A 66230-nucleotide genomic window follows, 5' to 3' on the forward strand; every position below is an offset into this window, starting at 1 on the left:
AATACGTTTAGAATTCTAATTTATGTATTTTCCATTTTGACATGACTGCTTACACTGCATTTTGTATGACTAATAATTCTTTTTCTTCTTGTGAAGAAAAAATATCTGACCATTATGCTCCTGTTCTTAAGTTTAAAGCGAGAATATACGCGTTAATAAAAGCTTCATCTAGTTTAAGAATTGGTTCTCTCAAGTCGGTATTTCTTTTTCTGATTCATTGTCTTTTCGGGGGGTGGGGGTGGGGGCGTTACAGTTAACATTACACCATCTCTATTTCCTCATGAACATGTATTGGCTATTTAATGTTAACTGCTGACTCAAGCAGCTGCTTGCGTTTATTGCGAAGTAAGAAACATATCATCTTCAAATATAGGGTTAACACATGATTGTCTTTAAGGTTTCTGTTTTCATTTGGTGGTTTCGAAATGTTGTTATCTCTTGTCCTACCCCAAAACTGAGAAACTCACTTACACCTTTACGTATTAACATTATACTCGGACTACCCTTTTTAAAAATTTGAATATTTGCCTTCTTCTTGGTCAGAAAATCTATTCCATCAGTTTGAAATGATATTGTTTTTCATAAATATTTAAATTCTACTGAATAAAAATCATTTATTCTTATACTGGATTTATATTTTTTTAAACTGTATTCATAATCACTTATTGTGACAATTTCTTCAACCACATTAATATCTAAATATTATCTTGCATTACATTCTGCCATTTTTACTATGATCAATAGATCAAAGACAATTTCAACAATATTTGTGTTTCGCAGAAGATAATTATGAGGAACAAATCGGTATGATTAAACAAAAATACAGACGATATCTAAAAATTACTGTAGTAAATGGGAGATGCAAAGAAATAAACAAAATAAACAGTTACCTACAACTAATTAGAAACAACGAACGCAAATCAAATGAAGACAACATATGAGAGATTTATCTGAACAGAGTATTACCTTCATAACATTTCAAACTGAACTGTTTTGTAATCGAGAAATTTGTTCCGTTGACTGTTGCTATTACATATATGTCTCTCTAGCGCATAGTTAAATATTCCAGGTAAACAAAATACAAAATACAACGGACTAAAATGTGTCATTCAAATTCTCATAAATGACAACGTTATCATTTTTAAACGGTTTAACTTAGTATTGTATTCTCGTACCACTCTGGTAGAAGTCATTTGATGATTTTAGACCTGTTATCACTATCTTTCATATAACTAGTTTTTGACCCTTGAAAGAAAAAGTGTGCTGTCCTGTGTCATACAACTCAAAAGAGACAGAAAATAACAAGATCTGTGTAGAGATCTCTTACATCAACACCTTCCTGGTTTTGTGAAGTTTATCCATTTATATAATTCAATTGGTGGTACATCGGTTACTTGTAACTTAGTTTCTACCTTCATATTTTTTCATTACCTGTAAACTTTTGTCAAGTGAATAAATTTGAAACTTATATCATTATGGTATCTATGACTTTTTGTATGTACTTCCGTCTGCATTCTGATGTTCAATAAGCTGTAGTTTTGTGTCTCCATTATTTCATAAACGCATTATAGTAACTATATTTATTTTAATTGTAAACTGTGTTTAATATAATCATTTTTTAATGAACATTTTATCTTCCTAGTAGTGCAATGCCTCCCAACCAAGCAACCGGAAGCAAAGGAGCTCCCAAAGCCCCACCAAGGCCCCCGTCACAGCGACATCCTCCATTGTTGTCTTCCGGTGGTGGTCTGCATCCCCATTCTCTCTTACTCCAGGTTGACACCACGTACACTAGCAGCAGTGGTTTTAAAATTCATGTTTCAAATTAATGCCCAGTTCCCTATTTTTATTGAGCTGTTCCTATACTATTATGCCAAACATTTGATTGTCACATTCGATTAAGATATTTCTGAGTTGTGAATTTTCCTATCTGATGTTAGTTCTTTTGATTTCGTGTTCTTGAATTTTCCGAAAAGTTTGTCATATCGTGTAGGCTTAAGTAGCTTTTTTTTAAAATTGGAAATCGGTGTAATATTTCTGAATTCAAAACAATCAGTCTTTCCAGGGCCAGCGGGTTGCTGGTCTAAAGAGGGCTTTCGTGGGTCGGAATGAAAGCCCTATGTGGTAAACGTGTGTGTGTGTGTAATATATTTTTTGGGGTGGGTGAAGAGGTAGGTGTGTGTGCTATATTTTGTGTAGAGGCTATAGATATTTCTGTTCGTGTCTAAGTTTTTACATACATTCCGACAACACATCCACACACCCTTTCTGACATACATATATAGTGTTTAGGGGAGGGTGTTGGTATTGGCCTTGTTTTTGTTTCGGGATGGCAATTCTTTTCAGTCTGGATTGGTGGGTTGGTTAATTGATTATTTTGTGGCAATTTCGTTTCGATTTTTCTTTTCTTCTCCCAAGTCTTCAGGAGGTGTCTGCCAGGTGGTCTTTTCTTTCTTCTCTTCCTTTAGGCCTTCATTACTTCTTTCTGTGTCTTTACTTGCTCTTCGTTATTATATCTATTTTCTTCTTTCTCCATGTTTCTGGTCTTCTTCTTGTCTCCTGATCTTCTTTCGTACTGCTACGCTTGATATGAGATGTCTGCTTCTAGGAGGGGGTTGCATATTTTCCCCCTTGACCACATGGCTAGTTGAACGTTATTTTGTTTAACTTAGCTTTTATTGTTTTTGTTTTGTTATTTTATTTACAGGCTAAATCAATTTTGTTAAGACTGATATCTTTGCCGAATACTCTGGTCGCTAAGACATGTCAAAGACATCTGATCTTATTTATTCCTTAATTTTAAATTTGTTACCCTGTCTATTAGTTACGTTAAGTTTGGACATACTTTGTTTTGATTATTTCCTAGCTTGTGAATATAGTTCTTTATGTGATGTTATTTTCCGTCTAAATCTATTTTGATAAGACAGACATCTTTGCCGAATACTCGGGCTGCTAGGACTTGTCAAAGACATCTGATCTTATTGTTCCTTACATTTAGTTTGTTAGCATGTCTCCTAGTTGTAAATACTTGGCTAGTATTTATTTAATGGGTTAGATTCATGTATAAAGTTAATTATGTTTTTTTAGTTAAAAAAATTAAGGTGTACTTTTTTAACTTGGTACAATACATATCTATATTTCTAGCGTTACCTTAGCTAAATTTGTCCCCTTTTGCCTGCCTTGTTAATAAACGCCAGGATGTTGTTATAGGTATTTCTATGTTATTGTTTTTTGCCACTACTAACTTCGGTACGTGCACCGTTCTCCTATTAGTTCCTGTTGGTGTTTTGATTCGGCCCTCTCCTGGTTGTAGTTGGGGCATATATTTAGCACATACTCACTTGTTTCTGGAGTTGGGCAGTATGGGCACTTTGTAGTTGATCCTCTTTTTATGTGTTTCCATGCGCATCCTGCCAATAGGCTTTTACCTGCTCTAATTCGATTTATTATTGTTATGCCGTATGGGTTTTTGAAGGTCAGATACTAGACTTTTCTACTTACATTTTCTCTGTTTTGTGTATTTGGCTACGTCTCCGATTTGTTCCATTGTTCTTGCCACATGGCATTGATCTTGTTCCGGATAATGCTATTGATTTCAGTGATGCTATAGGCTATGTTTTTGGCCATGCGTTCATTTGTGGAGTTTTTGCTTCTGCGTCTGCTTTGTCATTGCCCGAAATTTCGATGTGGGAGGGGATCCAAACGAATTCAACAAGTTTGTTGTGTTTTTTTTTCCATTTCTTTAAATAGAGATCTTGCATGTTTAATCATATTAGGTCTACTCTTTGATTGGCCCGTTGCCAAAGATTGTAGTACACTGTACGAGTCGCTTAAAATGACCGTTTTAGTTGTTGGATACGTTTTTATGTATGTTAGTGCCATTAGTCTTGCTTTGAATTATAGTGTTAATTGCACACTGGTCCGGTAATCTTTTTTTTTTCCAAAGGTGATATCTAATTTAGAAATCACTATCCCTTCTGACGTTTTATTTGGATTTTTGGTTTTTGATCCGTCTGTGAAAATTTGCGTGTATATCTCGTATTTGTTGTCTATGTACGTTAGTATTGATGCCCTTAGTCCTATTGGGTCGTTTTGTTCGTTTCCTAATTTACGTAGGCTAAGGTCGATTTATGGTGTAGGGCAGGTAAACGGGGAATCTGGGTAGTACTGCATTTTTCTGGGTTGATATTCAAGATTTGAAGATTTCTTTTTAGATCTAGAACTATTTATCCACTAGGTATTTTTTTATTTTTCCCTTTTGTGTCTAATGGTTTGTCACATGCTGCGTGGGCTTGGGCCGTAAGATGGTTGGATTGGTGTATCGCAGCGTCAATTCCTTCCGCCTCAGTTCTAGCAGGGGTTTTGTTATTATAAAGATATCATGTGCAGGGGTATTATTTAAAACTCCGGGGCATGCCCTTAGAGCTTTTGATTGGACTGTATCCAGTTTCCGGATTAATGTGGCACTCGCCGATCCGTAGACCTGGCAGCCGTAATCCAATTTAGCCCTTAAGAGCGCTCTGTAAATATATATATAACCACCAAAAACAAATGATAAGACTTTACCAACTCTCACAAATGAGTGTACTACAAAAATAGAACAGTCTAAACCAGATACAAAAATATGATATCGCTGTGGTACAAAGTAACATATATCGATTGATAAATGGAAGAAACGAATCAGACAATTGCTTCATGGTATAAAATAAATGTTTATAAAAATGCCATACGCATTCAAAACAGAAGCAGACAAAATGACCTAGACTTATGTAAAAGTAATGCCATTATTCAAACAAAACTAAACTGGTAGTATCAAATAATGAGTATTCAGGTGGCAGTACCATCTGTGAAAAACAAATCCATTGCTCAGGTGGTAGTACCATCTATGAAAAACAAATCCATTGCTCGGTTTCGGTTTTTAGCTTTAAGCCTAACTGATTATATAAATTCACATTACGTGAATAACAACTTAGGTACCAATGGTTTTATACGCTTTTACGTTGCAGTAATGTGTATCACAGTCAAGATGAATTTATATAGCGACTTTGATTCCTTTGATATCACTGCACGTCAAGAATAGCTGCCTCTCACTGATCATCCATGTAACAAATACCCTTCTGCGAGGAAATAGTATTCTTGCCTGATTGTATAGTTTGTAGGTAGTTTTCTCGGTTAACTATTCTTTCAGTTCATCGTATTTTCTTTTCCGTTTGTCTTTATTATTAAGTTCTCATACTTGGTTCATATATGTGGAAGTAACTGGACTTTTGGTGTTGTAATACAAAGATTCACGTAGTCTTCTGCATCAGTCATACATTTTAAAATTATTGTTGTATTTCAAATGAACTCTTTTGCAATGCATTCAAACATTATTTGAAGAATAAGTATGTGCATGTCTTCTTTTTACTTTTGTAATATGGTAACGATGTCGGTATCAGAAAGTCATATTTGTCTATTTTATGTTTCAAAGGTGCAAAGCATGGCTTAGTTTATTCGTTTTAAGAAGTATTGTGTACGGAGACTATAAATGTTGTAATTTCAAGACTTTTTCCACTGCCGTCCTTATATTGCAGACTTAGGCCTTCTTTTTAAAACCTTTGATCTCCATATATCAATTCTAAAGAAACTTATTTATTAACCCAAAAGAATTAAAACGGTGTCTTAAATATCAATAAATGCATTGCCTCTTTTATGATATCACCAAAGCAGAAGCAAATACAGTTTATGTATAAAATATTTATCGGTGTTAAAAATTCCAGTTTCAAATTAGTCCTCTGTGATTGTTATTACAAAATGATCTACCAAATATTGAATATTCATTTCATTGAATAAATCCATTTACGTTCCTTACGTGCCACTCTTTGTATGACTTGTAAAATTTTCTATTATTTTTTTATGCAAAATCACATATACTCACTCTCGTTTGTCAATCGCAATGGCAACTAACTCTGCGGATTTTGGTACACATAGACGTTCCCAGTGAAACAATTCGCAGCTCTCTTTCGAAAATTGGTTTTGGTCTCGCTTTCGTCGATTCAGTTACTTATTTGACATTAACACCCACCGGAGCCTCCAGGCGAAACGAAAATATTGGCGCTCGAAATAAGTTAACCTGTAGTTATGTGAACTATTCCCTCAGAGGTATTAAGGCGCGCAAGAAGTTTGCATCACTTGTCAATCAATTTTTAAGTCAAGTGCCCTGACACTAATTTAGTGTCATACTTACAACTAACCACTCTTTCACACATCAAAGATATAGGCAAACATAAGTCGCGCATTTAAAAACTATTCACGCACAACACGCAGATTTATGAATACAGTGTGTAAATGAAACGAATGAAGTATACAGATTTTCTTTGTAAATACACTTCAAGTATAGTGTGACGCCTTTCCTGTACAGACGTGAGTGTAAAAAAAGAAAATAAGGATTTTCATATCTTAACTAAACTATCAGCATTGACTTTCTTGTATCGTAGTTTTTTCCGTCTGTTATAGACTCTGAATGTGTTGTTGATGAAGGTAGGACGCACTGGCCGGTATTCTAAATATGGTGTGCTTACTTTCAAAGTATAAAGGGATTGTATGGGCATATAATCACAGTCGTCAACATTCGAATATCTGAGCATTAATGGCGCTGATCTTCTTGTAGTAGAGGGTATGATTCTGTGGCCGGGAAATTTCTGCAGCATTGTTTATTATGCGGGTTGGATGGCTGGTTACTGTCTGCAACATTTTTATGGTTAGGACGGTAACCATGTTTTTTCCTCTTACATTTGCTGTGTTGAGAGACTGGTTCCTGACTTTTTAATACTATTTATTTTAAATGTTCTATGAATGGGTCTAAATAGCACAGCTCTAAGCTACTGAAAATATTAGGCAGTTTTCTAAAAAAGAAAATGTCATATTAGATTACATTTTTGCAATTATGTTCCAAAGGATATTTTTGCTCAATTAGAGCTTTTACGAAAAAGGATTGTCACACAACTTACATTTTAAGCAATCTTGCCCGAAAGTTTGAATTATCTGCTAAGGTAGTTTTAGGTCAAACTTCAAAACTGCATGTTCTAGGGACCTTTAAACGTACGGTGTGCTACCCAGAATATGAATGCTAACACACCAGAGGCATTTTTGTTGGTTCTCAGTAATGGAACGTCTATATTATGGAGGCAACATCCACAATACGCTCTAGGAGATTTTCAAACCACTGTGACGTCATGGTTCTCCTTTTAATATGATGTCAGGGATAATTAAATGTGTGTATGTGAGAGCGGAATAAAGAGTTTATTGTTGGAGGATCCGAGGACGAAAATTGTGTGCAAATTCTCAAACCCACCCCGGAGGGAATCACGTGACTATCTTCTGGATTTTATATCTCTGAATATTGATTAACAAACAACGAAAATATTCTGAGTAGGAGAAAAATACTGCTACGTATGGCATAAAGAAACTTAGCTGCATATACGTATTATAGATTCCCTAGAATGTAATTTATAAGATGCAGTGTTCACAGAGCTTTCAGATATACAAGTTTCTGTCGAATAAAAACGTTCTATTTTGCTTAATGCATCCCTGATTTTTTTCTACCAAGGATGGCTGAGATATAAATGTTAAATTACACACCATTCAGTCATTTCTTTTCCAACCACATTTTACTCCGTCTTTACTTTTACCCAAATTACTTTCATGTGCTTCTTGTGCTAATCTAAATACTGTCCCATAAACTGAAGTACTGACTTTACCTTCCGTGTGAAAGAAAACAGTGGAGAACATGCAAAGGTATAATTGGGTCTTATTCGCGAGACAGAGATTTTTTAAGAAAATGCACTGTTATCTTCTCCCATGGTTTTTACGTGTGCCAAAGATGTAAAATCCAGAAGGTACAGCCAGAGGCGGCGTTAGGAGTACGCGGGGCTAAGGGCCGACCATGACCGCGCAGGGCCAGAGTATCGATATCTCGATTGGTAAACTACTGCAAACACTGATTATGTCTAGACTATATCAACTTTTGTGATCTGGCGCATAAATTTAGTTTTTTAATTATTCATTTAAAAAAATCCTGTCTGTGGACAATGGTTTTTTTAATCGAAATAATAACATGACGACAATGCCTTTGGCCTAATAAACTGATTACTATTGTCATTTTTCAAATAACATGAAGACACGAATTAAGAACAATAATTTGCTTAATTGCAAGTGTACTCTGAACATCGACGTCTTGGTCGCAGTTGAGCGCAGTGTTTCAAGAAGCAGACTGAACTAAGTTGCTGTGTTATCTACAGGCTATCCGGATACCTCGACAGGAATGACCATATACTAGAGATAGACTGGGCATCGCCCGCCTAACCCAAAGGCTCTCGCACAACTCTGCGAAAATTTGAAAAACTGAGAGCCAAGTTATCGGGCAACCGTTGCCCGCTAGTAGCGTTGAGATAATGGCTGCATTTGTGCTGCCACCTGTTAATTGCGTTACGAAGTTGACTAAGCTGACTTCGCAACTTTGCGTGCATGACGTGCGGCCTGTGTCAGCGTTTCCAATTTGCAGGAGAATATAGCTTAACAAACTCAAAACGACGACCTTAGGCCTGAAGCGCGGGGCCCCTTCATGAGTGGAGTTTTGGCCGGTCGCCCCACTTGCCACCACCCAAATGCCGTTCATGGGTACAGCAAACATTAAAGTGAACGCTACCATATTCTCGACACGTTTTCCATCTCAACATCCGTCACTATGGTTAGACATATGTAAAAAGGTTTCCATTCGTCGACATCAAAAATGAATATTACGACATCAATCGGACCATTAGCTACGGAAAAAACAAGCACAGATAACAACATAGCAACGACTGTGACAAGAAATTCATTTTCAAAGAAAATTAATCAAATCGTTATTTGCAGCGTCGATTACAAGAAACACGATTCTCTTTTGACGTCTTTGATAAAAGCTTTTACTTGCTAATTTCAGTGTATAACTATACTCGATGCTTCCCCAAAATTCTGAATGAGTACGGAGTAACACTTCATCATTAGCTCACAATATTCTGGAAAAAATGTGGAACCTGCCATTGACTTAATGAAGGAGAAATGTTGAAATACTACCTGTGTGATGTTTCCAATCACGTTGATCCTCTGACCACTTTGCTGCACGTAATCCCTTGGCATATGTAGCTAGTCAAAACAGTGTCTGCCGCTCAGCTGTCTGGTTGGATGCAGCAGAAGGAAACTGATCCAATCAGATTGCTCGTTACATTTACATAGGAACATAGGATAACAGTAACATCCTCTGTAAACAAGGACGTCTATGTCTTAAGCAAATTTCTCCAATTTAATCCTTTCTTTCATGTTTTACTAGCGAAATGACTGAATTTTTTTTTATTGTGCTACGTTGAAATCAAAATCAAAATCTAACGAGTAAAGGCACGAGGACATCGTGGAAGTCAAATATTGAGAGTTTAGTGAATACAGTAACCAGCTGTTCCACTGGTCAATTTATTTTGCTCGCTATAGGTAGTAACACACAGTAAACACATGCGCGAGGAAGCACTTGTTCGCAACTGCTTCGGATACTTATGTATGCCATGGGCTGATGCTGAAAAAAGTAAATCGACGATCGTTGGCTCGTGAAGATGTGTGCACACCATGTTTCCTTTCCTGTTTTACTGATGTAAAGTATCATCAAACGTGGATTAATACCAGACCGCTCTGCAAACTAGTATGGTGGTCAAGAGTAAACAGAAGAACTTCACACACATAATGAAATCCGTTAATTTCAAAAACACACATAAACTCCCACAAACTGGATATATTACAAGAGCTTGTGTAACAATCATGCCACGCAGGCCCGGCCCAAGGACAAGGCGAACAAGGCAATCCAGCAATGCAATTTTGTTGCTTGGGGGGCACCGCGCTCATCGCTTGCTGCATTGGGCCCCGCACATACTAGGGCCGGGCCTGATGCCATGGGTCTTTAAAGATATGTCTGACCCATTCTGATTGGGCATATGTCATTATGATGGTAATATTTGTCTCGTGATATGGTGGCATTTATACTACGTTTCTTTTTTTAAAAAAAGAGAAATAGTTGAACGTAGTAAAAAAAATTGCCAAGGAAAATTTCATAAGGTGATCTAATAGAAAAAGATATCGCCTGATTGTCCTGCTTTATTTGTGGTCACGGCACACTTTCTTTAATGAAGACCTTCGGTAATACCTTTCAAAGTTGTTTTAAATGTGAGTTTATTTCCTTTTCTACTCGCAGAACTCGAAATATAAAATCATTCATTACTAATTTTTTTTTAAATATAAATTTTCTCATACACTGCTCCTCGTGATATCTCTAGGAATTTTTTTTTATTTTTATACTTTCAAGTTCATTTTTACAAAATTGATGTTATGGACATAAAACATGCATACTAAAGTGCTAGACATGGTCACTAGATGATACACAGTAGAAAAGCTGAGGTAATGACTCTTTTGTATTGAGAACAGTTCGCTATTTTCATGATATACATAACCAAAGAGAAGAAAATTGCAATCATTCCAGTTTTGGTGGGTTTCTGCAAACTTGTCGATAGAAAAATCAAACTGAAAATATGAGAGGTCCTCTTCTCAACTAAAATTTTGCTTTATCGTCCTATGTTTGTGCCGTTCTTTATGATTCAATTTTTAGGACTACTTTTAAAAGTTGGAATCTTTAATAAATATATTGCTCCGTTCTCTTACAGTTTAGAGATATCTACATTCGTTCAGGATTAATGCCGAATACAAGATTTCAAAAATGAAAGTTCAAAAGATGCTTGTTGCTAGAAGACGCTCGCGTACTTCCGTAAACAATTGTATCGCCTCTATCGACCTCGACTGCATAATATGTCTTGTGTGTCCAAAAACCCCATGGATGATAATGAAGGAAAGATAGAAAGACGTGCTAGCTGGACTAAACAAATAGAAAGTTGTGTTGGTGGAGAGTGCCTTGAAAAGAGAGGACGTATTGTTTCAAAAATTTAATGGTTGGGATGTGTGTGCGGAGAAGTGAGCGAAAAAGACAAAGAGAAGGCGCGAGAAAAGGCGACGGAGGCCGTCAATGCATAAATATCTAAGATATTTAGTAACCAAGATTTCAAATTATATAACTTTCAAAGAAAAAAGTTTTCAATACTGAAGTCTATCAGTATATGACTATCCTACATATATTATTTTAGTGGTGTAAATTCGCTTTGGCTGCCGTATTTAAATTACTGCTGTCAACATTGAATGAACAGATTAAGTCAACACAGATTAAACTAGACAAACAGTAGTTCTGGTTTTTTATCACAAATAGCAGAGTCAATAGAAAGGAAAACAAAATCGGTTCTACAGTAGGCACCAGTTTCACATTGTTCTTTGAGAATGTAATTACCATAAACCAAAGAAGCAAGGTATTCAAACAACTTTACATTTTTAATCACATGATTGTGGGTTTGTTGCTATTTCAGAGTTGACCTTGTTTGAATTGTTCTGTTAAAATTCCATGTGTTCCTGTTCAAAATTTAAAGTGATATGCATATTTTAAATCTGATTCTGATTATAGACTCAATAAAAACAACTAAGACCTTAATAACTGTATTGTTTCCGGTGTGAAGATATGAACATTTTTCAGTAAATAAAAAGCTGTATCAAAATGCAAAACAATGACTAATGTTTTTATTAGAAACATCTACCATTCAAATGCTACTTTATTTACAGAGTAAGGAAATTATGGCTAATTTTGACAAATATGTGAATTCAGATATAAGAAAAAATTGTAATCTTAATTTCGGAAAATTATACAAACTTAAATTTTCATTCAAATCTAAAATAAAACTTAAAATTGCTAAAAAAATGTACATTGCTTATATGTGGAAATTAAATAGTAATATTTCCTGCATAGAACAAAATATAGAAAATCAGATGACATCAATTTTTCAATGCAACATATACAACAATCATCACTACTTGTACACGAATTATTAAACAAACTGGCCTTATATATATATATATATATATATATATATATATATATATATATATATATATATATATATTTTATTTACTAAGTTATTTTTTCCTCAACATTAATATACACACGCATCATTGTTCATTTTATACAATTTCACAACAAAAGGTTTTTGAACTAAAACTTTTCTGCGAAGGAAAAATAATTAAGACTTGTGAAAGCCAAAACCAGGTGGTCGGCCAACACCAACAACTCCAATATTTTCAGAAGCTGATTCTCAACCAAAAAGATCTGTCTCTCTCTCTGTCTCTCTCTCTCTCTCCGGCTCGGCCAGCGTGTGGTGGGTACGTGAAAAAGCTTGCCAGTAGCTTCTCGTGGTCGGTGGTTCTTTCTGGGGTTTTCCCGGGTTCTTCCTCCACCATTTATACTGGCCGCCATGTATAGCCTATCTTGTGCTGAAAAATGGCGTTAAACCCATAACAACAAAAACAATAACATTCCATATTTTGGGATGGATACTAGTAATCTTAAGTAATTTATAAAATAACCGTCATGCCATACAGTGTCGAAAGCTTTCTGAGATAATAATTTAGATCTTAATATAGAATCATAATAAACTGTTATGTATACTTTATTTAATTAAATTGTTTGTTTGCTAGTTTTAAAATTAATTTTAATTCCATTACATGCTATTGTAATGTAACTCGACAAACTGTTGACATAACAGCACTTCACAGGTTAAAACAGACGTCATCATCTTCCATTTTGGATTTCAGTTTCATTCAGGACTTTTTATTACAACGACTTCTATTTTTAAATTCTTGGATTATTTTTGGTTTTGATTCGTAAAACCGTAAGTTCTGTATTATTGTTTTTCACTTGATATTCTAGGGAAATAAATTATTTGTTAAATTTTACAAAACTTGTTGTCTTAACTCTTTTCTGTAACAAAACCCTTTTTAGACCCGTTGGAAATAATTGTTCGGAATCGGATACTTACATTACTAAACATAAACATGCGACATGAAATGTATGTAATGCAGTGACAGATAAACCTCAGTAAAAGTGGCATATAATGCAACCAAAACCTAAAATTAAATATATCCTTGCATATACAAGACATCATGCATATCATGTAATTGAAATGGATGATGTAGCATGCAGTACATCACATTTACACGTTTTGGAGAAAGGATTAAAGTAAGATGCTGAATCTGTTAGTGAGCAGGAGCTGACAAAGATTTCCCGCTTTTGTAGCAGGTTAGTACATTTTAAGTAGTACTTGAATAAACTTTTATAAAGACTAGGTTGCAGCAATCCGGTTTTGATGTGTAATATGGCATAGTGGACTACCATGCACGTTTATTGGCAATAGTGTGAAAACGTATTTCTAGAATAAAAACCTGGATAGACCATTTCAACGCAATTTAAATAAATTCTGGGAAGTAGTTTACTGTGCTCTATTTATATGACAGAGAAGACAGATGCCAGACGGAAGCATGGATGACAGTCGAATAGACGAAGAAAGTGGTTCATTCTTTATGTGAGACTATAATGATATTTACTACCGCTGCCAAAAGCAGATTCAGTCATATAACTAATTATTATTAGTAGCAAACTAGGGATATGTATTTATTTCTCATCTTTTAATAACATTCTGCATTGTCCCCACTCCTCCGTCTAAAAATCGCAAGAACGAAAACGCATTTAGAAAAAATGTTTTGAGGAATGAATTGTGATGTTGAAGAAAAATAGAGGTTTAAAACTATTTGAAAATGAACGCATATGTTGTTAGACTTAAATGGTCTTTTTATGTTTAACAGTAGATGCATTCCTATTCAAGCAGTTTTAATCTCTATTTTTCTTCTACTCCACAAGAATTAACGATAAACTAACATGGATATATTACACGACTGGTTTATCATCATCATAGTTGTATACCAACAGTTGTATGAAGACTTTTTAAATGATTACAGACAAAACAGTAAAGGTTAAAAAAAAGCATATTCTTTGGGCAGAGAATATGGTAAGTAGGACCAGCCTAAAAGTCAGGTAAAAGTGACCGACTGTTGGAATGGTTGAGTTATCCTCCTTGAGTTGTATCCACATGCTGAATTTCATGAGTGCTGGTGAACCGGGATCCAAAATACTGAGGGTGTAATGAATGCAAAGTTGAAAACAAATTTCTCAAGGGTGAAAATTATGTGCGGCTGACCATCCTTTTAAAGAATTACGGTGAAAATACGAGCAACAGCTAAAATAAGAAAAATCTGTCAAAACTAAAAACTATGTCCCATGTACCTAGTTTTGGTATGGTTGACTTGCTTTGTGGAGATATAGGTGAAACAGGATTAAAGATATGGAAGAAGTCAGGAAGAGACAGAAGAAAACAAAAAAGTACCTAAGTGAGAAAATTTGTTTACACTGACCTATGTTTGTGTAACATTCCTCGAGATGCATTTACATACCAGATTTCATGAGTGCATGTGAAACAGATTCCAATATATTAAGAGCATAACGAAAAGAGAGATGAAAATATAAAAGTCACTAAGCGTACAATTTAGGCTACAGTGATGTAACAATTTTCCTTCCAGTTACTCTAACGAACAGTGTGACTTTAGGTACAGAAAAACAATCCAAATATAAGTACTAAAAAGCAATCCAATATCGCACCGCTGTCACCATTAATTTGTTTTCTAATAACGCATCAGGAGTCTTAAAGTACCTCGCTACCAAGCGAATAAAACAACACCTGCACAAGTTTGTCTTGAGGTCGACGCTGGTTTTTCAGATCTGCCAATAATAATAATATGTTTCCTCTTATCATCACACATTCACGTCACCATAATTTCACACTTGCATCAAATTTGTATGATTTATCAGTATTCATTTCTGAGTTTCGATCGGTATTTATACCACGTACCACAAAACATGAGCCATACACCTAATGCATCGACACAGTACTCTCTCAAATGACCAAACACTTATACGTGAGAATATTCCAAGTGTGTATATTATGAAATTAGGGAGTATCCTTTAATGAAATAATCCATACTACCACAAAGTTTCGTCAATACTTAACGTAATATCGTCTGCTCCTAGTAATTGGCTAATTACTCTAAGAAATATTTTCCCAACACCGAATCCATATAATCCAACGAGTAATCAGTAAATTCTAATAAGCAATACAGAGAGAGGTAAATCGCAAATTGGAACAAATAAACAAACAGACCGACGAACATAACAAAGGCAAGAAGCCTTCAGTACAATGTACTGGTAAAGAATGCAATTATGCTGACACAGAATACAGTAACTGATACTTAAAATGCTAAAAGAATGCATGTTGACCAATAAAATAGCACTGTACAATGCAGAGACACTACAACTTAACGCATAAAATAAAAAACTAAAAGTGCAACAACACTCTCATGGACATACATGTAATTGGTTATGGAACCAAGATACACTGAAGATAAATTTATCCAGACATTGCGATGAATATCAATAACGTGCTTTAAACAATTTTAGTCGTATAGCTATCATTTCTGCAGTGTGGCAGTTTATAGTGATGTCTAGCACTGGGGCATCATGCCGCAGACATGTAGCATCATATCCCACCCAGCCACATTATCCTGAAACCAGGCCGACCAGTCCTAACACTAACCTCTTAATGCTGAGTGGATATCGAGGTAGCTTTTACTACCAGTTTTATAAGTCTTTGTTATGACTCAGCCGGGGTTCGAACCCGCAACCTCCCGCATCCGTGGCGTACGCTCTAATCTCTAGGCCACTGGAGTTGTCCCATTTTAATATACATGAATGCTAATAATTACAAACAGCTAAATTACGCATATAACTAGTAATCTGTTTGTTTAGAGGTACTCAAATTACATTTTTGGAACGTTTATATCAAAGCAAAAGAGTCTTCATTGAATTAGAACATAACAGTTTCACATTATATGTGTGAGGGTTTAGTGTTTTTTTTATTAAAAAAATAATTAATTTTTGTCCTTCAAGTGATAACTAGGTAAAGCTATTTTACTGATATGTGTTTCATTTATCACAGAATTCATTGTTACTTGGTTATGCTAATGTATTTTCTTGTGATGCTGTTTCAGTGTAGTTATGTTTGATGTAGGGGCAAATTGAAACATTCTGGGGTATTCTAATGGCGTGGCTGAGATTTGTGATTTATACTTGACATTTTTAAATGTTTCATAAAGTAAATTCTGTAGAAACAGAGAAGTAAGATAAGCATTTTAACAAAGCATACATGTACAAAAACTTCAGCTAAGTTTCCAAATTGGACTGAATTTAAAATCACACAGCAGCACATCAGAATAACAATATAAGGTGAAAATAACTTCCAAAACTTAAAACATATTTTCAGTAGGGAATGAAAATAAGGGATTTAATCTTTAAAGATATTATATCAATGTGTAAGAGAGTAATAAAACTTCTTTCTACTTTGTCCCTCATTGTCTGATCCCATGTTTTGTTTCATTATAAATAATTTCAAGTTATCATGACAGAGCTATTATTAACGTATCTTGCTTATCACTTCAAAGGTTTCTAACGCTGCATTGTCTACATAATACGTACAATTCGGCAGCTAGAATATCTAAAATCACGGTGTAGATACTGCAGTATGCCTTTATGTCATACAGCGAAGTAGATGAAATGCATGTACCATATGCCGTTATATTTGAATTGTTTTTCGTTTTACTTTTCTCATAAAATTCTGAGTGCGTCCAAAAGGTATGAATTTATTTATCTGACATAATTTCTTCTTCTCTTTTATAGAACACTGTAGTAATATTAGAGTCGAATGCTTCATGAAATTAGTGTGCATTAAATAAAATTACAGATCCTTTCGCATGTTTGCAGCCCAGGATGAGAATCTAAAAGAATGAGCAATGAGAACTGTAACTTCTTATGGCTATGTGTTCATACTCTTTTGAGTCTTATGGCAGTTTCCAAAAGTGTACAAAATCTTCTACACCCATTGCAAAAACGCAAGTAAACAAGCTGCCACAAGTATAGCAAAACATCAGTGATTGAATTTTAGGAAACCTCGTTATTAAACGCTTTGTTGGTTTTCGAATTATAAAGAAATCGCACATTCTGAAAGTATTGCACAAAGCTACAAATTTCGTCGCTAGACCCCACCAGACCAAAAATTGTGTAGTGATATTAAGGTCTGTACATTGTAACAAATGTAGACTGATGTCTGTGTTTTGATTCTTATTATTTCCTTTCCTATGTTGCATTTTCTATGGAACATTTTACCTAATCACTCACAAAGATAACATAAAGTCCTTCGGACTTTATTAACTTTGTGAGTGATTAGGTAAAATTTACCTATCGATAACAACCCCATCACGATCATTTTAGTCCTAGAATAATTACGTTTTATTTTTCAATATGACTACAGCTAAAATTTTAATACCGGAACACACCCAAAACTGTCCCTCCTCTCTTATTCTTTCTCTCATTACATTATATTCGTGTATGTCACGTGTCTCGACTATTTCCAGTATAGTCGTTACTTAAATGTGTGTGTGTGTGTGTGTGTGTGTGTGTGTGTGTTGGATTTTTAACGTAGCTTTAACAATTTTTCAGTCATATCGCTACGATGTCTGCAGTGTGACAGTTTATAGTGGTATCTAGCGCTGGGGCATCACATTATCCTCACACCAGGCCGACCAGTCCTAACATTAACCTCTTAATGCTGAGCGCAAAGCGAGGCAGCTGTTAGTACCATTTTTGTAAGTCTTTGGTATAACTCGGCCGGAGATCGAACCCACGACATCCCGCATCCGAGGCGGACGCACTAATTATTTTATTTTTTTGTAATGGAGAGGAACTTGTAAAAGGATGACCATGGTGGAATATGCACGATTTACATTGTGAAATGATTCAGGCATACACGACTATAAATCATGAAAGAAATTCGAATTCCTGGATATCGCTATACAATTTTTTCTTTATCGGTGCTTCAAAATGGGTGGAGGTGAGAGAAGGACGGGGAACGTCAACAAAAGAAGTCAATCATAACTCAACAGTATCGCAAAGATCTGTGAATTTACTGCACCTACTATCACTCCACGGTTTGATTAGTCATTTATTTCTGCAAGGAGCAGTTCCAAAACCTTAGTTCGTGTAATCAGCAATGGTATTTAAAAATTACTTTGTCAGAGTGCCTGCCAATTAATACCCCCTTACGACAGTAACCAAGAGCCTCAGTTTGATACACTGTTTTGCAAACCTAAACAGTATGTAGAACAGTGTAGTCTTTGTTTCATAAGAATATGCGAAATTAACTGCAGAGTTTCATATCGCTGGGAAAATCTGAAGCCAATTTTATTTGCTTTTGTATATGTACTATCAGCGTTGAAATGAAAACTAGACAATAGGTAAACTTCTTCTAGTATGTCGACTTTCCAATGATCTTTTTAAAGCTCCATTATTAACTTGTGTTACTCACTAATGACGAAGACCACTGTACCCTTGGTCTTTTCTCTCGCTGACTTTCAGGTTTGGTCATCTCAACGAGTGGATCGCTCAAAATATTAAAGCCGAGGAGAGAATGGATCATTTGTGTTTTCTCGGTTATGCTCGATGGCAGAGCTTTAAACCGAAGCAATAAATTATCGCACACGCCACCGTGCGCAACATATTGGAACATCTTTTGCGTTGATTTCGGTTGTATACGCAGAACAAACATGAAGCCCGAGGTATACTTCATAAATCGCAAAAGATCAATCGCAAAATACACCTTAGCATTTACACCCATCTGAGTAGCAAGATCGAGTACCTGCTTCTGTTCAGCAAAAGCTGTTCGAAAGAGTTCCTTTACCTTTGGCCTAAGCTTCGCTGAAGAGCAAAACTTTTCCCCAAGATCCTTCACAAAAAAATCTATCTCTCGAGGACGGACATATCTGTGAACATCCTTTGCCCTTTGTTTCTTAACACCTTCAGAGACAAGCATATTTGTGTTTAGTCGGCACCTTTGCTCAACTGCTGTCTGCATCAGTTTCGTGTATTTTAAACCTTTAATTCCAAATTTTGCAAGAAAAGACTCCGTTAGAGTTGAATTCCCAAAAATGAAGTGCCACTCCAAATCTTTAAAAGACACAACGTTGCACATAAATCGGTGCAGCATTGCAAGATGTTTTGCTAATTTAAAGCCAATGTCTGTTGATGTCATGTGATAGAAGGTGTATATCCTGTGTTCTTGTAGTTTCTTGCCTCCTTTACATTTGTAAACTGGACATGTACTGTACAGTTTGGCATTCTCCACATTTTGTTGTGCAAGGTATCTTGCAAGGCTGATGTTAGGATCATGGATCAGGCTTAGGATAGTCCCAGTTTTGTCAACAAGTTGTACTTCACCTGATGATTCGAAGTCAGATGATCTTGGCACCAGGATTGGCATGTTAAATTCTTTTGCTCCGTATTGTCGGCAAATAGAGGTAAAAGCATCCCTAATTCGTACAACGTTATCATCAATTATATTGCCGCAGTACTGCTCTAATTCTTCGTCTGGCACATGTTCTGAATCGGTATTTTCACCTTTGTTAAATATATCCTGAAAAAGCATGAGGCGACGATTGCTTTTAAGGTCTTTTAAAATTGCTCGATGCTTGGTATGAAATTGTTGTTCCTCTTCAAGGCTCGGAGGAAGGTAATCATTGATTGGATCCAAAATAACTTTCGCTGCAGGTCGTTTTTGAGGATCCTTCTGAACTAGACTCCTGATGATGCGAACTTGCATTGGTTTGCTTGACTCATCGAAATCGTCTGGAAACATGGACTTTGTCAAATCATCGAAGACGAAAATCTTTTCCATATGTGTCTGGAATGACCTGTAGGACATTTCAAACACAGTGAAACCAAGGCTGTACATATCAGATTTCTGATCATATGTGCATCGTTTCAACGCCTTGGTTTCCGGGGCTGCATACAATTCAGTCCCCACTCCCCCACTTAAGCTTGAATATTCCTCGCTAGTAATTTTAACATTAGAGACATCACTTTCATCTGTTGCACTCTCCAAAAAAGGTTTGGACTCTAAAATATTTTTCCTAGTCTTGGTCGTTGCAAGCCCAAAGTCTCCGATTTTGATACACATCGTATCCGTCAGGAAAATATTACTTGGGTTGATATCTCTGTGAATTATTCCTTGATCATGAATGTATTCCAAACCCGACAAAATTTGTTTTAATAACCTCCAAAAGGCATCAACATCTCTGTATAGATCCCTTTGAATACATTCTTTGAGACTGCTGCTACAGTATTCCATTCGCATACATATGTCATAAATTTTGGGTGGTTTTTCCTTAGGTTCATTGTCTTGAAAATACGTTTCTTCACAGGTAAGACTGTCATCCCAAAAATCTTCCTCTGCTCCTTCAGCTCTATGATATATGTCTTCTTCAAATTCTTCTATACAAAATTTGGTATATTTATATTTTTCTCCAGTTCCATAATCTAACTCGTACGGACTTGAATCTTCGATTTCAGAACTTTCATTTTCAGTTTCATCTTCACTCTCATGTTCCTCAGGATCGTCCGACTCCTCGATCCATGAATTGTAATACCGAACAATATTGGGATGTGTAAGACTAGACAAATGAGCTACTTCTTTTTTAATATCTTGAAACTTTTCTGTGGGATTCTTACCGTCTAAATTAATCTGGATCTTTTTAACTGCATATGTTTTTCCATCAAGTCCATCAAACAGTTTAAATACTCGACCGAATCCTCCTTGTCCAAGGCTCTCGAGTTCCACAGCTGAGGTAAGCGCATGTTTAAGTCCTCCTGGACCCTTGAAGACATCTTCAAAGCTTTTCTCCATGGAAGAGTTTGCCAAATTATTTTGCCGTATGAAGCTCCCTTTATATAAAGTAAATAAAAAATATTTCTGCATTAATAAGTACAGGCCTACAAGCAATACTGTTTTCGAAATTATATGGATTTTATAGGGCAATAGATCTGAAAATTACAAGGAAAAATACGGGATTTTTAGTGCACTGCGTCGAAAATGTATGCGGATGAATACAAGAATTTAATGGCAAGTAACAAAGCACTGAAATATGATTCTGTTTTATTACAAATTGAATACGGCGTATTTAAGTTCTTGAACCCTCAAATTAGCAAATGTTATTAAGGATAGCATTAAAAGTCCACCTAAAAGATATATCATGTATTAGTATCATCATAAATTCATAAATACAGCAGGGTCCTCCATCAGGAAGAATTATTTTATGTTCGTTTTGAATCCTGTTTTCTGACAAGACAAACTGGCACATCCCTCAGCCACATAAATACAGACATACAAATTATATGCGTCAAATTGGCATATCCTTTTGCCACATAAATACAGACATACAAAGTACATGAGTCAAATTGGCATATCCTTTGCCACATAAATACAGGGGGTCCCGAGTGGCCGAGTGGTCTAAAGCGCTCTTCGTTACGGATCACTGCCATCTCACCTCTGTCTGCGGCGGTTCGAGTCTAGGATTCAGCCAATGTGGGTATGTGAGAAAGCTTGCCAGTAGCTTCTCGAAGGTCGGTGGTTCTTTCCGGGGTTTTCCCGGGTTCTTCCTCCACCATTAATACTGGCCGCCATGTATAGCCTATCGTGTGCTGAAAAATGTCGTTAAACCCCACAACAACAACAACATACATACAGACATACAAAATACATGAGTCAAATTGGCATATCCTTTTGCCACATAAATATATTGATACAAATTATATGCGCAAGGATTATAAACGGTTTTATATGCAGTGTTAGTATGGCTGGAATAATTGTAAACAAAAAAAAACAAACAAAAAAAAACAACAATAAACATCGGATAAAGGAAATTGCAGATGTAATAATAGTACTGTTAAAAAGATCAAGTTGGGTTAGGAACCTTTCATTCTATATGACTTGTCTTAAAACAACAACAGCAGCAACAACAACAACATCAGCCCAATTATTCATCTTCCTATTGGATTTCTATTTATTGCCGATATTTAAGTACATACTGTAACCTACATAACTTAAATACGATAAAACTTAAGACTCTATCAACATTTCCACAAACTGAACTGCTAACTGTGAGACTCTATAGACATTTTCACAAACTGAATTGTTAACTGGTAAGAATGAAAACGACAAACACAAAATGTATTCAATGGAAAGGATTTATTAAATAACTTTTCATTAGGTAAAGATTTTTAAACTTCAAATATGTTTGGTTTTTATCGAATTTCGATTCCCGAATGGTAAGATTTTTTACACTTTAAACAACTTCAATAAAGATATTTGTGTACAAGAAAACCATGTACTTACAAGCAGGAAACTGTGAAAATTATCCTTATTAGTCACATCAATGACAGTAAAATAAGACGTAACAAAAATCAAACATACACGAAATGTCTCATAAATCTGTATACAAATAAAAACATATGGGTTATCAGTCGGGACAGCAGCAGAACACTGAAGTAGTTAGTTCTGACACTCTTCTGGTGTTTCAGAATGAAGGCATCGATTGTCTTTATTTTTCTTATTAATAACTGGCCGTGGTGGTATGCACTTTGGTGTTGGAATTCAACTACATCCACAAAACGGGAGGTACATTAAAACTTCTAGTTCAAGCACTTCGCATCAGTCAAATACCATCTTGACTCGTGGTGCATGTATATTTCAATGTAGCTTAGTGTGGTGACATCAACTTCATCAGTCTGCCTCTTTACGGCAGAATCACAATTGCCTCATTTCGAAAACATACTTCTGCTTTGACAATGTGTAGCTCGGCTTCATAAACCTTATGACAGCCAGGTACAGCTTTTCCAACTGTGCCATTAGCGGTATGCTAAACTTCAGACCACTAAGTTCACTAAGTACCTCGCTGAATACAGCTTGTACACTAGAAACCACAGCATCGAAAATTACAGAAGCGTCTAATTTAAGCCTAAGCTTTTTGGGGCATGGTGAAGCGATATTCTTTAGTAACATCAGCACTAGTCGTAACTTTACTCTGGTTGGCAATGTGCTTAGACTTATCTTTGCGTCTTGCTTTTCTCATTAAAAATCATTTCAGATACCATAAATCATACCACTCCGTACTTTAGCCGCTAAATAAGTGACTCTGCTATCTGGAGATTTACTATCCGATTTTGGATACTATCCTACGCCAATCAACCTGGTTGTCAAGTCTGTATGTTAAGATTAACAAAATAGTTCCAAACAATTGGCTCCATTCTTTCATTTACTTTCATGATTGTCTAGGTCATTCTGATATATCTCTAGTTTGTTATTTAAACTAAATTCAATTCTTACTGTGTTACTGTGCTTTTACATGACAAATTGACAATGTTTATGTAGTTAAATCATCAATTTTGGAGGAGAGTAGTTTTGTACCTTGTTAAGATCTCAAATTTCGGAGGTAAGTAAATCTTGTATATAGTCCTCAAATCCCATAATGCCTAAATAGAAGTGATTGGTTTTGAAAACCACCGTAATTAGTGAAGTTTGTAAGTCATATGTGGAAAACGGGCGTTCAAACTATCTAGAAGTCAAAACTGGTTGTGGAGTTGGTGCTGGCTGTTCTACTGGAAGAATCGAATGTTCTTGAGCCAGAAGTGGCTGTGGATCTTGGACTGCCTGTTCAACCAGGCGAAGCGACTGCCTTGGAACCAGAACTGGCCGTTGGACTTGGACTGTTTTTCAACCAGACCAACTGGATAAACAGGAGCCGGAAATGGCGTTCTAGTCAATAATGCATCAGGTGCACCATCATATTTACTTTGTGTTATTTGCCTTCTGCGTAGCAAATTGTTCAAACGTGCGATAGCAGACATAATGTTTTGCTAAATTTAAGCTTTATATAAGTCAATCCAAATTTCTAAATTGATTTGGGTTTGCTGCACATAGATTAAGCTTTACACATGTCATCTTAAATTCATTAAGTTGGTGTGTTGCGTGTACTTCACATTTATTAAAGTGTTCCATTAGGCCTACTCTGTTCTCTACTGTATCCATATATGTTGATACATGATTAAAATCACAACTCGCACATATCCTGCAATCAGTTCTTATTCCAGCACTACACTTCCAGCATGGATAGACTCTAAATTATCTAAAGTCTGCCATATGCATACCACAATACTCACCAACTCAGCTTTTTCCCTCGCACACCGTACACGTCTCTACTCCTAAGTTTAAGTCATTCACTCTTCTTTGGGGTTTTTAGTTGGTATTTTTGCATAGAAACATATCTAGCCAAAAGCGAGCATACTCATATTCATTAAGCATCGTAACGAATTCCCGATTCTTTGAATTAATTTTTAAAAATACGCAGTTTTAAGCCGGCTGGGGGGGGGGGGGGAGGAGATTGGCTTTGGCTGGCATTTCCTCATGTTTCAGAAGCCTTACAGTCGTTCCGATGTGGACCCCAGCCGACTAACCGATGGCATCCGCCCGGGTGACGGTCGTTCTGAGGTAGCCCTCCAATAGGTTTACAAAGGCTGACCACAACCCCCCACCCCCACCACCACCGATTTACCCACTGCCTGAGCAAAACAATTGTTATTCAGATCAATACTGAACCCAGTTAACATGCAATATTTTCTTTATCCCATGTGATGAATTACTTTATTACACATCTTCAAAGAATTTCTCTGCAAAAGAGATAACCGACGACTATATATTGGTCTGCAGCAGTCAGTTGCGCAGAGAAATAAAATTTATTGCAACGGTTCTGGAAGAAATATTTATTGCGAGAGGGATTAAATTGTACAATAAATCGTGTCCAACGTTTTCATGCAAGGATATGCGTATAATTTTTTTTTACTCTTTAAAATACGGGAGAATCGAATATTAGGAAATATTTGCCGTCACCCAAAGGAACGTCTCAAAGCCATATGATATCGATATATGTTTACTATGTTCTAATACAGTCGCAGTGGTGAAAGGTATCAGTTTTCTACGTTTATCACACGAATATATTTTGAACAGAGCTTCCAGGCTAACTTCTAGATTTTATTCTCGTTGATAATGCATATAAATAAATTTATTTTATATTTCCTTTCAGTGGTTTATGCTTGTTACTCATGCACAATTTCTTTCTTTCTGCAATTCTTTTTCATATCACAGAACTTTATGTATAACTGAAAAGATGTATACATTTAAAGATTTTGAACTAGCTTAAAAATAACTCATAGGGAATTTTTCAAATACTGCTATTTCATCTGGCTGCTTGCATGATTATAATTTTCTATTAGTCAATATCGCGCTCATTTCTTAATGGTCGTTCCACTATTTCATGAGGGGCCCCGTGTGGCCGAGTGGTCTAAAGCGCTCTCCGTTACGGATCACTGCCATCTCACCTCTGTCTGCGTGGGTTCTAGTCTCGGATTCGGCCAATGTGGGTAGGTGAGAATGCTTGCCAGTAGCTTCTCGTGGGTCGGTGGTTCTTTCCGGGGTTTTCCCGGGTTCTTCCTCCACCATTAATACTGGCCGCCATGTATAGCCTTTCGTGTGCTGAAAAATGTCGTTAAACCCCACAACAACAACAACTACTATGTCATGAAGCTGATTAGTACAAATTTTTTGGTTCGTTATCATTCGTGTATTTACGAGAGAGACAGAAAACTACGAGTCTTTTGGAGTCTATCCGTAGCAACATTGCCAGTATTCGGTTGCCGGATTTATAACGTCATTTAATATTTTCTTTTACTTTTACCTTTAAAATGTACATTTGTGTTGCACATGTGGTTGTGAATCGTCATAATGGGCGAAATGGTCAAGAATAAGTAGTTCCATTATTTCAAATCAAAGTCTAAATGAAATATATATGCGTGTGTGTGTGTGTGTGTGTGTGTGTGTGTGTACTCTGGTGACTTCAAATTACACGAGGCTTACTTCAATCTTTTTTGGATGAAAGTGAGTTTACACTTATACAGATCTCTAATTGTTATGTTTTAGGAAGGGGCGGGGCGGTAAGTGCCAAGTAAATATCTGACTGTAGGACAGATAGATATTTTATATAATTTCAACTGTAACAAAACTCAAGGGTCTGATGGGTTCTTTTTGTATACTAATTTCTGTGTGTGTGTGTGTGTACATGTGTGTGTTGTTTTCTATTAAATAGCTATAGCCCTGAATTTACTGATATTTTCATCGCATCAAGATGTGAATATGAACCTACCAATTGATGCTTCCCGATAAGGTCACTAGCAGACGATATTTTCCCCATTTTACATGGACGATGGGCAACCTGGCAGTTTCTCCTATATGCGACCACCAGAACTGACCATTTTGAACAAGGCACACTGAAGCAAAACCAACTAATAAATTAAAAATATAGATAATAATAGAAAGCCTGATTTGCACTCTGTTTATGTATGTATGTTTTGTAATAGTATCTTGTGATTCAATGAATTTATTTCAACATCCAAACACCATTTATAAATCCAACGGTAAATCTGCCAGCATACAGCACATATGGCTGCTGATGACGTCATTCGCAAATCCTCAGTAGCAACTGCCAAAGAAGTCTCATCCCTACTCATAGTCCGTATGTTATACAGCAGTTGTAAGTTTCTCCAAATTAACGAGCTGGCCTAAATGGCCTCAGTTGTTTGGTAAACCGACTAAACTCTCACCACAACTATCTTATGTGAAGATCTGAAAGTGACCTCTTCGGGGTCATGTTCAGGTGACCTTTGAATTAACCAATAGAAATGCAGCTTTCATAAATTTGAAAGTGAATCAAGTCGTCCAATACACATTGAGGACACACGGTACTAATTATACGGAAGAACTGTGAACCAGTCTAGAAATGGGTGAAGAAATAATAGAGTATTTACAGGTTTGGTGGTCCATAATTGGTTAATAATGAAAATTAAAATTTTAGGAAAAATATCTTTTGAGAGCTTATCCTATATGTAATGTAAAAATTTTTTTTACAAATTTCTACTGATGCAATTTTAACATTTTTACAGGCTTGACTCAGGAGTACTCAATACTGAAAGTAGCACCTGATTCATTTGGTGCAAAATCAATAACACGTGTTTCATGCACATGTATCTAAACAAACTGCCGTGAGTCATATGGTGTTCTCCACACATGAGCTTGCACCAAGGTTAGATGTGCATGAAGAATTATAGGTGTCATTATCAGAACCCATAAATTTTAAGTTATTGAATTCTGAATATGATAGTGTTTCCATATGTTTACCATTGGAGTGGAATTAGTACCGTGAGTCCTATATGTGACCTATACCATAATAGGAGATTGTTGTTTCCATGGTTACCACGTGCATCCAGGGTATCAATTTGGTGGTTTTTACATATGACAATCATAATGGAGTCTTTCTGCCATGGTTTGCATGTGATTTTGGAGAAAAATTCTATACAAAAGACAGATGGGGATGGTTTTATACACTGGAGAGTGGAAGTAGATAGCTCAGGCTATAGGGAAAAGAGCACAGTATGGTCTGATGGCAGAATTTCATATGATGGTACCCATAGATTGGCCTATATGGTTAAATACCATTGAACACATGCAACAATTCCCCAAAAGGGGGTGGGGTGGGGAGATTTTATATGTAAGCCACTTATGTCACAATCACTTATGTATCAGTACTGATCATTTAACTTTAGAGACACACTCAGCAGATCAAAGCAGAGAACATTGTAAAAATAAGGACTGTGCACAAAACTGCACATGCTGCATTGCCTCAACCTGTAAATTGAATTATTATATGTCGAGTCACATTGAATATACCGGTCTTATTTCTTATCCTAGAATTAAACTCCTTGACACCTATTCTATGTTCAGCATGTTTCTCATATTGGTACATTACATTTTTGGGCAAACAGTATTGGAACTTTTCTGCATTCCTTTTGTTGAGGGAGCAGGGAGGGATATTTTCACTTAAAATAATAGTTTTCAACCCTTCATTCCCAATATAAGTCTGCAAAAGTCCTATCTGTATTGCATTCTTTACACAGGCAGTTTTTCTGCCCCAACCTCTCTTCATACAGTTGAAACTTTCTTGATGTATAACTGCATGGTGAACATACTGCTCTCTCTCCCACCAAACCAGATCTCTTTTTTCTTCATGTACCAAGTCCCATGACAGAAAACCTTTATACTCAGGGTGTTGCAACTTGTGGTCTCAGAACACATTATTCCAAATCTCAGCATTTGATTCCTGCCTGCACTAAGTGATATGTGTTTTGTTCACCATATATGTTGTTGTGAATAAATGAAAACAAGCTTCATGTCAGAAATATGGTTTCATATTTGAAACAAAAGCTATTTATAAAACCTACATTGTTCTGTTCTTACCATCAAGCAATAGTAAGGAATCATTTAGCTGTAAATTAGAGCTTGCTATTTGGTTTGCCAAATCAAGGTGTATTACCTCCCCTTTGACTGAAATTGAGTGATTGCAATGTTTGCTTTGTTTCTCTTTTGTTCAATAATGTATGCATTTTTTCAGCTTTATATTAAAAAGTAAGTAATTTAACACTGCTTATAGTGGAAAGTAGCCACAGTAATGATTTTGAGACTTTTTCTTAACCTTTTATGAGCTTTGGGTAAATGTAGGTATATATTTATGTATTAGACAACTTCAATATGCAATTCAATTATATTACTTAAATTTAACAAGTAGTGTATTCAATGACAAGTTTTATCATTGTCTGCATATTGCATATAGACAGGAACTTGTCTTGGCATAGCAAAGTTTTTCACACATTTCTCCACCTCCAGCATACTTAATAGCTTGAGTCATAACAGTTTGTGCATACACTTTCTGTCTCCAACATCAATGTCAGCATTATAGGAAGTTTGGATAGCTTTTTCAAATTTGTCTCTTGTTGTCCTTATGTAACATACCTCATGTTGATGTGTTATTTGGGTTGATACACATTCCCCCCCCCCCACCCTTGTTGTGGGGAACATTGCCAGGCTTGAATAAATTACTCTGTCTATTCTTTGCCTATTCACCCTTCCCCATAGTTTTATACTAAAAGTAGCACTATGTTATTTAATTAATCAGTATAATAAAGCTTATGGAACTCTTCCTTAGCTTTTACACCTTTTTATTAACATTTGGGGGTCATGAATCACATGTGATGATAGTTTAAATAAGTTTGGAATGTCAGCATCTCTTGATGCTTCATGGGTGTGTGTATTTGTTTTAGTCACAAAAGGGCAATGGCCTCTTATCATTTTGACCTGTCATGTGGCACACTTATTTGTTTTGTTTGATTGATGTGAATATGGATGCACTGCATATTATTTCTCTGAGAGTCCGCAAGAAAAGAAATGCAATTTTGAAATTTAAAACATTTAAAACTTGTCTTATTGCCAGTGAGAGATGAAAATACAATGCGTCATGTAATTTGATACCCTGTGATGTCATAGTTGCTGATGTCAGCATGCTTGTGTTTCTTTTGTGTAGCATGCATGCCATAGAAAGATAACATGAAGATACAAAGGCAGAAAACAATTATTTTAATAACAAGAATAAGCCACTAATAAGTACAATACAACACAGCAACATGTAATGCGGATGCAATTTAACTATAGATATTGGTATCACATAAAATGCTATTGCACTATTATCCATGCACAAGCATGGCCAATTCTTTCTTACAATTATGCTCTAATATCAAGGAGTCAAATACAACTTTTTCTAAAAAATTTAAATCTGGTTATAGGACGCATGGTACTAATTATATGAAAGAACTGTGAACCAGTCTAGAAATGGGTGAAGAAATAATAGAGTATTTACAGGTTTGGTGGTCGATTAATTGGTTAATAATGAAAATTAAAATTTTAGGAAAAATATCTTTTGAGAGCTTATCCTATATGTAATGTAAAAAAAATATTGACAAATTTCTACTGATGCAATTTTAGCATTTTTACAGGCTTGACTCAGGAGTACTCAATACTGAAAGTAGCACCTGATTCATTTGGTGCAAAATCAATAACACGTGTTTCATGCACATGTATCTAAACAAATTGCCGCGGGTCATATGGTGTTCTCCACATATAAGCTTGCACCAAGGTTAGATGTGCATGAAGAATTATAGGTGTCATTATCAGCACCCATAAATTTTAAGTTATTGAATTTTGAATATGATAGTGTTTCCATATGTTTACCATTGGAGTGGAATTAGTACCGTGAGTCCTTGATCCTCCTCAGCCTCCCCAACGTGAAGGTATAACACTGCATCTGATTGGCTGATAAGATTAGTGATTATGGTAATGGCATAGGTCACCAGAACATGACCCCTAAGCCGTCGTTGTCAGATCTTCCCGTAGGACAGTGGAAATCTGATTTTAATCAGATTGGGTTGTTAGTTCACAAGATCAGCTTGTCCAGCAAAGTCATTAGGTCAACAGAGTTATGACCACTAGCCATAAAAAAGTCACCGATAAGGCCACTAACTTTTACCAACTGCGAGCCGCATGCGGCCCAGTCCTTAACATTGTCTGGCCCGAGCCCATATAGGCAGTGATTCGAAAATATGCATTTAGAATTTATATATGCAATATTAGTGATAAGGTACTGTTCTTGCTCACGCGGCCCACGATCTTAGGCGTTTCATCTGTGTTGGCCAAAAAAATGGTTGGACGCCCCTGAAATAAGCTATGTTTTCACTCAGTATGGATTAAATATTTTATAACACAAGTCCGAGACGTATTTGAGGCAAATATAATAGTTCACATTATTTACTTACTTTTAAAAACATTGATTACCTTTACTTGCTTGTTATAACATCTGTTACCTTACTTGTCAATAATTATAACACCGACTAACCAACAGTATGAACACAGCAACTCTTATCTTGTATAACGTAACTCAGTGACGGATTAGAAGTAAATATAACAGTTCACGTTATTTACTTACTTGTTATAACATCATTTAACGTATAGGGAGCACGAAGCAACTTTTTTCAATGCTGATATGTGCTAATTGACTGCTCAGCAATAACGGCCATAAGTCTCATTCCGCCAATCTCTGACCGAAATATCTGCAAAAACAAAACGACAAAAATCAATACTTAAAATAGAACACTAGTGCTCCTTTCAGAGTCAGGTACAGGGTTCCAAGGTGTGCAGCCATTTTACAACCTGCTGGCGTTTTGTTGTGTATTGGCACATACACACACAACTAGACAGGTATTTTATTCTGAGTCTCAGTAATAACAAATCTGATGTTGGATACAGATATGTGGAGGTCGTCGTGCCCAAACGTACGCCACTGCAGAGTAGCTTTTACACCCCTGAATAATACACGAATGCGGTTTTTATATTTATTATACATCTCAGCATTTTACATTTTTCATGTACTGCTATCTCAACATTGTGAATATAATTCAAAACAATTTATAAAGTTCGATACAATGCATATACGTAACTTAATGTGCAGATGTCAGTGAAAACACCTAAATAGTGAAAACACCTAAAACACCTAAATAGTGAAAACACCCAAATAGTTCAGACTGGTTATGCGATACGTAAGTACGAAACTGAACATTCATAACAGAATGCCAGACCAGTAACATAAAAATAAACAAAGCAACATACATGTTTTATTCCAAATAGGTAAAAAGAACACATTTTATATAATCGTAGAGTCCATGCCGTGAAGCCAATGCTAACACAATATCAAACGAGTTCTTTCCTCCGAACAGGAAAAACACACGAAACCGGTTTTGTATTTATTACATATTTTCTCTCTTGGACGCTTTTCATAATTTTAACAATACAGTGTAAATAAAATTTAAAAGAAATTGGAATATTAAAAAAGTTCCGTTCAGTGCATCTAAATATAGTAACACCTAGAGGTGGATGCAAAGGATTCTACTAAGTTCCAGTCCCTTTGTACCATAATGAAATAAGGACTCAACATCCGTATAAACGTTAATTTTTAAACAATTTTAAACATGTGGCCCATGTTAATTGCTCCCTCAAAGCCCAGGCTGGCCTACCCAACATGCCACACTTTATAACATCAAGGTGAAAGGACCTAATTTTGTCCTTTACTGAAGTAATTTGCATTCACATTCTTAGACGCAAAGCAAAATATGCTTGTTTTCACAGTTTATGATGTATCAACACAGCAATGTTATTTAGTACTGAGACAAATAAAGTAAAGTACTTTATTCAAGTACATACCACAGTTGCCGACCTGGGTTGATCCTTTGAAAAGATTCAAATACGAGCCGTTCTGGCTAAGAGTCTAGCACGCTAACTGCTGACCCACCTGGATTCCTACTTGCATTGACGACATACAAGAGAACACGTCGGGTCCACTGTACATCCCTGAGCTCGCAAGGGTTAACTAAATAAAATGTATAATACTCGTGCAACAGTTGCCAACAATGTTAGTATACCGTTGTTCGTGTGATAGGTGTATGACAAAGAAATCGTTTATGATGTGCATGGCTACATACCTAACTTACCTTCTAATTTCTTATTTTAAGAACAGAAAGTTCGCATTGGTTTAATGTTTTAAACAAAAACGCAAGGCTGAAATCCCCCAACTTGAAACAAAATCAATTAAAAAGTGCAATATATATTTATTATCTCAAGTTAAATATCTTGACTATTTTATTTATAAAATGATAATAAGTGTAAATCCATAGTTTTCCATGATACGCTTTATTATCCGTATTATCTTTTTTATTCCATGGAATGTGAAGTGGAAATTATTTTCAACGATATAGCTACAGCAGAGTATGAGCTATATAAAAAAAATCTCCTAGTAGCCTACACAAAACGTTCCCGTTTTTTAAAAATTAAATACATATCTCGAAAAATTTGAATAATTTTATTCTTAAGAAAACTGAATAATGCTCTTATTTTCTTGAGACCCACAAATCTTGACAGTTCAATGAGGCAAGATTTATTTACTTGGACTTAAATTTTAACAAAGTTTATAAATGCTAATTTAAGCGCTGAGACAGTAAGAAGGCCGATATTGCAAATAAACTTTGCACACTGGTGACATTTAACAATTTATATTGTGTATTAATGGGCAGTCGTCACCATCAAAATTACATTGATCAAATGATGTAATATGAAATCATCTGATTTAAACCAGCAACTGAAATGATAAGTCCAGATTCCAAATCATGTGGTCTCGGATGAAATGATTTAAAGAATAAAACCGGATGATAAATTTAGATTTCAAACGACGTGGTATTAAATGAAATGATTTAACCCAACAAATGAAATGATGAATTCAGATTCCAAATGACGTGGTATTAAATGAAATGACATAATATGAAATTAAATGATTTCAAGAACAAAACGGAATGTGATGCCTGCATAATTTTTATTATTGTTTTTTTGGGGGGGGGGGGTGAGGGGTTAGCATGTAGCGGGCAGCTAGAAAGTTTGACGGATGAAGGCCAAAATATGTTTAGAGGTTAAATAACGGGGGGAGAGGAAGTGCTGAATCAGGGTCTTGTCCACAATAAATTCGTCCAAAAAGGATGCTTATCATGTGTTTAAATTCCAACGCCGGCTTTAGTTTCAGCAGCTTCATTTTACGAAAGATAAGAGCAAAACTGAAGAAAATATGAACTTCTTTCGGTTTTTCTCTCATGCTCCGATTTCATTCAAACCATAGAAACAGTGAAATACGAATATAGGCCGAGATCTAAACAGTGGCGAAGCTAAGATATTTGGACCCTTGTACCAAAGCTTACCGATGATCCTAATCTATAGCACAGGAGCTCGTATCGTATAACTATTATATAGTACATGTATGACAGTTCAATTGTAAAGCAACGATACCAGCCCCTGTGATATCGTGTAAAAACATAATTCGTGGTCCCCTATCCTTTGCATGCTCTTGTTATATGGGAGCAACGCCTCTGAATCCAAAGCTTGTCTAATCTTGAAGCCGAATCAGCCATGCAGTCCCGCTACAGTAATCAACTCATCTTGGCATGTGCAACAATGTTACAAAGTGCAACCCGGACGAACATTTGCGACGACAGTCTCTCTCTCTCTCTCTCTCTCTCTCTCTCCTGCATGTTAGATCGATCGAACTTTCAGCATTATATTTCAGAGTCTTATAAAGTCATAGTTTTTTTTTAAAATTCACAGTATTACTTATTATACACCGAATGCATGATATGATCACGTTGACCTAGTTGTTGGTGTGATCAGCATCGCGTCAGCATAGCTGGCAAATATATGACACATTAAATTTCTCTGCGGATGTCGGATAAACTATATAGTACTAATGCTAATTTTTGTTTCTCCTTCGGTTCATACAGGCACAAAACATACAAATTAAAAAAGGGTCTTACCAAACAGCTTGCTGAAAATCGTAATGAAGAATGAAACATTTAATTACTCTGGTGTTTACTGGATTAAACCTTCTTGTTAACCTTGTGCAAAACTGTCCACGTACTTGAACACTGGTTTTGTCGTAAGAATTTCTCTAGACGTGTACTGCATGGGGACCAGATACCGCCAGCGACCACTTACCGCCAACGTCATATTTCTCGTGCTCACGTGCGCTTTTTTTACGTTCCTGCATAAAGATAGTTTTGCAAGGCCAGTTTCCTTCATTCCAGTGAAGAAAAATAATTTCCAGCTATAAAGGTAAGAAAAATATTACTGGTGAACTCCAGTGACCTAAATTCGATTATGTAAATATCATGGGGGGGGGGGTAATTTTTTTCCATAAATGTCACTTTAGTACATACGTAAGCTCTATGACAAAACAATTGGATATGGGACCTCAGATCCATGCAGACGACATTTCTAATGAAACGTTTTAAAAACTTTTATTCATCCATAAATGTATCCTCCAAGAATAAAATATCCACTTGAAAGTCATTGTTTATAATATACACACCAAAGGATCTCTCGAACTTACACTACTATGACCGCACCAACAAATGATGTAGCACAGCGTTCCTATACGAATGTAACTCTTGTCATGAGTTATTCCTAGTACAGGGGTCATCTCAAAACCATCTATTTTAAAAGTTCATCTTCAAAGTCAACTCTAGCCAGTTCCCATTGACATCATCCCAAACTGTCGCATTAAAATATCCAGATCTGAATACTTCCACATGTATAGAAGCAAAACCTTCAACATCTTTGATTACAACTTCATCATCTGCATCCAATTATTCTTGTGACAAGTGTGGATCTTACTTAGGTGGTAATCCATTAGTGAAGGAAGGCATTATTCCCGAAGCTTTGTCTGATCTTTTCCCCCCAGTACCTGCAAAGCCCCAAACAGCAAAAAGAAGATGCATCACTGAGGCAAGAGTGATAACTAGTGATAAATTTTATCAGCATCTTCTTAACAAAACTGAAGAAGAAAAGAGATTGAATGCAGGAAAATACAAAGAGAGGAAAGAAAGAAACAGAGAGAAGTAGAGAAAGAATATAAAGGAAAATACTATGGAAAGGGGAGAAAATCATCAAGCAAGAAAAAAAAGAACGATGTATGTGGGATATGTAACAAGGCCGAACCACCTACTATTGATGATAAGTCAAATGTAAATTGGATTTGCTGTGACTTATGTGAGAAATGGTACCACCTGGCCTGTGTTGGTTTAACAGATGAGGAAAATGTTGATGAAACTTACTTTATTTGTACCTACTGCTCTACAAAATCAAATTAAATTGAAGGAAATGCACATTTAATACATGTTTCAATTGACAATTTAAATGTTCATTTTTTACTTTTTGTTAACTTGTTTGTAAACTACTGGAGGAAAGAGAGGGAGCCTTTGGAATATAGAATTTATCGGTATGTGCAACCTACAAATATATACAACCCTCTCTCTCTCTCTCTCTCTCTCTCTATATATATATAAAGCTGTTTTAAGCTTTCCAATCACTGATAATGAAGATGTAATTCTTAAATGATGAAGAAAAGATTAAGTTTTTAAGAAGTTATACGTACAAAGCAAATAATTACTGTAAGTGTAAGTGGTGTATATGATATCGACTTTAAGTTTTAAATAAAATAAGGTTTTGATACAAACCCTATTATGATGCTGGGCCCGGTATCACTAAACATCTTAAGTGTGATTTTCGACTCAAATTTTGAGATTTTCCTCAATATTTGAGATTTTTTTCAAATCCGGTTTCACAATGCACAAATGAGAAAAATCTAAACTCAAAGTTGAGAACTGTCCTCATTTATCTGAGGTTATGGTTATGCTCCCTCAAGTGGAGACGCTCAAATATGGCGCTTGAACGACGTTATCGTCGACGTCATCAAAGGATTCGATTAGAAAGGAGAATTATAAGGGATAGAGGTAACCCAATGGACGTCGATGACACTGTTTTGTTCGCTCGCTATAGATTTACCAGGCTTACCATTTTATTCATCTTAAATACTGTTACTGAAAAACTTGATTCGGCTTTTACGAAGCGGAGCATGGCGTTACCACCCCTCCACAAGGTGCTTGTGGCCTTACGCTTTTTCGCCACTGGCGCTCACTTCAGGCTCATCGGAGAGTCGTTGGGTGTGAGTGTAGCCAGTGTAAGCAGATGCATATTTGAAGTGGCAAGAGCATTAGTGAGACAGGCAAAGAAGTTCATAGAATTTCCCAGGCATGAGGCATCATCAGTTGTCAAGCAGGGGTTTTACAGGATTTCTGGTAAGGTATTTTCCATTTATTTTATTTTACTCAAAAAATTTTCAACAAAACGTTATTCGTGTTCATTATTAGCAGCATCCGCTCCATATACGTCATATGGCCATGACCCCTAGTAAAAACAGCTGATAATGTCGGATAATGAAGTGCCGTCAAACATGCGGCCAGCGGGATGGTTTTAATTGGCCCGCCAGAGCTCTAACAGCTATAAACTCTTTGCTTTTGAGTTTTCTGCTGCAGATCTCGACATCAAGAAAAAAAAAAACAGTGACCAATGGTATAAAATAGGTTGGACATTACTGTGATAGATTTTGCACAGAAAGAAACAATGCCATATTATTTATTCAGTTATTACTACGAAGCCTGCAATATGTGTTATTCGGTTACAAAGTAAACGAGTTAACTATAGGTAGGAATGTGCGATTAAAAAATAAATTATGTTAATACGTTTATACGGGCTTGACGGAATTGTTGTCAATATTATTATTAGTAATTAAATTAATTATTTATAAAATGTCAACATAGGATCCCTGATAATGAAATATTCATAGCACTTACACCAGAATAGTAACACTACATGTATACAAACATACAGGCGACACATTGTCCTTTTCTGTATATATATATATATATATATATATATATATATATATAAACAAATTTGTAATACAAAATTTATTCAATTTTTGAGATTATCAAACATGGTGGAATAAATCACATTTGATGCTTGAAAGTTACATTAATATGTATCTTTAATACATCACATTTTATGATACATGCAGACATTTGTGACAAATAACAAAGACAAATTAAAGATAAATAATTATAGTTTATTTCAAAAATTGAGTAATATAATGTAAGGCATTCATTAATGTAGTATCATAACACAATTTCATTTGTTAAAGGATATCTTATAGATTTTGATTAACTATACCAGTGAAGCGAATATAGTAGATAATTTATATACTTATAATCATAGATGTTCATAGAAGTGAATAGGCATGATTATATGTATAATAAAATGTCAAAATCAAGATGAAATTGGTCACTTTAGCAACAGGAATTAAAATTCAAATTCACATATACAATGTTCATGAAAAGTTAGGCTAATTATCAAAAAAATTTGGGTAAAGAATTTAGTACTTGATGCTTTCAATATGATTTAATCCATTATATTATTTGAGTTAGCTATCATTATGCAACACTTGACCCATTTCTGAACTGGTAATTTATCATGTAGATTAACATAATTCGTTTTTTTTTTAAATTTCATAATAAACAAGAAAGTGACAACAAAATAATTTATTGCAGCATATACTGGATGTCCATAATATCAAATATTTTAAAAATAATTTATTTATTTTAATTGCAGGATTTCCAAATGTTATAGGGGCAGTAGATGGCACATTCATCAGGATTCAGGCCCCAAGTTCTAATGAACAGGATTATGTAAACAGAAAAGGATTTCATTCACTAAATGTACAGGTAATTAATAAAGGAGGAACATAGAGTGTAAGAGACACTTGGCCCCACAATTTACAAACATTATAATTGAAACTGCAATTATCAATAAATTGAACTAGTATGGGAAATTGGGAAATACACATAAAACATGGAAAGATAATTTATAAACTGTAATAAAGTTTGTGTTATCCTCCAAATCACATTATTTATTGGATTACAGGTACATTAAAAATGTAATATTTGTTATTATGTACATGTCAAATTTGTGAATTTAAATTGTAAATAAAGGACAATTAAAATAGATATTGATATAACATTGTATGTGCGATTTTAAACTTAATATATTACTTTTCAGATGACCTGTGACTACAGATTCCAAATAACAAACTGTGTAGCAAAGTGGCCAGGCTCTGTTCATGACTCAAGGATGTTCCGGGAAAGTAAACTATGTACTGCATTTGAGAATGGTAATCAATGTGCATGGATTATATATATATATATATTTGTGCACAAAAATCATTTCATAATATTGTTTTATTTTTTAGTAATTTTTTACCAAATTACTGGTGGTTATGATGTAGGTATAAGTTCAAAAGCACAGTTCATCAAACAAAAGTAGTATTTCTTATTGTCATGTTGAAATTAGCCTGATATATGGATATGTATCTCCTGGACACAAAATATATCTAGATGATATTGGATTATATAAATCATTGATCATAGGTATGGTGGTTGTATATTATGTAATCATACTGAGAAGCTGTCATTCAAAATTACAATAATTTATCCTATCAAGAGCAAACAAAAATTATTTTTACCTATAATACATGTTACTAATACGATTTTTTTTAATATGATGATAATTTTAGGTGTTAAATTTAATTTTGCTCAAATTTACCTTTTAATATCAAATATTAAATTTCAATTTTCAATAAAATAACCGATACTATATATCTGATATATAATTACTAATATTTTCAGGTAAATATGATGGATTTCTACTTGGTGACTCTGGCTATCCTTGTCGGAACTTCCTTATGACACCATACAATGCAGCTACCACAACTGCACAGAAGAAGTACAATGATGCCTTATGTAGAGCCAGAGTCGTTATAGAACAAACATTTGGCATCCTAAAGAGGCGTTTCCCATGTTTGCATAATGGAATGAGAGTTTCTCCTGATAAAGCTACCTTATACACATTGACCTGTGTTGTTCTTCATAACATAGGCATATACAAGGGGGACATCATTCCAGCTGATGATTTAATTGCAGATAATGAAGAAATATTTAATATTAATGATCCAGGGGATGGAAATGCTTTGCGTGATTATATATGCAGGACATATTTTTCATGAATTATTTTCTTTTAATTCATTTCCTAATTTAACTCTTCTATTATAGGTTTATTATTATATAATTGAAGACAATTCAGTATAAATATATGCAAAAAGCAAAAAATACATTATCACATTTATAACATACAGATGCACTGAAGACAATTATTAGATTATTTATTGTTCAATGAAACACATCTGAGTTGCTTGTTGAAGGAGAATTTCCTTTTTCAAAATAAGAATTTCATTTTTAAGGCTTAAATTTGCATCCAATTTTATAAACATTTCTTTCTCCTTCTGTAATTTAGTAATTTCCAAATCTAGTTTTATAATCTCTTTTTCAAGCTTTATGGTTTCCAATTCAATTTTTTTGTTTTCCAGTTTTAAGTTCTCCTCTTCCACATCTGCATATTTATATGTTGTTTTAAATCTTTTGTTTCCTTGACGTACTGATACGATGGACACTGAATCTGGAAAGAAAATAATGTTGATGTGAATGAATGGAAACATATGAATAGGTTTTTAATTTTTTTTATTAATATGTGTGTTGAAAGGTAAATCAACATAGGACATAACAATTAGGTCAGATTATTTACACACTCCCACTGCATCAAATAAGGTAGTTGAAATATGGTAGGAAATTTATGTAATATTCTAATAAAATAATTCTTGAAAAAACATAATATTACCAATTTATTACCATGATTGTGAAATTAGTGTATTTATAATGTCAATATGTTTCATAATTATATACCAACATTCATTGAAATAATGAAAATCTGCTTCATATAGATTATAATAATATTTAAAACTATACTATGATAGAAACATACTGATATTGAATATTGTGGATGAATATCTTTTAGTGTCCTTGAGCTTTGGTAAGGGTGTGGTATAGAAGCAAACTTATTTTGCAAAAATCTTAATTTTATAACATTTTAGATTTCGTTATATTTTGAAACATTTGCTAAATATTTTCGTTAGTATAGTATCAGTTTTGATATTTTAATCAGTGGTAAAACAGTAAACATTTATTAGTTTTACTTGATGATAATGATTGATTGCTTGGTCCTGGCAATGGTTCAGATGTTACCTGCATGCCAGAACATTTAATTTTTCCCACCTCCTCCTCAAGATTTTCCACTGAAAGAAAAAGATGGATAAAAAATGTATTTAAAATCAATATTCTCTTGAAAAAATGACTATGATATGAAAATATTAATTTTATTAGATGTCATAATTTATGCAATGTATTTACAATTGGTATACATGATATAATTATTTTCAAAATGGACAAATACTATAATTAATATAATTAATTTGATGATAGATTATGATCATTACAATTGTATTTCACAATATGATGATACCATAATAAATATAATTCTTATGTATGATAAAATTGTATTCACATTTTCTATTTAAATCTCATCACTTGTTAATAATGGTATAAATACATGTAGTATGTACCAAATAGTATTGATTTTATCAGTGACTGTTAATTAATTAAATAAATTTTTTAACTTTTCTCATGAGTGGAACATGAGAATATAAATGGAAATTGTAATATGTTATAGTAATTATGATACAATTACCATATATATGGATGTGCACTGAACATATAGTTTACCTTCCGTATCTAGACATGCATACAGGCCACACATTTGTGGCCTTCCACCAAGTTGCTCCAAAAGAAGCTGTTGGCTTAGTGGTGGATCACTAGGTTTTGGCCCTCCTCCAGTTTGTGGCGTTTTAATTCCATCTAGCCTCTCTTTGGCTAAAAATTATATAATGAATAAGTTATTTGAAATTACGGACTATCTAACCAAAACAATATTTCAGGACTTGAAAAATTTAATGATAAAATTCAATTTTAATTATTTTTTTTTACAAAGATATTGTAATAATTGTCTGAACCAACACTCCTTAATGCAAAAGTGATGTACTATATACTGTCGGTAAAGTAGATTGATCATTTTTTTTAAATATGTTTTGGAGGGTGAATTATAGTAATTGGTGAGAACAAAATATTATTTTTTTGCAGAATCATTGTAACATGCATATACCCAATACAACCCCTAAGTAGTTAAATAAAAATTAATTACTTAAATTGTATGCACCATTAAAGTCCATAACATTAGATGTATAATAAATATGTTCTGGTTCAATAAATTCATTCCATAATATTGGTTTTGCTCTTAATTTTTTATGTTCAATTACCTCTTTGCTTTATGTTGTCATATTGCTTTCTGCACTGAAGTACAGTTCTTGGCTCTGAGGAAATGCTAAAAGAGGGAACAAAATTTATTACGATATTGACCTTAAGATGTATCTTGATTGATTGTTTAAAGTACTTATAAATGTTACACTAACTATGATTATATTTCCATGATGAAGTTGTAATAAATTAATAGTCAAATATATAATCATGAATAATAATCAATGGCAAATTTTTAAATTAAAAATTCTAGATAATTTTACTTTATGATTCCAGTAATACAGTAACATCTCTCTTGAAAGACCAATCCTTCTACCAGTGAAATATGATCACTCAAGACAGGTGTTATCTCTTAACAAGCTATTACTTACTATATAATTATTTAATCTTTTCATCAAGAATATGCTTTTCCATGACAGGCGGTCTCACATAGCAATGGTCATAATATACAGGTTTTACTGTATTAATATTGGCAACTCTTGTACAGATAAAATAACATTTAAAAAATATGATCTATTGTTAATTGAATAATATGGTATAGTAACATCCTACAATATGGCCGGTCAATTGGTATTGAAATATTCAAGGCTTGATGTAATTTTCTGCAAATTGTCAACTTTTGTATGCTTATCATTTGTAAACTGGATGGCCATGAGTTATTAATTTAGCTTTACTAGTTTTAATTATTGTAAATGCTTGAATTGCTAATGTGTATGCTAAGTTAAAAATGCACAGATGAATTGCACTATTTCAAAACAAGTCAATACCCATGTGCTCACATATAATCTGTATATCCTTAAAATCAATATTACATGTATTTTTCATTATAACACCTTTTTTTTTTTTAAATTAAAGTCGATGATATGTGTTCCTATCCACGACAAATACAGAAAAAGATGAATATGGCGATACCGTAGAACCCGCAATATCACAGGAAGCAATTACACTGTTAATTTTAGTAATTGACCTATGTAACTGATACCCATTTTCGAGTCAACACATACACATACATCTGGTAATATCATAATTTAGTCAATTATAGTAAGTTTCAATAAGCGATAAATTATATTTAGTTTTTAAAATGTTGGAATAATCCTTACGCATTAACAGCATCTGCAACTTCAACCCAGGCCCGTTCCTTGTCATAGTGTGTAACTCCACCCACCGCACCACAACCTTTTAGTTTTCCAAAAAGAACCTTTTCCCTTTCTAAAACACTCTGAACAAGTAAAATTTTTTCCTTTTCGGTCCAATTCCCTGATCTTTTCATATTTTCTTTGTGCTCCATAACTGACATCTACCTAGAACAAGAAAACTCAAAGCAGACGACAATAATACTTACAGTTAGCGGGAGTTAGCACGCTAATCCATGGTGATGATCATATGCGTAACTTCCAAGGTAGAGAGTCTTCCGGTGTGGTCGCTTAAGATTGTAATAACCAATCTCAAACTTTGTCCTTAGTAGAGGATCCTCAAGTGTTGATATGAGGAAGCATAGTGAAACGGTACCTGAGAAAAATCTCAGCTCGGCAAAAACTCAACAGATCTGAGGTATAGAATTTCCTCAAACTAAGTAAGATGTTTAGTGAAATCGGGGCCAGGAGTTACACACTATGACAAGGAATGGGCCTGGGTTGAAGTTGCAGATGCTGTTAATGCGTAAGGATTATTCCAACATTTTAAAAACTAAATATAATTTATCGCTTATTGAAACTTACTATAATTGACTAAATTATGATATTACCAGATGTATGTGTATGTGTTGACTCGAAAATGGGTATCAGTTACATACGTCAATTACTAAAATTAACAGTGTAATTGCTTCCTGTGATATTGCGGGTTCTACGGTATCGCCATATTCATCTTTTTCTGTATTTGTCGTGGATAGGAACACATATCATCGACTTTAATTTAAAAAAAACAAGGTGTTATAATGAAAAATACATGTAATATTGATTTTAAGGATATACAGATTATATGTGAGCACATGGGTATTGACTTGTTTTGAAATAGTGCAATTCATCTGTGCATTTTTAACTTAGCATACACATTAGCAATTCAAGCATTTACAATAATTAAAACTAGTAAAGCTAAATTAATAACTCATGGCCATCCAGTTTACAAATGATAAGCATACAAAAGTTGACAATTTGCAGAAAATTACATCAAGCCTTGAATATTTCAATACCAATTGACCGGCCATATTGTAGGATGTTACTATACCATATTATTCAATTAACAATAGATCATATTTTTTAAATGTTATTTTATCTGTACAAGAGTTGCCAATATTAATACAGTAAAACCTGTATATTATGACCATTGCTATGTGAGACCGCCTGTCATGGAAAAGCATATTCTTGATGAAAAGATTAAATAATTATATAGTAAGTAATAGCTTGTTAAGAGATAACACCTGTCTTGAGTGATCATATTTCACTGGTAGAAGGATTGGTCTTTCAAGAGAGATGTTACTGTATTACTGGAATCATAAAGTAAAATTATCTAGAATTTTTAATTTAAAAATTTGCCATTGATTATTATTCATGATTATATATTTGACTATTCATTTATTATAATTACATCATGAAAATATAATCATAGTTAGTGTAACATTTATAAGTACTTTAAACAATCAATCAAGATACATCTTAAGGTCAATATCCTAATAAATTTTGTTCCCTCTTTTAGCATTTCCTCGGAGCGAAGAACTGTACTTCAGTGCAGAAAGCAATATGACAACATAAAGCAAAGAGGTAATTGAACATAAAAAATTAAGAGCAAAACCAATATTATGGAATGAATTTATTGAACCAGAACATATTTATTACATATCTAATGTTATGGACTTTAATGGTGCATACAATTTAAGTAATTAATTTTTATTTAACTACTTAGGGGTTGCATTGGGTATATGCATGTTACAATGATTCTGCAAAAAATTAATATTTTGTTCTCACCAATTACTATAATTCACCCTCCAAAACATATTTAAAAAAAATGATCAATCTACTTTACCGACAGTATATAGTACATCACTTTTGCATTAAGGAGTGTTGGTTCAGACAATTATTACAATATCTTTGTAAAAAAAAATAATTAAAATTGAATTTTATCATTAAATTTTTCAAGTCCTGAAATATTGTTTTGGTTAGATAGTCCGTAATTTCAAATAACTTATTCATTATATAATTTTTAGCCAAAGAGAGGCTAGATGGAATTAAAACGCCACAAACTGGAGGAGGGCCAAAACCTAGTGATCCACCACTAAGCCAACAGCTTCTTTTGGAGCAACTTGGTGGAAGGCCACAAATGTGTGGTCTGTATGCATGTCTAGATACGGAAGGTAAACTATATGTTCAGTGCACATCCATATATATGGTAATTGTATCATAATTACTATAACATATTACAATTTCCATTTATATTCTCATGTTCCACTCATGAGAAAAGTTAAAAAATTTATTTAATTAATTAACAGTCACTGATAAAATCAATACTATTTGGTACATACTACATGTATTTATACCATTATTAACAAGTGATGAGATTTAAATAGAAAATGTGAATACAATTTATCATACATAAGAATTATATTTATTATGGTATCATCATATTGTGAAATACAATTGTAATGATCATAATCTATCATCAAATTAATTATATTAATTATAGTATTTGTCCATTTTGAAAATAATTATATCATGTATACCAATTGTAAATACATTGCATAAATTATGACATCTAATAAAATTAATATTTTCATATCATAGTCATTTTTTCAAGAGAATATTGATTTTAAATACAATTTTTATCCATCTTTTTCTTTCAGTGGAAAATCTTGAGGAGGAGGTGGGAAAAATTAAATGTTCTGGCATGCAGGTAACATCTGAACCATTGCCAAGACCAAGCAATCAATCATTATCATCAAGTAAAACTAATAAATGTTTACTGTTTTACCACTGATTAAAATATCAAAACTGATACTATACTAACGAAAATATTTAGCAAATGTTTCAAAATATAACGAAATCTAAAATGTTATAAAATTAAGATTTTTGCAAAATAAGTTTGCTTCTATACCACACCCTTACCAAAGCTCAAGGACACTAAAAGATATTCATCCACAATATTCAATGTCAGTATGTTTCTATCATAGTATAGTTTTAAATATTATTATAATCTATATGAAGCAGATTTTCATTATTTCAATGAATGTTGGTATATAATTATGAAACATATTGACATTATAAATACGCTAATTTCACAATCATGGTAATAAATTGGTAATATTATGTTTTTTCAAGAATTATTTTATTAGAATATTACATAAATTTCCTACCATATTTCAACTACCTTATTTGATGCAGTGGGAGTGTGTAAATAATCTGACCTAATTGTTATGTCCTATGTTGATTTACCTTTCAACACACATATTAATAAAAAAAATTAAAAACCTATTCATATGTTTCCATTCATTCACATCAACATTATTTTCTTTCCAGATTCAGTGTCCATCGTATCAGTACGTCAAGGAAACAAAAGATTTAAAACAACATATAAATATGCAGATGTGGAAGAGGACTTAAAACTGGAAAACAAAAAAATTGAATTGGAAACCATAAAGCTTGAAAAAGAGATTATAAAACTAGATTTGGAAATTACTAAATTACAGAAGGAGAAAGAAATGTTTATAAAATTGGATGCAAATTTAAGCCTTAAAAATGAAATTCTTATTTTGAAAAAGGAAATTCTCCTTCAACAAGCAACTCAGATGTGTTTCATTGAACAATAAATAATCTAATAATTGTCTTCAGTGCATCTGTATGTTATAAATGTGATAATGTATTTTTTGCTTTTTGCATATATTTATACTGAATTGTCTTCAATTATATAATAATAAACCTATAATAGAAGAGTTAAATTAGGAAATGAATTAAAAGAAAATAATTCATGAAAAATATGTCCTGCATATATAATCACGCAAAGCATTTCCATCCCCTGGATCATTAATATTAAATATTTCTTCATTATCTGCAATTAAATCATCAGCTGGAATGATGTCCCCCTTGTATATGCCTATGTTATGAAGAACAACACAGGTCAATGTGTATAAGGTAGCTTTATCAGGAGAAACTCTCATTCCATTATGCAAACATGGGAAACGCCTCTTTAGGATGCCAAATGTTTGTTCTATAATGACTCTGGCTCTACATAAGGCATCATTGTACTTCTTCTGTGCAGTTGTGGTAGCTGCATTGTAAGGTGTCATAAGGAAGTTCCGACAAGGATAGCCAGAGTCACCAAGTAGAAATCCATCATATTTACCTGAAAATATTAGTAATTATATATCAGATATATAGTATCGGTTATTTTATTGAAAATTGAAATTTAATATTTGATATTAAAAGGTAAATTTGAGCAAAATTAAATTTAACACCTAAAATTATCATCATATTAAAAAAAATCGTATTAGTAACATGTATTATAGGTAAAAATAATTTTTGTTTGCTCTTGATAGGATAAATTATTGTAATTTTGAATGACAGCTTCTCAGTATGATTACATAATATACAACCACCATACCTATGATCAATGATTTATATAATCCAATATCATCTAGATATATTTTGTGTCCAGGAGATACATATCCATATATCAGGCTAATTTCAACATGACAATAAGAAATACTACTTTTGTTTGATGAACTGTGCTTTTGAACTTATACCTACATCATAACCACCAGTAATTTGGTAAAAAATTACTAAAAAATAAAACAATATTATGAAATGATTTTTGTGCACAAATATATATATATATATAATCCATGCACATTGATTACCATTCTCAAATGCAGTACATAGTTTACTTTCCCGGAACATCCTTGAGTCATGAACAGAGCCTGGCCACTTTGCTACACAGTTTGTTATTTGGAATCTGTAGTCACAGGTCATCTGAAAAGTAATATATTAAGTTTAAAATCGCACATACAATGTTATATCAATATCTATTTTAATTGTCCTTTATTTACAATTTAAATTCACAAATTTGACATGTACATAATAACAAATATTACATTTTTAATGTACCTGTAATCCAATAAATAATGTGATTTGGAGGATAACACAAACTTTATTACAGTTTATAAATTATCTTTCCATGTTTTATGTGTATTTCCCAATTTCCCATACTAGTTCAATTTATTGATAATTGCAGTTTCAATTATAATGTTTGTAAATTGTGGGGCCAAGTGTCTCTTACACTCTATGTTCCTCCTTTATTAATTACCTGTACATTTAGTGAATGAAATCCTTTTCTGTTTACATAATCCTGTTCATTAGAACTTGGGGCCTGAATCCTGATGAATGTGCCATCTACTGCCCCTATAACATTTGGAAATCCTGCAATTAAAATAAATAAATTATTTTTAAAATATTTGATATTATGGACATCCAGTATATGCTGCAATAAATTATTTTGTTGTCACTTTCTTGTTTATTATGAAATTTAAAAAAAAACGAATTATGTTAATCTACATGATAAATTACCAGTTCAGAAATGGGTCAAGTGTTGCATAATGATAGCTAACTCAAATAATATAATGGATTAAATCATATTGAAAGCATCAAGTACTAAATTCTTTACCCAAATTTTTTTGATAATTAGCCTAACTTTTCATGAACATTGTATATGTGAATTTGAATTTTAATTCCTGTTGCTAAAGTGACCAATTTCATCTTGATTTTGACATTTTATTATACATATAATCATGCCTATTCACTTCTATGAACATCTATGATTATAAGTATATAAATTATCTACTATATTCGCTTCACTGGTATAGTTAATCAAAATCTATAAGATATCCTTTAACAAATGAAATTGTGTTATGATACTACATTAATGAATGCCTTACATTATATTACTGGGGGCCCCGAGTGGCCGAGTGGTCTAAAGCGCTCTTCGTTACGGATCACTGCCATCTCACCTCTGTCTGCGGCGGTTCGAGTCTAAGATTCAGCCAATGTGGGTATGTGAGAAAGCTTGCCAGTAGTTTCTCGAGGGTCGGTGGTTCTTTCCGGGGCTTTCCCGGGTTCTTCCTCCACCATTAATACTGGCCGCCATGTATAGCCTATCGTGTGCTGAAAAATGGCGTTAAACCCCACAACAACAACAACAACATTATATTACTCAATTTTTGAAATGAACTATAATTATTTATCTTTAATTTGTCTTTGTTATTTGTCACAAATGTCTGCATGTATCATAAAATGTGATGTATTAAAGATACATATTAATGTAACTTTCAAGCATCAAATGTGATTTATTCCACCATGTTTGATAATCTCAAAAATTGAATAAATTTTGTATTACAAATTTGTTTATATATATATATATATATATATATATACAGAAAAGGACAATGTGTCGCCTGTATGTTTGTATACATGTAATGTTACTATTCTGGTGTAAGTGCTATGAATATTTCATTATCAGGGATCCTATGTTGACATTTTATAAATAATTAATTTAATTACTAATAATAATATTGACAACAATTCCGTCAAGCCCGTATAAACGTATTAACATAATTTATTTTTTAATCGCACATTCCTACCTATAGTTAACTCGTTTACTTTGTAACCGAATAACACATATTGCAGGCTTCGTAGTAATAACTATGAATAAATAATTTGGCATTGTTTCTTTCTGTGCAAAATCTATCACAGTAATGTCCAACCTATTTTATACCATTGGTCACTGTTTTTTTTTTTTTTCTTGATGTCGAGATCTGCAGCAGAAAACTCAAAAGCAAAGAGTTTATAGCTGTTAGAGCTCTGGCGGGCCAATTAAAATCATCCCGCTGGCCGCATGTTTGACGGCACTTCATTATCCGACATTATCAGCTGTTTTTACTAGGGGTCATGGCCATATGACGTATATGGAGCGGATGCTGCTAATAATGAACACGAATAACGTTTTGTTGAAAATTTTTTGAGTAAAATAAAATAAATGGAAAATACCTTACCAGAAATCCTGTAAAACCCCTGCTTGACAACTGATGCTGCCTCATGCCTGGGAAATTCTATGAACTTCTTTGCCTGTCTCACTAATGCTCTTGCCACTTCAAATATGCATCTGCTTACACTGGCTACACTCACACCCAACGACTCTCCGATGAGCCTGAAGTGAGCGCCAGTGGCGAAAAAGCGTAAGGCCACAAGCACCTTGTGGAGGGGTGGTAACGCCATGCTCCGCTTCGTAAAAGCCGAATCAAGTTTTTCAGTAACAGTATTTAAGATGAATAAAATGGTAAGCCTGGTAAATCTATAGCGAGCGAACAAAACAGTGTCATCGACGTCCATTGGGTTACCTCTATCCCTTATAATTCTCCTTTCTAATCGAATCCTTTGATGACGTCGACGATAACGTCGTTCAAGCGCCATATTTGAGCGTCTCCACTTGAGGGAGCATAACCATAACCTCAGATAAATGGGGACAGTTCTCAACTTTGAGTTTAGATTTTTCTCATTTGTGCATTGTGAAACCGGATTTGAAAAAAAATCTCAAATATTGAGGAAAATCTCAAAATTTGAGTCGAAAATCACACTTAAGATGTTTAGTGATACCGGGCCCTGGTTGTCATTGTGACGCATGCGCGATTCGTAATGTCGGTTTCCGTCAAAACTACCGAGATGATGACTATCGGTTGCGTTGGTTGCTAATTGTACGTGAAGTAGAATTTTCCTTTTGAAGAAAGTGAATTCTGCGGCATGAAATATGAATGTTTTGTTGTTATTATGCAGAAATAAATCATATCTCAATTTCTAATTGTCAATAACGGCACTGGCGGTAACTGGTACTGTCAATGCGAAAGAAGGGACTCGTTATTATGGTAACTTTACGTTATTCTGTAAGGCATGACTGTAAGTTTTTCATTACATTTTTCTTTTGAAATATTCGTAAAATACGTAGAGATTAATTGGATAGAATTATAACTTTCAAATATTTCTAATTATTAATAACGCGTTGAGAAACTTGGATAAAGTGGCGGTAACTGGTCCCTTGGCAGTACAGTATACAAAATGAAAAGGCAAATAATATGGATTTTTCTTCAGTCAAAAAGAAGTAAATAAACGCCAATTAGAAGTATATGTAATCCAGTGTTAAAAACTGAGACCCTTTATAGTCGGTACTGAACATAGACTTTGTATGACTTGTACTTTACCTTGTGATTGCATCCATCAGTGACCTGCTTGTCCTAAGTGAATATGCACAGGAAGTGCAGCTGTGCAGTAGGGAATACGTCATATAGTATTGTTTGAATGACTCTGATTAAAACCCGTTTTGTAAGCCAGACTACGAGTATGTTATTTTTAGACGGTAACGAAAGCAAATTGTTTTTTTGTTGTTGTTGTTGTTTTTAAGCTACTAAGCATATTCTAGTTACTTCCCTTTCTTAAACAATATCAAACTTGAGCATTGTTTGTGGCTTTCCAGCAAATAATATTTGCTTTGATTCCCATGTAAGGAAGGTAAACAGAAGTTCAATATATATATATATATATATATATATATATATATATATATATATATATATATATATATATATATATATATTTAACTGGAACAGATGAGTCTTCAGTGTAGTTAAAAATATAATGTATATTGCCTTAAAATGTCAGATTCCTGTAGTGTTATGATGACTTCAGTCTTTTCTGTCTGGATACAAGTTTGCAAATGACTGTTATTTTGTCTCATCAAAGAATTTCCCTTGACGTTGTGCGATGCTGGTGTCGTTCGTGATGAAGTCCAGTCCAGCTTTGCATTTCAGATATAGGACAAGTTTCTCTGTGCACTGTTCTGGTGTTTCTTTATATGTTCTCTCGTCGATGCCGTAGATTTCGATATTTTCAACTCGCGTGAATCGCTCCAGCTCATCATCTTTCATTCTGGATTCTTGTTTACAACACTCATATTTCTGATGGATTCTTTCTGAAATGAGTTATCCGCCTCCAATTTCTGCATCTCTCGACCCAACCTCTCATTGTATTCAAGGGTTCTCTTCTAAGTTTGCTTATTTCTGTTCTATTTTGCGAGTTCCGTTCTAAGCTCTTTTTTACAATCTCCCTCCTCCCCATCTCTCTCTCTCTCTCTCTCTCTCTCTCACACACACACACACACACACAGAATCAGGTACTTTCTTCGTGACGATTTAATTTCATTTTTCCAAGTACACTCTTATGTGGACATTCTTTCCATAATCTTAGCGAGCGCTCTTCTCCTTCTCATCTTTCTGGGGCTGGCTTATTGCAAACAGGGCTGTATAGTGCGATCACGGGCCCTAGGGTAAGAAACACCGGGAGTAGTGAAGGGGGATATTATAGCGTCAATGGGAATTAGCATTACAGACCCCCTTGGGAACATATAGCGTCAAGGGAAATTTAACATGGAGAAAAATCGTGGGAACATATAGCGTCAAGGGAAATTAACATGGAGAAAAATCGTGGGACTGTTGAGCGTCAAGGGGATTTGAACATGGGAATAGGAGACTGTATAGCGTCAAAGGAATTTAAACAGGGTGGGACTGTATAGCGTCAAGGGAAATGGAACATGGGATTTTTTTTTTAAAAAAAATAAAAAAAATAAGAAAGGGGTAGGCAATTCAAAGGCTATCTCTTTTCGAGAAATATGGGGGCCCTGAAAAGGGCCTTTGGGTTTTTCTTCTTCTTCTTTTAACTTCTTAACTTCTTCCACCATCCCCTTATTTTGTCCATCATTCCTTTCTTCTTTTTCTTTTCTGTTTCCGGCAGCCAGTCCGGGTGGCCCATGGCCCGGAACTTCTCTTGGATTTTCATCCAGTTTGTGTTCAGTTTTTCAAATTCATCCCTTTTTTTTCTATTTTCTTCTTCTTTTCTTTCTTTATACCATCTCTCTTTAATCTTCTTGACTTCTACCTCCATCACTTTTCTCATCAACTCCTCTCCTTTCCTCAGTCTTTCCTGGCCTCTCTCCACATAAGAGCACTCTGTCCCATGTGACATTTTTTCAAGAAAGCACCTGACTTTGCTTGCATTGTCAAGTGCTTCCTTTAGGCTTCCCACTCTGACATAGGTGGGATTTATCATACCTCTCAATCTTTTTTCCTCCTCTTCAATCATTCCTGCTATCACTTCTTTTGCTATGTTTAGACATTTAGCGTAGTCCAGGTACTCTGCTATCTTCCATTCTTTTTCCAGTCTCTCCACTACATAGATACCATCTATTATCCAGTTGTATATATGTACCAAATTGTTGAACAAGTCACTTACAACCACCATCTTCGTTTTTATTATTCCGTAGAATGGTTCGAACGACGAACGTGGTGGGTTATTATAGTGAAAGCGCGGACGTGATGGAAAACATCCCCTAAAAACATAAAATTAATCTTACCTAGATCATGACCCATCAACGCGCGTACGTGAAAGAAAACATCCCCACTTTTCTCATTTCATATAATCAAACCCAAACTATACTCTCCACATGCGCTAAGAAACAATAAAAAAACCTATAATCTACTATTCACACAAACATACCAGAGCTCTTACAAACACAAACACACAAACACATACACTTCCACTATTAATAAAGAGTTAGTGTTTATATTCACACTACTCTACCTACACACAATGGCAATTCGATCGTTATTTCTTTTCTGGAGTATTGGGGTAGCCCTGAAAAGGGCTGTTGGTTTTTTTTTTTGAACTCCTGATGCACCTATCTAATGGTTGCACCGTCCTGGCCTGGCGCCACACACGCATCTTCTTCCCCAGTCTTCTTTCACCTTTCTTCTGGGGAGCGCAGAGGGAGGATGATTCGCTTCAACACCCCAATCCTCTGTCTCGGGAATATTGAACGACATCCTCTCTTCTCTTTTCTTTTCCTCTTCTTCCCTCTCTCTTCTCTCCTCCTCTTCTTTTTTCATTCTTGCTTCTTCTATGATAGCCTCCGCTGATAGTTCGTTTACTATGCGCCTGGCATATTCCAGGTGCATCTGGAGTTCTAACAGTTTCACTGTTCTGCTATTCATTCTTCTGGCTGTGTTGATCAATCAACAAGGGTAGCTAGACTACCCAGCGAGTTTCAATTTATAGTGAAAGCGCGGACGTGATGGAAAACATCTCCCTAAAAACATAAAATTCATCTTAACTAGATCATGACCAAACAACGCGCGGACCTAAAAGAAACACTCACTCACTTTTTTATGCTACCCATCACTATTGTAAAATTTTTATAAATCACTTCAATAGACTATCCACATACGCAAAGCAATCCAATCTAACCCCAAATATACACCTCTAACAGCCAAAAAAAACAAACATCATTTTAATCTACTACCCCTACCAACTTACGTTAGCTCTTACAAACACAAACACACAAACACATACCCTCACATTTTTTATAAAAGAGTTAGTGTTTATTTTCACACTACTCTACCTACACACATTGGCAAATCGATCGTTATTTCTTTTCTAGAGTATTGGGTAGCCCTGAAAAGGGCTGGTGTTTTTTTGTTTTGCTATGGCATTCTTTTTTAGATTCTAAGAATGCGATGTCTTCTGAGGATAGACTTTCTGGCGATAGGTCTGCTTCTTCGGAAAGAGAAGAAGAACTCTTTAGTGTCGATACGGCAATCGACAAAGCCTCTGTCAGCTTCAGGTTGTTGCTGCTGTTGCTGTTGCTGCTGCTGTTGCTGCTGTCTCTGAAGTCTGTACTTCTCTGTCCATTCTTCTTTCTCCCTGTTCATTTCTTCTCTGAAGAGCTCTTCTATCAGGTCTTCAGTGATTTTTAACATTCTCACATTCTCTATTTCTTCTGGCTTCGGTATCAGACTGTGTCTGACCCTATGCAAATTCACGTAGGCTTCGTTGAGCTTAGCTAGTTTGGAGCACATCTTCTTAGGAGGATGAGTCGACAATGGATGGCTAGACTGGAAACAACCCCGGTTCTTAAAGTCAAAGCGCGGACGTGAAGGAAAACATCCCCCACACGGTTTTCGAGCCGCAACGTTTAGTGAGTTAAAGGAGAGGGATAGTAAGAAATCAAAGAGCATCAATCCAACATTCTTCTAGCTAAACAAAAGACAAAGACATTTTTTCAAAACACAACATTTTTTATTCAAAAATCACTTAACACTAAACAACAACATTTCTAACATTTTTTAACAATAATCCAACACTATAACATCAAACAATTTTTTTTCAAATCACAAACATTTTTTTCTCAATAGACAATCTACTTTGAACAGGGCTGACAACGTTGTGAATGAAATTGTGATTTCCACTGTTGGAAATCATTAGGCCATTGATGGACACTACGTTTCCTAGCTTGAGACAAAAGATAAGCATAATGGTCACAAAACCATCGATCTACTTTCACATCGTTTCTAGCAGAAGAACGAGGATCAAAATGAGTCACTAAATGTTCTAAGGAATAGCCCAGGCTGCGATGATGCAGAAAATACACACAGTATTGTCCACACACCAAGGAATCTGTGCCTTGTAATTTCACGTTATTGAATCGGGTGGTTTGAGCATTTCTTCTCATAAAGTCGATGATATCGTCTTCCAAAGGGGGCAATCCGTACGAATCGAAATATTCCACACATCCTTCTTGAGGAAAGTAGACGGCTACCCAGTGGGTTCCTGGGAGATGACTGTCGTCCGTGTTGATCACGTAAGCTTGATGGTCTTTAGGTTTGCGATGAGGGAGTTCATCTTTAGCACAGACGACAGGATTCCAAGAAGACGTATACGAACTGTGGTTCAAAAGGTAATAAAGTTCCCAGGTATCCATTTGTGTTGTTTTCTTCTTCACAGGTAATAATAAGTCGTCAATTCGATCCTGACTTTTTGCTTGAAAATGTCTGACGAATAAACGGTTATTCGTTCTGTTTCCTCACTCTGATTCAGGAGAGCTTCGATACGATGGATTTCTTGAGTGGTTAATGGTGGACAAGAATGTTCACGCAAGTCTTTATACCACTGGTGCAACACGTCTTTGTTTGAGATGAGACTCCAAGCTTCGTCCAGATACTCGTCCAATTTTTCTTCTTGACTTAACATCAGGCATTTATCGTGTTGAATTTGACTGGGATGATCGTTTTGACATCCATAACAATTTTTCTTGATCAATTCCGTCATTTTATCGACCAAGTGTTTGGCAAAACAGGAGACTAAATGGGCTTCTTGTTCTGGCCATCTCGACTTCATCATGATCACTTCTTCTTTTTCCACAGTCTCCTCATATTCCATCTTTAAAGTTTCTCCACTAGGCAAAGAGGGATAACAGTCTTCCATGGTTTTTAGTAATCTAGAATGACTTCTCTCAAACTGTTGATTTCTATGGTATTATCGAATTCTGCATACAGGATGACGTTCACTGTTACTGGTAGTTCTTTTGCAAACTGAAGTTCCACACGAATCTGGCCAGATTTTATAGGGTGGAAATGTCCCTCGTCGCTGCCTTGGTCTGGATTGAGATCGAAAGCCCACAAAGCATAGCCTCCTGCGTAATCTTTGTACTTAATACCGTGACTGGTGTTGGTTCCTAACTGACCCGTGGCTTCGTACAGGGACAAGTACGATCTCAAGTAATTGTTCTGGGTAAAGTTAGGCTCGAAAGGTCGGGTACACAAGGTCTTGCCATCGCGACTGACTTCGATCTTGGACACGTCAAAGTGTTTAAAGTTGAAAGGATTTTTTTCGAAGTGTCCGTTGAAGGCTTCATTCTCGACGATACCAAGGATCAAACGTTTGGGTAACTGTCCTTGGAACAAATGATCTTGGATCATGGATCGCTGTCCCTTGGGAATGGTGAAGGTTTTCACTTCCACGCGTCGTATGGGATACTTGGCAGTCGTTCTGCTCAATGTTTGACTGATGTCGTTACCCACTTTAGGTAACACTTCCACGCGTCGTACGTAGAGCCTGGCTTCCTCGATGACAGTTTTGCAAGCGTTATTACCTATCAAATGGAAAACGGCACTGCTACGATTCAGTCTCAGGCGGACATCCACTCCGTTCAGCAAATATTTCTCTTGCAACCACATGTCCAAATGCAAACGATCCATCAGTTCTAAACTTTTGTTTTCTATGATTCTGTCTCTTCGTTCTATAAATCCATCATTTCTTATTTTAGTTTTATCCTTTGTATCAATTTCGAATGTTTCAAACTCGTTAGCATCGTCAGCTTCCCATAGAACACAGGCATCGAGATGAGTGTTCTTGGCGTCTATTCCGTACGTCAAGAGATTTTCCAGGTACGCTCGATAAGGGTAAGTATCCATGCTGCTGCTGACTAGTTTGTTATTCAAGTACAAGTCCACTCCACTGAACAAGGAATGCATGAAATTGTTGACGGGAGCTATTACATCAGTATTTTCTAGGGTTGAATTGTCTTCTTCGACAACTTTGACTTTCAGGTACAAGTAACTGCTATTCAGATCGATGTAATCTTCGGGCTGTCCTTTGATTTCAAACTCGATGGGAGCTGAGGCTATCAATGAGGAGACGGGGTGAAATTCCACCCATTGGGATTCTTGCATCGTCATCATGGTGGGGGGCATGGCAAACAGATCCAGTTCCGTCTTGGAACAGGCGCAAGACTCTCGGTGCATCATTTTTGTTCTGTTCTTTCTCAATAATCGAAAACGTCTAAGTCTCGAACGATTCTTCTTTTCTTGGCCGTTCTTGCTTGAAGTCTGGTGAAAGGGTGTTTTCTTCGTCGTCTCTTTCTGCCTTGTCCTTGCTGAATGCCTGATTCGGTAGCGTGCAGGGCATTTATAGGTGTGTCTCGTCGGCCCAAAATGTCTTTGCCCGTTTGCAGCAAGACATTTTTGCCAGCCCTCATGAAGGCTTCTTTAGGGTTTTGTTTGTCGATGATGACATTTTGGAGAAATTCTTTGCCTTGCGTCAGTGCCGCATCTTTCAAGGCGTGCAATCCGCGTGTCACCATCGGTTTCAACACCGGGGCCACCGAACGAAAGGCCGATTTTAACATATCTCCTAAACCGTGTCCTCGCTGTCGAGCCACCCCTCGGTACACTGGATACATGACTTAAGAGTCGTGAGAGAACCGTTTTCGAAAATGGAGTTTCACCGTGACTTTTCCTTTGGTGAATGAAATATTTTGTCCCAGATCTCCTTTTATAGCAATGTTGACCGTGTCCAAATACGACTTGCTGACGGGTAAATAATGAGGATGGACAAATTCGCGGTGGACGTGGTAAGTGTTCCCACCTTCCTGGTCACTGGTCGTGGCAGAATCCACTTTGAAAGGAATGACACGCAGTAACGGCACGGAGGTGTGTCCCACTACGTTGTACTCCACCACATCGGAGTACACAAACATTAAATTCAGTCCTTGGTTCAGTTCTACCGGTTTTCCAAAAGCTTTGTAAAAATCCATATTACTGTTGATCTTGGGGCTCATATTGTTTGCGACCATTGTTGAATATCCACCCAAAATTTCAAACAAACTACCATTGAACCTGAAGGACAACAGATCAGTATCCTGAAATTTCATCAGTAAGCGACGAGCCACTTTATGGTACTCCAGGGTGACACTTTTTTTATTTTGATCAGGGCTTTGCCAAAGGCGAACTCGAACCTGTCCGCAATAGTGTCCACCAAATGTTGGCCACTAAAATAAAACCCTGCTGGAATTTTCACGGTGTAGATTTTGAAGGCTGGATTGCTGGCTTGTTTTGTGATCCCTGAAAACCCGATGTCAGTCATGACTTCTTGTAATTGTTGGTTCAGGATTTCGACCTCAAAAGTGTTTTGCTTTTCGGTGATGTTTTGGATTTGTGTAGGGTGAATCATTTCTACCAAAGCCACTTCCCAATGGGCTTCGTGATCTAAAGGGATGGCTTGAGGTAATTTGGCCGTGTAACAGCACAACGTGTTATTGGGAAACACCTCCATGGAACTGTCACTGGGTAAGGTTAAGTAAAATTGGTTTTCGTGACTCATAATTCCAGAGTTCTGTGGCTGTCCGAGGGGATATTATTGGACGTCAGAGGCGTGTCTCCGCCCAAAATGGGGTTCTGGTTGTGGTTGTTGTTGTTGGAGTGGTGACTGGCACTGGCACTGGACACAACGTTCCCGTTCGAGGAGAATTTCAGGGAGGGATTGGGAAGCAGGTAACCGATGCAACTGCTCAATAAAATGGTCCACAATTGTTTGTCTCCTTGTTGCAAACTCAAATTGGCAATGGCTGCCCCGATGACACAATACACCACGAAGATTTGGCAGAAAAAGACGATTTGCGTTTTAGGCACACGTTCTCCACACCACACCCACAAGGGTTGTTTTTGTAAATCTTGCACAGAAGAACTAGGGGAAGAAGGACTGGTCGACGTAGCTGCGTCTGATGTGTGAAAGGGCATGATGGTCACTTCTTCTTTTTATAGTCGATGACTTGCGAAGCGTCGATCCAAGAATCGAAACTGGGTGGATATCCTTTCCAACGTACTTTGACTTCTTTGACACGTCGTTTGCCCACTTTACGGGTTCTGCGTTCGAGAATGCGTTCGATGTCGTACACGTCGTCTTCTTTTTTGGTGACACGTTGTAACTCGGGCAAATAAAACGTTCCTTTGAGTACTTCTCCGTTCATGTCTTCCAATTTATAGATGGTAGGATGACGGCCATGCACTCGTCCAGTGACGCGAAACAATTCGGTCGTCCAGTTAGGTAAGTAACCTTTGTCGAAAGTGCGTTTGGTTTTGCCAATGCGCACCCAATCTCCTACGGCCAACTCTCCACTTTTCTTGGGGACAGCCCTCGTCGGGGACGTACCGAACAGGCGCTCGAACACCAGCACTTCGTTGTCGGGAGTCACGTCTTGCGGGGCACGTCCGATGCTTCGATGGTAAGATTGGTTGTACGCTTGCACCAGGTGCGGTAAGATGTCGATGTACTTCAGAGTGTGGTGATGCGTAAAATATTTCCACATGCGTTCTTTCAAAGTGCGTTGAAAACGTTCCACGATGCTGGCTTTGGTTTCGGGATTCTCGGTGGTAAAAAAATGAATGTCACGTTTCTTTAATTCTTTTTGGAAAGCTTGGTTCAGAAATTCGGTGCATTGTCCGTTTGCCATCGAAGAGGGTGACGACCGCTTTGTTTCAACACCCGTTGTAGGGCTCGCACTAACTCGCTGCTCGATTTGGAAGTCAAGGGCACGACCCAGGCAAATTTGGAAAAGACGTCGATGACACAAACAAATATTTGTAGCCACGATTGTAGCTGGCCAAATGAGAGACATCGGCTAAATCGGCTTGCCATTGATGATCGATGCCTTCCACTCGGGTGCGACTTCTGGCAAACTTGCGTCGAATGGGTTTGTGTAAAGTGTAGGTAGCTTGTTCTTGTAACCATCGTTGCACTTGAGGTAAACGGAGACTTTTCAGTCGAGTTTTGGCAGCACGATACAATTTTTGAACTCCTGCGTAACCTGCAGGATGCGAGGGATCGTAGTAAATGCTGGCTAAGACTTTTTCCATTTTTTGTGTGTTAATAAGTCACCCACTCTTCGGTGATGCTACTTTGGGTGGGTCGAAAGGGTGGTTTGGAAACGGATTTACGTGTCCGATGGGCTACGGGAGTAGAAGTCGAAGGTAGTGGTGGAGGTGGCAATGGAATGGCTTTGGTTTTCTTTTCTTTTTTCACTTCTGGTTTCCCTTCTTTCTTTTTCACTTCTGTCGAAGGAGGCGTGGACATCATCTTTTTAACCCAAGCTTTCATTTCTTCTCGTTGGGGTGTGGGGGACGGGGTCAACAAGGATGCTGCAATCTTACTCGAAATGGGAGCTGCTGACGGTGTTTGAAACACTTCGCGCATCTCTTCTTCCTCAGGCCTTTGTGGGGTAGCATCTCTGGTGACACTTGGGGATGGTAGTGGTGGTGGTAATGATGATGATGGTGCTGGACTTTTCATCAAGGTCTTAAAATCTTTCAGAGTGGGTAGAGCTGTTTCGTCTAAAGCTTTCTGGTGAAAGAGTTGCAGTCTTTGCAAGAGTTGACCGTACTTTTGCGATTTTTCTGTTTCGGACAAATCTTGGCGATCCAGCAAGGATTGCAATTCGTGTTGTAACTGGGACATCTCGCTCAAATTGGGATTGGGAGGTAAATGCGGGGTGCGTTGTTCTTGCCACCGATGGTATTCCATCCATCGTTTGTAAGGCACTAAAGCTAGTTTTCGTCCTTCCATGGGGTTGTCAGGGGTGAATTCTGAGATCTTGGGACTTCCGAGGGTCTTTTTATCTTGCTCCCACCAGTCCTCCCAACATGGTTCCCAAGACTCCTTTCAGTATGGGGCCTAACAAGAGAGGTAAAATGCCTCCACGTTGGACCAACATCTTCTTTTTTTGACGAATGGGAATTTTCTTTTGAACCATTTTCCGAAGAACGTGACGATGTTTGCCTAAGCATTGTTTCTGGTGTTTGGACAAAGGGATCGTGCCTTTCAAAACGTTCAAACAGCATTCGCACACGGTATCGATGACCTCTTTGGAGGCCGTTTGAATGAGTTTTTTTCGTAGGGGTGGAGAAGCTTTGGACAGGACAGATAACATGTCCCCATGTTTGGCTAAACGTGGTGGCAGTCCTTTCCTTTTCTTTCCTTGGGGTTTTCTGGAGGGTGACATCTTTGAGTCTTCAGGAGCACCAAAAAACACATATCCTACTCGGTCACAGGCCTTTTTTATACTGGAACGCGTCGCCACTGATTGTCTTTACGTTTTATCAGTTTGAGGACAGGCATGACACGTCGTGCAGGGGTACGCAACGGACTAAATCGAGCCAGTTCTTGCTTGGACAAATCCAGTAAACTTTGTAACATGCCCGATCTTTCATGGACTTTGATTTTGGGAGAAGGTACTTTGTGAGCAGCAGCCACTGCCGCTAAATTGGAAGGTCCTGCCACTGGGGAAGTTCTTTTGGGGGTCATCAACGGAGAAGTTCTTGGTGTGATCAACGTCTCCAAGTACTCTTCAGTTCCTGGTGACATCAACGGAGAAGTGGACAAACGTGAGGCTGCCGAAGACGCAGTCACCGCTGTGGCAGGTCGTGGTTTGCGAGTGTAAGGTTGCGTCCTGGCCGAAGTGCCTCTCTTGCGACTAGTTTTCTTCTTCTGTGGACTTTTCTTTTTCTGAGGACTTTTTCTCTGTTTCTTTTGCTGGGGGCTTCTTTTCTTTTTTCGGGGTGGTGGTGTCTGGTCAGAGGAGGGTCCTGCCACTGGAGAAGTTATTCTTCTTGGGGACCTGGTCTTTTTCTTTTTCTTCTTGGGGCTTCCTTGGACTTTTGTCTTGGGGATAACTTTGGGGGCATTAGGATCCCAACTTAAGAGTGAGCGAATGATGACCCCTCCTAGAGTACCGCTCCCTCCAGGTTTCAAAATGATTTGTTTTTTGGTTTGAGTGTCGATGCGGGGATCGGCCAGTTGGACCAAAGCAACTTTGTTTCGATCGAAAAAGCGTTTGGTTTGATGAGGAATCTGAATGATTCCTTGGAGTAATTGACGTGCTGTCACCGTGAACCATCGTAAGACTTCTTTGAGACTAGCTTCTAAGACACGAGCTCGTGTTTGTGGATCTTTTTCTCGACTGATGCCATACAAGGCACGAATCAATTTGACGGGAAGATGCGACTGAAGGGACGTCATGTTCACACTGTGTGAGACAGACGAAAAAGGGTCTGAGGTTTTTATAGATTTTTTTTATGGGGAGTGAAATGAAGTCGAGGACGGAGACGTGTACAGGACAGGCCCTCCGTCTTGGCACCAGTGGTGAAACAAGTGGGTACGAAATCGCAAATCCTCGGGGGTCGTAGGTTTCAAATCGACGAGTAAATAGGCGTGTGGCGTTTGAGTGGCATCGTCGTACGCCTGAGTCAGCCAAGGCGTTCCTAACTGTTTGGCTAAGACTTGCACTTGCGATTTATCTCGAGGGCTTTTAAACAAGACCACGTAATGCGCATTGAGACTGATGGTGCGATGGGCTTTACTTTGTTGAAACAAATTTTGGGTGATGTAAACGACACTGGCATTACGGTGATGCCCTTTGCGCGTGAACCACAATTTAATTTCTTCTTCGTCTTCTCCTAACATGTCGTCGAAAATGACCAAATGGGTTTGACGGGAGTCAGAGACGATGCCGTCGTCTTCTTTAGGAATGCCTTCCACAAACACGATGAAATCGCCTTGACTTTCTCGCAAGAGGCTGTACGCCGATTGCCACTCTTTGTAACACCACACGATCCGTTGAGGTGGCCGATCGATCAAATGATGTTTATGTTCGATCAAACGTTTGACGAATTCGGTTTTGCCAGAACCGCTAGGTCCAGCAATGAGCATGTTAAAGGGATGGCGAAGATACAAAGCCTCCCAACTGGCACGATCTAAGTGTTCGTCGATGACTTTGAGAGAAGAGGAAGAGGGAGCAGAGACAGTAGAGGTAGCCATGGTGTGAGAAATGTCACTTGTGACACGAAAACAAACAAGACAAGAGTTTATATACTTTTTCAGAACACGTTTATTGAATGTTTTTTTTTTTCAAACATGAATACGAAAGACAAAAATACATAAAAGCCAAAGGCTTAAGTACAAGGATAAAAGGCACATGATAACTATGAATGTGGAATAAACACAAGTGTCTGTACAACATGTTTTGGGTAATGTTCTAACCAGTTCTATAGTAGGGGGTAAGGTCACACAAGTGTCCTCCCGAAAGGGTCTTTCAGGCCTGTCCACGACAGTCCTGTCCTGGGTGACGGGTTCTTCTGGCACCGTCACTAACACGGGTTGAAAAGTAACTTTTTTCCTTGAACAACTCTCGTGCATACTGGGCCACTTCTTGGGTCCAAGCCTCAAAACCCCATTCTTTCCAGGCACGGACATCTGTCCAATGGGGATGTAAGTCACAAGCTACACACACATCGTCATACACGTCTTGGGTAGCTAAAAGTTGACGAATCTTTTTTTCCTGTTGAGGTCGAGAAGTATCCAGATGAAAACGCAAGGCTTTGAGCAAAAGGAGTTTTTCGTGACCATTTAAGGCCATTGAGGTGGTAAGTACTGATCGTAAAGAGTCCACAAAGAATCGGCTGGTAAACGAAATCCCAGAAAACAAGTCACTAAGACACACACCACTTGTCGTCCCAAATTGAATGGATACAGTTCTTGTAATAATCGATGGTAATGATCCACAGTTTGAATATGGTCATTGAGTTCCTTCCACGGAATCTGTTGGATGACATACGACATAAGTCGTGGCATAGCAGCCTGTTTTTATAGTCTCTTTGTTTCGAAAAGAATACACGTACTTTCTAGCCAGTGATCTTCGTTTTCCAGTTGGGAATGTAAATCTTGCATACTGTAACCGAAACGTCAGAGTTCGATTAGAAGTTTCCTCTTCCGCTAAGTAGATTCCACGTAACAAATGTTGGTAATCCTTTACCTCGTCTTCCTCAATGGGTTGCTCTAGGTGAATCTCGAAGTAACCAAAATGATCAACACGTGAATCATCGGGGGCCTGGAAGTATTGAACAAGGTCTGACCACTGAAACAATTTCTGACGAATCAGTTCTCTTATACCATTCAGGTACCAGTGGTTAAAGATCTGGTGACGTAACGGATGCAGTTGTTCTTTACGTTTCACTTGTATTTTCACCAGCTCTCGGTAAATGCGTTCTCTCAACTCCACAGGCAAAGCACGAATGTTCTCTAGCAAAGTATCCATGAATAGGTCATACTAAATCCTCTTTGGTCTGACACAAGAAATGTACTCTTTGCACAAACATGGTTTCACTTCAGTGTCGAATTTAAATCGTTGAGTCACTAATCTACACATTACAATTCGTTCAGAAGTTTCCTCTTTCACTAAGTTGACATTGTGTTCAAGATGTTGGTAATTCGTTAACTCTTCCTCTGGAATTCGATGCAGTACGTTTACAATGATGTAACTACAATCGTCCATACCAAACCAATCCTTTTTAAAACTAGAGGATCGTTGATCAATGTCTGTCCGATGGAACACTTTCAATTGAATCAATCCTTGTATAGCCTTCAGGTACCAGTGGTTCAAACTGCGGTGACGTAACGGATGCAATTGTTCTTTACGTTTCACTTGTATTTTGACCAGTTCTCGATAAATGCGTTCTCTCAACTCCACAGGCAAAGCACGAATGTTCTCTTGTAAAGTATCCATGAACAGATTATTATGGTAAGAAGTTACTTCAATGTCTCGGTCCCACTAAGGGTAAGTAATGACAGTTCGGTGACCATCGAGCATGTTCTACGTAGGCCGAATCTTGCGGTTCCCAGTGGTGAAGTGACACACCGCAACTGAAGCACTTGACTTTATCTCCTTCGCCCAAGTAGAAAAATCCGGCTCTGGCTAATTCTTCAGGGGTCGGTCCTCCCAGATACTTTGGCCATTTTCCTTTGAACGATTGAAGACGATTTTCAAAGTCGCAGTATTCCGACAAACGCACAGGAAACGAATATTCGTCTTTCACAGGTTCGTTTCGATGAGGGTTGAGTGACATGGGCAGGAGTTTGTTCAGGGCTGGATGACATCCGTAGGGGGGTAGACGTGAAGGTGAACATTCCCCTTTAAAACGAAACCCAGTAAAATGTCCAAGAGGACGAGCGGCATCGCTTTCGCATCCCACAGGTTTGACACGCACAGCATCACTTTCCATGATAGGGGTAGGGACACTAAAGTTCCCATGATGCTTTACGGCATCGCTCAGGTCACAAGGTACAGCATCGTATCCATCGCAAGGCTCACAATCGCACTCATCTGCAAACTCCGTTACGCAATTACAATGGTAACCACATGGACAATCGCAGTTTCCTTCCGGACATTTTCCGTCGCAATGCATGGGTCTTATCCATCCAATATTAGTCACACTAGAGGAAGATACAACTTTTTTACAATTCCCAAACTGGAACGATGCCTCTTTCAAAGTATTCATCTTGTTCGCTCGGTCTTGGTAGTTACAATGAACTATCGATCTTGCCTAGGGTTCCTTTTTTATATACAGACCAATACCGACGTGACCGTACGGTAAGGTGAAATGATTGGGAAGTCGAACTCGCTTCTGGTATACAATTTGATAGATTTTTTCCAAGGGTCGACTGACGATGTGGTGAGTGGGTAAACGTACAATTTTGTTCGGTTGGTAGGTGGTCACTTTAAAGTTTCCATCCTCTCCCGATTGCAAGGCTTCTTTCAATACCCCAAAGTTGACCACTCGACTGGTACGATAATTCAGAGTCAGTCCTTTCACTTTGCACGTCGTGTGCACTTCTCCTTGTTTGTCACGGTATTCGTAGCCGTAATTTTTGGGACCGCCACTGACGAAACTTAAAATCTTGTCGTCGGGATGCTCGTCTGTCCAGGCTCCTAAACGGTCTCCTTCGATGTTAGGGTGATGTTGAATCGGGTGATGGATGTAAATGCAACTGTCCGTGTCAAAGTACAGGACGTGTTCCCCTAACAGTTCTAAAGCTTCGTACAATTTTAAGCGAGCATG

At 36.3% G+C, this 66230-nt stretch overlaps 1 protein-coding gene across 5 annotated transcripts; it reads right to left on the reverse strand.

Annotated features, from left to right (window-relative positions):
* Positions 1-11411: 11411 nt before the first annotated feature.
* On the reverse strand, positions 11412-51035 carry LOC149789294 (eIF-2-alpha kinase GCN2-like). 5 transcript variants are annotated; one of them, XM_089975498.1, is made up of 5 exons: positions 50880-51035; positions 41653-41717; positions 41063-41209; positions 40477-40575; positions 39606-39902 (listed from the first exon to the last, which is right to left on the reverse strand). In XM_089975498.1, exons 1-5 carry the CDS (start codon positions 50960-50962, stop codon positions 39610-39612), a joined length of 687 nt encoding a protein of 228 aa, XP_089831624.1. In that variant the 5' UTR covers positions 50963-51035; the 3' UTR covers positions 39606-39609. The 5 variants fall into 5 exon arrangements, with proteins under 5 accessions (XP_089831622.1, XP_089831621.1, XP_089831624.1 ...); XM_089975497.1 differs by lacking the exon at positions 50880-51035 and adding an exon at positions 42751-43213; XM_089975500.1 differs by lacking the exon at positions 50880-51035 and adding an exon at positions 42751-43213 and having other exon boundaries at positions 39674-39902; positions 40526-40575.
* Between the last annotated feature and the right edge of the window lie 15195 nt (positions 51036-66230).

This window comes from Sinohyriopsis cumingii, chromosome 11 (assembly GCF_028554795.1).
Source record: "Sinohyriopsis cumingii isolate HCF-2022 chromosome 11, ASM2855479v2, whole genome shotgun sequence".
In the NCBI taxonomy this organism is placed as follows: domain Eukaryota; kingdom Metazoa; phylum Mollusca; class Bivalvia; order Unionida; family Unionidae; genus Sinohyriopsis; species Sinohyriopsis cumingii.